General features: G+C 39.4%; 1 long non-coding RNA gene and 1 other non-coding gene across 2 annotated transcripts; both read left to right on the plus strand.

The window, feature by feature from the left end:
* Positions 1 to 31026: 31026 nt before the first annotated feature.
* trnae-uuc (transfer RNA glutamic acid (anticodon UUC)) lies at positions 31027 to 31098 on the plus strand. The gene has a single exon. It is a non-coding gene; the product is annotated as a tRNA-Glu (tRNA).
* Positions 31099 to 58706: 27608 nt separating this feature from the next.
* On the plus strand, positions 58707 to 60253 carry LOC145656526 (uncharacterized). Its single transcript, XR_014122173.1, has 3 exons — positions 58707 to 58870; positions 59602 to 59685; positions 60065 to 60253. It is a non-coding gene; the product is annotated as an uncharacterized LOC145656526 (long non-coding RNA).
* Positions 60254 to 72089: the final 11836 nt, after the last annotated feature.

The raw sequence follows: 72089 nt of genomic DNA on the forward strand, positions 1-72089 counted from the left end.
CCCAGTAAATCACGGTACTTAAGTTGATGAATAACAGGAATAATCACAAACTTCTAATGAAGCAAAGTAATATATAATTACAATTATAAAGGACTAATTTGGTTTGTCTCCCCCAAAGCCATTAGAATGTTCTTTATATAACAGGTGAAAATGACCTACACCAATGTGATATACAAACCAATCCTGCTTTTATTACACAGAAGAGCTGAGCAATTATGGGGAGGCACCCTAAAAAGTTGAGGGTGGAATTACCTGTCAATAAACAAAGTACAGAATAGATAAGCAAAACTATTCTGTTGCATCATCTTTGAAATGACTCTGCAAGGAAAATGTTGATATGAATAAATGCTTGTATTCCTTTCTGATACAAGTCAAAAAATATCTTTAAAGTGGGTCAAACATGAGAACTATGTGCATTCCTTCACAAACATATACAAATCAATGAAAAAATCTCCCCTAATATGTTTATATACACAAGTGTCTGTGGGAGCCCCAAAGCTATATTATGCATTCAAATAACAAAATATATATCACAGTCCCTACAAAAAATGAAAGTAAAAAAGCAAACAAACAACAAAAAGGGGAAAATCATAAATAAAAATATCCCAAAAATAATATACTAATGTCATGTTTGTAAGCAGCCCTGCTTTCCTGCTTCCTAAAATGATGACATATTTTAGGTACTCAGGCCACTGGAAACAAAAATATACACAACAGTTCTTCCACACATTTAGAGGAACCTGATTTTTTTGTTAGATAAATATGTGTCGGTTATGACCGTTAAAAAGACCTGAACAAAAAAAATGTTTGGATTTTTATTTCCTGTCACCTTTCATCACGGGCAACATAAAAATTCACACTACTGCAATATCGCTAACATGTTACTGGCATGCGAATAAGACACCTGAGCACAGAGAGAAACCCAGTGTTATGAGTACAGTTTACATTGGAACTAGCTAGATAGCTCATATTAAGACACTTCTTTGGAGAACACGTGCTAAAGTGTTTTCCCCACAATCTATATGCATAATTTATTTGCCAACTGTGACCAGAGAGAGAACATACCTTACTCACAGCCTAGGACATGCATGGATTTTGATGAGGACTGCATATGCCTGGGATCAATTCAAACACGTCATGACGATGATATAAAACCTGATGAAACAAGCTTGACAAGCAGCAGTTCCGTATTTCCGTGAAAGTATCAAGCACAGATGAAGACGTTTCTATGGTTATCTCGGTTTTATAAATATTAGCCTATAGAGTTGGGCTTAGTACGTGAATAAAAGATGGAATTAAACATGCATAAATTACGGTGTCCTGGAAAACCCATCGTGCTGCAAATACACAAAGCATATTCATCAAAGTGGTAACACACTTTAGAAATGCGGTGCAAATTTAGAAAACGCATACAACTTCAGGAACAAATCCTGTCACAACACAACGGAAGTGCAGTTTCCGGAGGACACGGAAAGGGGTGGACTTCTATGAGATTAGCGTGAAGTCTATTGGAAGTAGTGACAACTGAGTAAAAAGGGTTGTTTTTTTTCCAGTTACCACGGTGTTATCAAGGGTAGGTATGTGATACAGAATGGAAGACTGACCTATTCATGCTCTGCATTCTTGCATATTTATTTATACATAAGGCAGCCTTAAAAAACATGGGATGGAAATCCCATTTAACAAAATATGCACTGTTTTACAGTCAGAGTGAAATAAGTAACATTCTCCTTTTAATATATATATTTTAAATGTTAAAATTCTTAACTATGTCAGTTAAGCTGCCAAAAATGCCCCTTTTGAAATTTGTATTTCTAATGTCACAAGAACACTTTATTGACCTATCTCTGCCTATTCAGCCTATAGAGGTTTAGCACACCCACTTAAATTGCCTTTCTCAGGCATTTCAGCTCTGAGTACCTTTTGAATGAAGCACAATACAGGGCAGCCAATCATAAAGGAGCTCATTTATCTTACATCCGTCTCAAAGGTGCAGTAGCAACAGGTGCCTGTTGAATTCCAAGCGATATCTATAGAGGTTGGAAATTGGTTGTGTAAAAAAAAAAAAAAACAGGCTGAAAACGAGTCGTTTCCGCTCTGTGAATTGGGAGAAAGGGACAGTGTGTGGAAGCCCAACCCCAGTCATATAGGTTTGCTTCTAACAGTACCATTACCATCACCCACTCTGGTGCACTAGTTTGAGTGTATTAGAACTAGTAGCAATGCTGAAGCATTACATGTATCTATAACACATATTCTGACCATGATGAAGTGATAGGTTTGTTAAGGCAAACTGTGTATGCAATACATGTTGCTTAGGTCACTTGCTCCAATTGTACACAACTCTAAAGCTACACAACTGTACATTAGTTAAAGTCTACACAGTGTCAGTCATGTGAAGTACAACTGAAAGTTCCCCTGTTGTATTCTTCCAACAATCAAGTTCTGCGTAAGTGGGGGCAAAATAATATGACCTTCACATCAAAGAACATTTTAAACAAATGGACTGTATGTACATCTTTTTTCTAATGTTACAAATGGAGTCTAAAGTTATATCTCTTGCTCTATAGCACTTGGTCAAACCTTTCCTTTAGATTCCTTTTGTACACACTACAGACTGTGACCTCGAGATGCTTGAATGAATGTTGAACATTCACACTTGTGTATGAGTGCCGATTGTTAGCTAATGCATCATGATGAGCCTATCCTTTTTGAGTTACTTACTGAGATCATTCTCATAGCAAGTTCATTACACCTTGTGTACTCGATGTAGTGCGGTGAGCAGTTTCAATCTTAGTTACAATCTTAGTTATCAAAGACTCACTCCACCGACCAAAGCCTCTTCTCTTAGACAACATGACAAAACCATCGCAGCTTGAGAGCAAAAATCGAGCCTCGTAAGAGGTGTTATGTTCCATAGGCAGATTGACATCTTAATGCGATACACATGAATTTTCTTTGCATACATGTACATTGCACTTGTAATGTTTCTGATATTGCTTCTCTCCTGAATAGCTCAGTCAGTAGAGCATCAGACTTTTAATCTGTGGTCCCTGTTCAAGTGAAAATATTGTTCTTTGCCACTAAAGTGCGCTTGATAAGTTTCTTGAAATACCTCTAGATCAACCTAAGTCAAGGGACAGGACCCTGTTGCCTTGAGCCTTGCCGATTAAACTGACATTTCACATCCGTTTCCCCCAGCTGTGATGCTGTGCATTGGCTGTCATCCCAGGTTAGGCTAGCTAGTTCTGCTGGCAAGCTTGAAATATCAAAATCCTTCCTACTTAAAAAAAAAAAAATCACTTCTGAGCCTATCCTTTTTGAGTTAATTACTGAGATCATTCTCACAGCAAGTTCATTAGACCTTGTTCACTCATTGTAGTTCGGTGAGCAATTTCTATATTGGATGAGAGAAGGAGCAGACTTGTTCAAGTCACAGAATCCATTCAAACTTAAACAACAGGAGCTTGTCAGTGGAGGGTATACTTGCTCACACCTTTCTTTTCAATTCCTGTTGCATAAGGGAATAAGGGACAAGGGAAGTCATTTTGGAACAAACCTGTGAGGCAACTGTCTTTGAGGCAAAGTGTCTGTATCCAGGGAAGAACATGTGCATGTTCAAGTGCTTGCCCTGTACTTCATTCTCTGAAGTTTACTGAGAAAGACCTGACAGCAGTTGAACACCTTTGGTTGTTGTCTCCTACCTTGTCTCTGTCTCTCTGTGTTCACATGATAGGCACCACTGCATGCCATGCACCAGGCCTCCTTTCTTGTGAGGCTGTCCCTCATGACATCTATGGAGTGCATAATTGAAGACTAAGTAAAAGGATTCCCTTAAGATCTGAATACCTTTGGTTGTTGTCGTACATCGTCTCTGGCTCTCTCTCTATGTGTTAAATGCAGACTGCTCAGGTCATGGTGTTGACAGCTTCTAGTATTTTCACTAGATTCAAAGCAGTGTCAAACCATGTTTTTACATTTAAATGTTTTCACTTGGTTTTACATTTTAATGTTAACAAAATAAGAAACAATACACATTATAAATGTTAGATAGCTACATATTTGTACTTCTTGTACAAACTAAGAAAATAATAGAACACTAATTTAGTTATGTGACATATTGACACCTGAGCAAGACATGGGTGAGGGATAAAAAGGCAGGATATTAGTCACTGCCAAAAAGTTTTAAAAACACAGATGTGGAGAAGCTCATGAAGACAGGCTCAGCTTTAGTCCACAGTATGCTAAATGGGAAACACTGGAGGATGGTACGTGAGGGGTTTAAATAGGGAGAGACTTAATTAGTAGCAGGTGATCGTGATGGTCGATAAGTGTGTGATTGTGAACCGAGCAGTGGTCGTGGTAGGTGATTTGTGCGGATATGTGTGTACGTGTCTGTGTGTGCGTTCCTGGTTGGGTGCGGACCAGAACCTGACAACTTGTTTCCACTTGATATCAGAATTAGTTGAAGAGAATAGCTGGTCCTGTCCTTTATTGCAACTTAAATATAAACATGCTTTTGAGGGACCCTCTGGAGAATGTCTGAGGGGTACACAAGAGTTTAATTCTTATAAACTTTTTCAAGGGCAATTATGTAAACAACCCTCCTTTTTTTCCATATTGTTCTTTGAAGTTTCCACCATTATGCTCAAATTACACATGACATTATAAAAGCTAGTCACCTATGAACCTGCGGGCTTATATAGAAGGGAAAATAAACTATGGACTATTTGTGCTCTGCATTCTTGCGTATTTATTTATGCTAGGCTGTACATAATGCAACCTTAAAAACATGGGATAAAAATCCCCATTTAACACAATTCAGGTTCTGTTTAAATGCATGGCTAGCTAGCTAGTTATTTTATAATCCCATTTAGAACATATATCGTCGTGAATGTCCTGAACAAAATGCGCTGTACCTAATCCCCAAAAATTACATATCTGTCACTGAATAAAAACTTGTATGCTTCAACAGTATACAGTGGTAGAAATGGCGATCACCTTTAAAAGGATTTCTTACTGTAGGCCTATTATAAACAACATGGAGGAAATTAAAATAAAAATACTTGAGTCAGGTGTCTGTTGAATTCCGAACGATATATATAGAGGTTGGAAATTGATTGTGTAAAAATGAATTGTGATTGTTAAGCCACATAGAGGTAAGTGGACATCAAGGAAAAAAATAGTGTGGGTGCCAAGTATGGTGATTGTATCTTTAAAGCTGTAGGAAATGTTACATTCAGAATGTTTGTGAGACAAAAAAATAAGATATAATTACTATCCATGGTTTAATTGACTGTGTTGCAGACAACATAGGCAGGGATTAGACTGAAAAATGTCAGAGTATTTTTAATGCTGTTTATTGCTGTTGTCAGAGGTTATGCAGCCATATTCTCCCTAGCAAGTATGGCGTCGAATCCTAACAGTTTGGCCGCCTGCAGACACAAATACCGTGTTGAGCAATATTTAATTACATCTACTTGAAATGCATATTTAATTGCATTGTTAGTATTTATGGAAAACAAGTGTTAGGATTGCTCTGCTGCATTGCAGACTTTCTCACTCTAGCAACTGTGGATTCCATCTCCTCAATCAGTTGGCCCATATTATGTTCACAGGTATCATACTGCATCTTTATGAAAGAATTCAGTTTCGCCTCCAACTATGAAGAGAAACAGTGTTAAGCAATATTTAATTACATCTACTTGAAATGCATAGTTCATAGCATTGTGAGAATTTATGGAAAACAAGCGTTAGGATTGCTCTGCTCCACTGCAGACTTTCTCACTTTAGCAAACATGGCTTCCAGGTCCTCAATACATTTATCCCTCTCATTGAAATTCATATCTTTAGGTTCCACCTGTAGATATGAGTAGAAATATTGTTGAACAGTATTTAAATACATTTAATTGAAATATGACTTTAATTACATTTTGATACATTTGTAATTTATAATTTGAATTGGACTGGAAAGGAAACAAATACAATTTTTATCGCATAACCGTTATCACATAGCCTGCAAGCCTAATGATGTAAAAATGTGCCCCCAAGCATCAAATGTTCTACAGAAATAACAGGACCTGACACACTAAGGTACCGTAGACCCATTCAAATTGTGCTATTGGAATAATAAATTCCAATGCATTCAGTTATTTTAGCTAGTGTTGATTTTGATTCTCGCCACAATTATACTAATAATCAGTGTTACAACTCAGCATGCAAAGTCACCGAACAGTCGACTGTTAATTCTATAGTAAGGAGAATGTAAAACAAACAAACAAAAAACCCACCAACAGTATTTTTTTTCCTGTAACTGACAAAGATTGCATATGCTAAATGTATGTGTCGTAAATATATTCTAAATACATTTACATTAGTGTTTTTAATTAATTTCTCGAACATTTGTTGAAATGCATTTGTAATTTATATTCAGAGACATTCAGTGTACTTAAGTACAAGCATTCAATTAGCATCACTGTTCACCATAGCTGTTTTTCCATTTTTTGTGGCTTTTGTCCCCTGCCTCAGTTTGGCTTTAAATCATTTGTCTTGGTTCTACTTTACTTACTATGGCTGATTCAGTTCCCTCAGTAGTCAAGTAATTCTTCATTAAATACTTTGTTCTAGTATCTGTTTAAAAAGTAACAGAAAATGTCTTATTAGCGTTGTATAGATACTTAGAACACTTCTACGTAGATCTCTCTCTCTCAGACACACACACACACACACACACACACACACACACACACACACAGACAGTTCATCCAAGTGGTGGCTGTGGTCAGAACTTACCCTTAAAGAAGTCATCCTCTGAGGTCGTGTTCCTTCTCTTAACACCCTTCCGACAGCAGCAAGTGAACAATAGCACAAGCTGCGTGAATATTCTTGCAGGGATCTGGGCTCGTCTTTTCGTTTTTCTTTTTCCCATATTTACCAAATGTGCTTTTCCTTTTGGTCCAATCTTCATAGGATATTTTCTCTCAAATTACATGGAGGGACTGACATGTTCTAAACTGCCTGTTATACCTTTACCCAGGGATGTTCTATAGGATTAAGATCTGGGGAATGTGAAGGCCAGGGAAACATTGAAAATTTGCTGTCTTGATACTGGAACAAATCCGTGATTATACAACCCTTGCGGCAGGGTTTCTTGTCTTGTTTAGTGTCCTTCTGCCATAGTTTAAGCAGCTGCATGAAGGGATGCACTTGGTCACAATACATAGGTAAGCCCTTCTGTTCAAACATCTACTGATTTCAGAGGACCCATGGTGTGCCTTCAGACATGTTAGTTGGAGCAACAGCATTGTATCTGGCTGCAATTTGCTTGACCGTGCGCCACTTGATCATCAGAATGATTCTTGATGTCATCCTCTTCTGATCCCTTTCAAAATATTGGTCCTGGCTAGTCTGTTCCATGCCTCGTTCGCAGTTCGCTTTGCTCAGACCGCTTGACTTTCCCATTCTAATGTTTACATGGCGTTTTTTGCAATTAGTCAAAACTGACCTTTCATGACCTTCATTATAAACTTTTCTAAGCAGTCATGACCTCACCCTGTCATAATATTTACTATCAGATCTTCCCTGTGTCCAAAGTGATCTCATGGCAGGAATTTTCCAGCCAACCATTTCCAAGTCAAGCCAATTCAAGCAGAAATGCCAATGAGAGCATTTCTGATTAACTCCTGTCATTGTACTAAGTTGGTAAGAAAGGGTTAGCTACATAAAAATAAAAGTGAATGACTTAAAAGTTTGATCATTTTAACTGAATCTATATTTTATGGAATTGTGTAATTAACCTTCATTATAAACTTTCCTAAGCCGTCATGGCCTGTCCCTGCCAGAATATTTACTATCAGATCTTCCCTGTGTCCAAAGTGGTATCATGGCAGGAATTTTGCCAAGTGTTTACATTAAAGGAATCTGACTATACTGATTACTCTTCGCCAGCTAACAGCAAATAAAAGATGCTAGATTTTGGATTATGTGAGTATATAACACGTGACTGTGTTTGTGTCAGAGAAGGGAGAGGAGAGGCTTTGTCTCCGGCCTCCCGCTGCTTGCTGCTGTTCAGCTTCTCACTGCTGAGATCCTTCTCGTTCTCCTTCTCACCATTGCGTCCCACTCCGCCAATGCTGCTGCAACTTCAACCGCTGACAAAGTGCACCAGCTCAAAGCGTGGTCTAGAGCCAAATTTGAACACGGGCATCTTCCTCATTGGCTCATCTCCTCAGAGGGGCAACACATGCAGTTTCAGCTCCTATCGATACCCACGTAGAACCTTATAAAATCAGACTGACAATGACAAGGAAACCATATTTTCAACACCTCCAGCACAACAAGTAGTAGTTTTTAGCAATGCACTACTTTTAATGGTTGTTGAGCATCTGGAAAGAATGCAAGTCACCAGGGTAACATCATCAAGAAGCCCTTTTAGACTTACTTCCATCAGATGAATTCGGCCTCTTTTTTGCTTCAGTATTTGGGACTAATTCGTAGGAGGGCATTTTGCCAACATGAATCCCCTCTGCCATGTCATGCACTCTCTGCATCAGTTGTGGGCCATATCTGCTAGACCAAACATTTACATTCTGAATACTTTGGCTGAAGTTGTTAAAATGTTAGTATAAAAATCAACACTTTTATCTGTATCTTAATTTCAGGCTGATTTAACAAGTAGATAAGATAACGTAGTGTGCGGTTGTCTTGGCTTGTCCTAATGGCAGTCAGGGGCCAAAACACTTACTGTAACACTTTATACTTATAACACATTTTCCTTAACTATTACAGATGCCGTTTAACAATGTTCTATTTTTAAAATATGGAAACAGCAACTCAGCACAGAAGGCGTTAGACCCTACCTGCATCCTAAGAACACATGGGTCACCCACACCATCGATAGAGACAACAGCTGATCTAAGTCTCTTGTTTCGTAATTTTCAACGTGCTTGTTTATGAATAACTTTCGAGCTAACCACTGCTTATCACTTTCAAAGTGTTGTCAGAATTTATTGATATGAAAGACTCTCGTCATGCTGATAATTGTCTGGTAGGACCAACTGACGTTATTGCCCGGACATACGCTCGGTGAGAAAAGCATTGTGGGAATTTCAAATATGGCCTGTGCAATGCTCGGTTTGCCTGCTAGTGTCGGCTTTCCTTGGACATTTACATTTACTGCATTTAGCAGACACTCTTATCCAGAGCGACTTACAAAAGTGCTTTGTTATTTATTCATAGAATACATCCTAGCCAGTCCAATAGGTTAGAGTCCAATATAGCAATGATCTAGAATACTGTAGAAATACAGGGATTACTGCTGATGCCTAGAAGTGTTAGATACTGGAGCCTTTCTCTATTCAGGCACCCAACGCAAGGTCTCTGCCTATCAGCCATGACATGGCGGCTTGACCACAAGCTGGTCGCCCGAGGTCATCCGCTCCCTCTTCTTGTCTCCTTTACCCCTCCCTTTCTCTCTCTCCGTCTCTCTTTAAGCACAGGAGTGGCTAATGGCGGGCAAGGGAACAGCTCGTGGCTCGTTCATGCAGAGAACATCTAATCTTTAATAACCTTGTCCCTTTCCTTTCTACGTAGACCCTTAGAACATGCCTCACTTTTCCCCATCATCCTGTAGATTTAGATAGTAGATATAGGACACATATATACTCTGTGCTTTCCTCAATAAAGTTGAACTCTCTTGATTCACTACCTTGGTGTCAGTATCTCTTGACTTCCCCGGATCCGGCTACAGAGGACGGAGGGCAGAGGGTAACTCGGAGGAGATTGAACCTGAAGGACTTGTCACTTTGAACCAGTTCCTAACAAGAAGTACAAAATACATAAGGTCTACCTTAAACATTGATAAGTGCAATAAACAATAAGTACTAGAGTACTACTAGACCAGCAAGTAGTAAGTTGCAGTAGTTTAGCTTTGAGATCACAAGAGACCGCACAAACACCTGGGTAGCTTCCTGCGAAAGAAAGGGCCAAATCCTTCGTATGTTACAAAGGGGAAATCTGAAACATGAGTTGAGAATGACAACTGGTTGTCCAAAGTTATGATCGTGATACCAGGGAGTTCTCAAAGGGAACTGTGGGGTCCTGATAAGGGCTGGGAGTACCCGGGATGTACAGAAGGTTGCATGTTAGCTAGGACAGCTAGCTGGCTCATTCGCTTTCTAGCCATCTTAAAACTGCCAAAGTCTCGAAGTAAACATAACTAGTGAGTTATTCTACACATCTGGCATTAGCAGAGTGTTACAATAATAACAGTTCACCGCAGCAGTAAAGCAATAAACACTTGTCTTATGTAGCCGACAAGCTCGCAAAATACACCAAGCCCGTTGTCATAGCAACCAGCACTTAGCTTGCTCGGACTAGCCTAGCTAAGATAGCCTTAATGGGCTAACAAAGACTCATTTCTACGCCAGGCGCACATACTACAAATGCATATTAGCTACATAACTGTTCCAATAAATGCGTGTATTACCATGCTATTCATTAATTTTCCTGTATGTGCACAACTGTAGACCGGGGGTTCTTTAACGTAATCCTCTTCGCCATTAGCTTAGCTAGCTAATAAAGCTAAGCTAGTTAGCCAGCCCAGCTAACTAACTGATATGTTTCAATGTGGAGACGCAGTAAGAGTGTCTCTAATAATTTGAGTTTGTTTACGTACACTCAAACGGTGTCATACAGTTATTGAATAAATCAGCAGAAGCTGTTATTAAAATAATTTTCTGCGTCCTTTCGAGGTCTTACCTTGACATTGGTGAAGCTTAGCAGTGGTAACCTACATACGATTCGCATTAAATAAATTAAATACAAAAAAACATGTCCATGTCTTTGTGAAATGTATTCTATGAGAATAATTTAATATTACTTGCTTTGGAAAAAGCAAACACTTCATGCCAAACTTAAAGTGTGCAGGGCACAGTAATTGCTGTAGAAGACACATACATGTATTTTCACAATACACAGGCTGTTCATGTCTGTTCAGTACATATGGTTATATTACACCTTGGTTATGTGTAATATGGATATAAATGTTAAAATGTTCTATTACAGAACACGACACCTGTTGCGTTTTATATTGGTAAATCTCTGATATGACCACTGTAACATGAAGTTGCGGTTATAAATACGTGAAACATTTTGATCGACTGAAATGTAGCTGTATGTACATGCAATATATTTGTGATTATGTAAATTAAACAGCTATTCTTATTCTTATGGCTAGCTAAATAAATTGCAATTTCGTCGTCTTCAAGGCATGGCATGGTGTTTATTCATTCTTCGGCATACAAAATGACGCCTTTTCACGTTGTGGAACTACAAATATGGCGGCCTTTTTTCTTTAGCGTTTTAATGACGTAAAAGCAGAGTCTCACCGTAAAGTCGGGCAGGAGGATCTGGACTCATTTATTTCTTCGTATCTTCCGCCATCTAGCGGTCAATAACGGGTAGTCTTGAATTGATTTCTATCGCGTAATACTTTGGATATAAATGTTTAAATTTCCTGTTGCAGGACAGACAAAGTATAGTCAACCAGTTCTAACCTTTTGACAAAAACTTGAACTTCAAAGTAGGTGAATCTATTTCCTTAAACCAATCAGATCACAGTTCATTTACACAACATCAATGCTTTGAGTGCTTTAGATATGAGAACATCACAGTGATCTTTCTGCTCACACATCAGTCAGTCTATAATTCTGTATTATGTGTTTTTATAGCTTCCAACTTTCATGAGTTCCTTGAATCTGTGGAGAAAAGTGCAGACCAATGTAGTTTCTTATTTGTGAACATTTATACATTCATTGTAATTTATTTATCATTTAAATGTTTTATTACTTTTAATTTATAGACATAAGGACACAGAAAACAGTTCATATACTGAATGAATTGTTACAAGGTAATATTTTCTAGACTGTGTTTACCATATGTTTTTATTTCTAAACGTTAATGCAGTGTGTTAATCTGTCACACCGAGGCAGAAGGGGTGAATCTGATATACCCCTCTTCCATTGTCAACTATTCAGAGTCCTCCAGTGGAGCTCATACAACTAAAGAAACACATACAGAGGTCACTGGAGGTTCTAAGTTACATCTAAAGTGGTCTAGTTGTGACGTTGCGAGGATAAGCAGGATGCGGGGACGAGGCACGATGAAACGCACTTTTATTTTTGCAAACATGCAAAACATACAACAAAGCTCAAACACTATGCACATCTCAAACACCAACACACGTACTATGACACACGAGACATATATACACCCAAGCCGATTACACATAACAGAGAACAGGTGAACGGCACGAGAGGGTGTGGCAACACAGACGAACACACACACACCAAGATGTTTGAGGAGGGGGCGGGGCCACAACATGACACTAAGCCTGTACACACTGTTCCAACACTACCCTGTAGGGCACCATCTCCATGGAAGTATATTTTTAAAAGCATGTTTGATAACCATATTTATACTGGAACAATTTAATCAAATGAGTTGTGTTTTTTGTTCCTCTCTAAGACGGTTCGGATGCCGATATTGAGATTTGAGTCTGAGCAAGTTGAGAAACCCACTGTGAGGGTTTCTGGGTGCTCTGGAGGAGCACCCAGAAGTCGTACACCTGCACCATGCCTGAGACCCCTCTGCCCCTGACACAATTGCCCAGGAATGTGGGCATGTACCTAGACTATGAGGATGGACAGCTGTCTTTCTATTACATACTAACATATCTACATATTTATCGGAAACCTCTGGGAGAAGAAGCTGTATCCCCTCTTTGCGCTGCTGGACAGACACACTTATGACACTGTACTCATCAAAAGCAGCACCAGAGATGCACTGAGTCATATCCCGCTACATACCTCTCAGACCAGCTTGTTTGCACATTTTGTCATAAAACTTAAGATGTCATTTGTTGCTGTTATATATAAAATTACCAAATTAAAAAATAAATAAATCAAAAAGTACTTGTGGCTAGAGAAGCACAGCCAATCACATAAACAAGATATAATGTCAGTAATGTTTGCGGCAGGTGTTTCAAATGTGCCCAGACTCATATTCAAAAATATCCATGTTTCAACAGTTTGAAGGTGGCCATGACACTAACAGTTTGGTGGAAATTCCACAAGATATCAAACTCCACACTCACACGAACTATTCATTCTCCCATTTGGAACAATCCAGGCTTTACCATGAACAAAAATATTAAACTTTACATCTTGGATAGAAAAAGGCATTACAAACCTTAAACATATTTATCCTAAGACTTGTTTCATGTCACGCCCACAACTAGCCCCAAAATATGCTATAGAAAGCCCCCAGTTCCTACAATACCATCAGCTAAGATCACCTATGTGTTCAAAAATCAATTCCGATACCTACATCCATATCAGAATTTATAAACAAGCATTCTTAATACAAAAAACCTATTATCTAAGATATACAAAATAATAGTGAAATCAAATCTCACAGTTACTCTCCCATCGAGACAATAGGAGGAACATTTATTACTATGCCCCCGACGCTGCAGTTTGGATTAAAATGTGTAATAATAATTACCACATGACAGCAACACTAACCTACAATGCATTCAGTACAAAATAATACAGAGTACATTATACTACACATTGGATGTTTAAAATTGGTTTCACAAGCTCAGCAATCTGTACATACTTTACTCAAATCACAGTTGACGATTACATTCACGCCACGTGGCAGAGCACACCTATCAAGCAATTTTGGCAAGTCGTCATCAAGTTCGAGTTCAAGTTCAAGTGGTTTTATTGTCATTTCAGGTATATATACACAAGTACACAACAAAAACGAGACAACGTTCCTCCAGGGCCATGGTGCAACATAAAAACAACAGTGCAACAGACAACATGCTACACAAGTGCAAACAGTCCAATATAGTGCATCACCAACATATCCCATGCTTTAAATAACCATATCCATCCAACACCATCTTTATGTCTCCTAGGAGACATATCATCAACCAATATGACAGGATACTATGTATAACATTATTATATTGATATAATAAAAATATTCTTGCAAAAAAACAACAAACAAAAAAACATATTCATGAACTGGAAAACAAAAAATAATATTAGTGTCACCCAATAGAAAAATCTATTGATAGAGTATATATATCAATCGAATAATTCTCAGAATTAATCAATAACAGAACCAATAATCCAGACTGGACACCTTTGATAAAATCCATACAGAGCCAATCCATAAACGCTAAATATCACACTCTAATACGTGTACATATACAATCCAACATACATGTACTCACACATAACCATATACATAGATACATACATACATACATACACACACACACACACACACACACACACACACACACACACACACACACACACACACATCATTCCTGTAATGGTGCAGATGGCGAATACTTAAAAATATTATATATACATTTTGCGTTTGTCTGTTCATCTGTCTGTCTTATTTTTAATAATAAAGCTCTAAAGGTCCACTGATGGGGGGTAATAAATTCATATATTTATTTCTTCAGATTTCTAACTCTGAGAGAAAAAAAACGTCCTTTTACAAATTGCACCTCGTTGTGGACCTCGGCTAGGTTTACATTCCAGGTGATTATTTTTAAGTTATAAATAAAAATAAAGTGTAACAGTTCCTGATGAGGCGGTGTGGTGGTAGCAGGCCAAAAAATCAAAATCTTCAAAATGTCGCATGTAATTTACTCTAAATAAAAATATTTAGATATGATTTACATACGAGTTCTATTTTTTGGCCTACTAAATGTATACTTTAAATACATTCATTAATTAGCACAGATAATATATCTGCTCTTTATACTTGGATTTCTAACCTACATATTTAAACATTTAACTGATGTATTTATTTCTGCAGATTTCTAACTCTGAGAGAAAAAGACGTCATTTTACAAATTGCACCTCGTTGTGAAACTCTACTAGGTTTAATTCCAGGCGAGTGTTTTTAAGAGGCTAGATTTGTACTCACAAGCTGCGATGGTGGTTTTTGCATAGCTTCTAAAAGAACAGGCTGTGGTCAGGGTGGAGTGAATCTTTGATAACCAAGATTGTTGTTGTTTTGGCCTTCGAATAGACAATGGCATTACCCAGTGTCAGGTCTTTCTCAGTAAACTGCAGAGAATGATATAGAGGGCAAGAAATGGTCAAGCACAGTTTAATTGGGTGTGTGTCTGTGAAAAACACTACAGCTCTCTGATACATTTTTGGTTCAAGATTTAATCATCATGCAAATGATTGTGATTAATGTTTTGTCTGTTTAATTCAAATATTATACTATAAACCTAATATTTTAATAGGGTTGGCAACTTTCTAGATCCGATTACTACATGTGTGTGAAGTACAGGTGCTGTAGCTATACGGTATACAATTGTCCACAGTAGCCTAATTATAATATATACAACCAAAAATCCATCTAAAATAAACACCAGAAACCTGGACTAAGGGTAATGTACATAAGTACATTAAATCTAGGTAGGACTGCTCAATAGGTAGGATAACAGCAGAACAATTGTCCCACCATATAAGCAAAATGAGAGCCTGCTAAGGCCGCCAAGAGGGTGCCAAAGACCATGTATTTATTTCTATTTGTTTTTTACCAATGTTATGTCAGTGGCAGCTCAGATTTCTGCATAGGGGCCCACACAGGCTTGGGCCAGCCCTGGTATCACGGTGTCGTGCACTGGAAAACCATCAAGCCTGTTGACTATGCTACCAATGTTGTTCATGTAACTGTGCAAATAAACTGCAAACACAATTACTTTTAGAAGTATCATCCAGTTTGTTTTCACAATTGCCAAAATGTAATGAATCACAGCCAGTGTTCTAAAACAGAGCTGGAATGTATTCCTGGCTGATGTGCCCTGTTTCTGGTTACAAAAAAATAAATAATAAAAAAAAAAATTGGTGGATGAATTTTCAATGAAAGTTCTTCACTCAGCAGCCATTAATGATTCTTATATCCAGTATGAATAAATTGAAATTCCTATCCTTGTATCAGGTGCAGCAATTATGTGTAACAATTGTGAAGCAAAAAAGCAAAAGCAAAATTTTAATATAACAATATAGGTAATATAGAAATTGATCTAATGATATTAATTAGCCTATGCAAATAAAACAACTACTTCGGTAGCACATCATTCATGCCTGTTGAATAGGCAGTTTTCTGCTTTGCAGATACTTGAAATCTTTTACTAATCTTTCCCCAAATCCAGTAGGAGCTGCCTTTTACATTAACATGCCAGGATACACACTCACTGGATGTTTAATCTTTCTAATGGTTAAGCTATATTCTTAAAGTCAAGAAAGATATATTTTAATTATTAATCAGTTAAAAGGATTTCTTACTGTAGGCCTATTGTAAACAACATGGAGGAAATAAAAATAAAAATACTTGAGTTAGACAGTGGACACAGGTTGCTAATAAATCAAGTAAATGAAACTGGATGGACTGCTTAATTATGTAACAACACAACATTTATGGCGACGAAGATGTTTCACACATATACATTCTTACGTGATGCTGACCTCAATATTCATATTTCACATTGATACTGTAACACTATAGATGAACCTAAACCTCACATTCTCGTCACGTTGATAAGCTTTTTGAAAGTTTAATCATGATCAAAGATCATAATCTTTGTTTTCTAAGTGTGTTTCCAAATTGCCTTTGACTGCTGTATGCCTAATTGTGGCATTTAGCACCTCATTTCGTCTCTAATTTTTGACATGTACTCTTGACATAAGTCAAGAAGTCAAGAAGTAATAAATGCATGGACTACCTTTTCTGCATTATGCGTGGAGAGCATGTTCCTAATCTTTGAAATGTTTCTAAGGTGGAGAAAGGGGGTCCTAGAAACATTATTTATTTACGTGAGCTTCGAACGAGAGACTGGGATCCATAACTCCAAGATCTTTAACTGTTAGAGAAGATGTGATTGGGAGACCATTGAGGTTCATTGAGTAATTAGAGAGTGGAGACCTAGCTGACTCTGGGCTTAATAGAAACACCTCTGAATGTCTCTGAATGTTAGAAATTAATTAAAAATACTAATGTCAATGTATTTACAACGCATGTATTTAGGACGTAATTTTTTCAATCACAACAAAATATGTTGTTGTATTTTTTGCATTATGCTTACTACAGAATTAACAGTCAACTGTTCAGTGACTGCATGTAGAGTTGTAACACTGCTTATTACTAGAACTGTGGCTAGAATCAAAATCAACGCTAGTGTCGTTCCTAAATCCCCAATCAGCTAGTCGTAAAGTTAACATTCAAATAGAAAATAAAGATGCAGACTTCAGAATTAGTTAAAGAGAATAGCTGAGAGAATAGAATAAATTATCCATTACTACCCCTGTCTTTTATCATCCCTCCATCCCTCCATCCCATGCCATCTTCCTCTATTATTTGCTTTTCTATTTTGTTCTGGTATCTCCTTATCTCTTTTTAAAAAAAACATTGGCCAAAAGACTAACGAAAACACTGACATACTTAAGACCTTTAATATTTTTTTAAAATATAACATTAAAAGGAGAATGTTACTTATTTCACCCTGACTGTCCACTTATATATCTGTTTTGAGTATGATTTTCCTTGTTCAAGTGAAAACAGTAACAAATGTAGTATGTCACAAATATATACATGACTATGTATGAAAAATGAAAGACATCAGCATGAAACATTGGAGCTGATTTCAGTTAAGCACCTAGTTATGGAAACTATAAAGACTAACTTTGTCATAAAAATGTTGTGAATGTTAATGCTTAGAAGATTACAAGTGGCTAAGACATACCTTGTTATAGGCTGTGCTTACTGATGTACACCAGGTGGACATAGTGTCAAAGCAGAGGGTCTGATGGAGCAGGTGGAACATCAACATTTAAAACAAAAATGAACTGCTTGTATTTAGTGAACTAAATAAAGCATAAGCGTCCTATGCATGGCATACAGATCCATATAAGATTTGATAAAATCCATCCTCATATAAAAGATGTATTGTCCCAATCATAGTAAGTGAAAACTATGACATAAAAAACTTTGCTTACCTAATATAAGCAGTCAATTATCTTTTAATTTGACCTACCCCAGTAAATCACAGTACCTAACTTGATGAATAACAGGAATAATCACAAACTTCTAATGAAGCAAAGTAATATATAATTACAATTATAAAGGACTAATTTGGTTCGTCTCCCCCAAAGCCATTAGAATGTTCTTTATATAACAGGTGAAAACGACCTACACCAATGTGATATACAAACCAATCCTGCTTTTATTACACAGAAGAGCTGAGCAATTATGGGGAGGCACCCTAAAAAGTTGAGGGTGGAATTACCTGTCAATAAACAAAGTACAGAATAGATAAGCAAAACTATTCTGTTGCATCATCTTTGAAATGACTCGGTAAGGAAAATATCTTTAAAGTGTCTCAAACATGAGAACTATGTGCATTACTTCACAAACATATACAAATCAATGAAAAAATCTCCCCTAATATGTTTATATATACAAGTGTCTATGGGAGCCCCAAAGCTATATTATGCATTCAAATAACAAAATATATATCACAGTCCCTACAAAAAATGAAAGTAAAAAAGCAAACAAACAACAAAAAGGGGAAAATCATAAATGAAAATATCCCAAAAAATAATTTACTAATGCCATGTTTGTAAGCAGCCCTGCTTTCCTGCTTCCTAAAATGGTGACATATTTTAGGTACTCAGGCCACTGGAAACAAAAATATACACAGCAGTTCTTCCACACATTTAGAGGAACCTGATTTTTTTGTTAGATAAATATGTGTCGGTTATGACCGTTAAAAAGACCTGAACAAAAAAAATGTTTGGATTTTTATTTCCTGTCACCTTTCATCACGGGCAACATAAAAATTCACACTACTGCAATATCGCTAACATGTTACTGGCATGCGAATAAGACACCTGAGCACAGAGAGAAACCCAGTGTTATGACTACAGTTGACATTGGAACTAGCTAGATAGCTCATATTAAGACACTTCTTTGGAGAACACGTGCTAAAGTGTTTTCCCCACAATCTATATGCATAATTTATTTGCCAACTGTGACCAGAGAGAGAACATACCTTACTCACAGCCTAGGACATGCATGGATTTTGATGAGGACTGCATATGCCTGGGATCAATTCAAACACGTCATGACGATGATATAAAACCTGATGAAACAAGCTTGACAAGCAGCAGTTCCGTTTTTCCGTGAAACTATCAAGCACAGATGAAGACGTTTCTATGGTTATCTCGGTTTTATAAATATTAGCCTATAGAGTTGGGCTTAGTACGTGAATAAAAGATGGAATTAAACATGCATAAATTACGTTGTCCTGGAAAACCCATCGTGCTGCAAATACACAAAGCATATTCATCAAAGTGGTAACACACTTTAGAAATGCGGTGCAAATTTAGAAAACGCATACAACTCCAGGAACAAATCCTGTCACAACACAACGGAAGTGCAGTTTCCGGAGGACACGGAAAGGGGTGGACTTCTATGAGATTAGCGTGAAGTCTATTGGAAGTGGTGACAACTGAGTAAAAAGGGTTGTTTTTTTTCCAGTTACCACGGTGTTATCAAGGGTAGGTATGTGATACAGAATGGAAGACTGACCTATTCATGCTCTGCATTCTTGCATATTTATTTATACATAAGGCAGCCTTAAAAAACATGGGATGGAAATCCCATTTAACAAAATATGCACTGTTTTACAGTCAGAGTGAAATAAGTAACATTCTCCTTTTAATATATATATTTTAAATGTTAAAATTCTTAACTATGTCAGTTAAGCTGCCAAAAATGCCCCTTTTGAAATTTGTATTTCTAATGTCACAAGAACACTTTATTGACCTATCTCTGCCTATTCAGCCTATAGAGGTTTAGCACACCCACTTAAATTGCCTTTCTCAGGCATTTCAGCTCTGAGTACCTTTTGAATGAAGCACAATACAGGGCAGCCAATCATAAAGGAGCTCATTTATCTTACATCCGTCTCAAAGGTGCAGTAGCAACAGGTGCCTGTTGAATTCCAAGCGATATCTATAGAGGTTGGAAATTGGTTGTGTAAAAAAAAAAAAAAAACAGGCTGAAAACGAGTCGTTTCCGCTCTGTGAATTGGGAGAAAGGGACAGTGTGTGGAAGCCCAACCCCAGTCATATAGGTTTGCTTCTAACAGTACCATTACCATCACCCACTCTGGTGCACTAGTTTGAGTGTATTAGAACTAGTAGCAATGCTGAAGCATTACATGTATCTATAACACATATTCTGACCATGATGAAGTGATAGGTTTGTTAAGGCAAACTGTGTATGCAATACATGTTGCTTAGGTCACTTGCTCCAATTGTACACAACTCTAAAGCTACACAACTGTACATTAGTTAAAGTCTACACAGTGTCAGTCATGTGAAGTACAACTGAAAGTTCCCCTGTTGTATTCTTCCAACAATCAAGTTCTGCGTAAGTGGGGGCAAAATAATATGACCTTCACATCAAAGAACATTTTAAACAAATGGACTGTATGTACATCTTTTTTCTAATGTTACAATTGGAGTCTAAAGTTATATCTCTTATCAGTGGAGGATGCACTTGCTCAAACCTTTTCTTTAGATTCCTTTTGTACACACTACAGACTGTGACCTCGAGATGCTTGAATGAATGTTGAACATTCACACTTGTGTATGAGTGCCGATTGTTAGCTAATGCATCATGATGAGCCTATCCTTTTTGAGTTACTTACTGAGATCATTCTCATAACAAGTTCATTACACCTTGTGTACTCGATGTAGTGCGGTGAGCAGTTTCAATCTTAGTTACAATCTTAGTTATCAAAGACTCACTCCACCGACCAAAGCCTCTTCTCTTAGACAACATGACAAAACCATCGCAGCTTGAGAGCAAAAATCGAGCCTCGTAAGAGGTGTTATGTTCCATAGGCAGATTGACATCTTAATGCGATACACATGAACTCAATTTTCTTTGCATACATGTACATTGCACTTGTAATGTTTCTGATATTGCTTCTCTCCTGAATAGCTCAGTCAGTAGAGCATCAGACTTTTAATCCGTGGTCCCTGTTCAAGTGAAAATATTGTTCTTTGCCACTAAAGTGCGCTTGAGAAGTTTCTTGAAATACCTCTAGATCAACCTAAGTCAAGGGACAGGACCCTGTTGCCTTGAGCCTTGGCGATTAAACTGACATTTCACATCCGTTTCCCCCAGCTGTGATGCTGTGCATTGGCTGTCATCCCAGGTTAGGCTAGCTAGTTCTGCTGGCAAGCTTGAAATATCAAAATCCTCCTACTTAAAAAAAAAAAAATCACTTCTGAGCCTATCCTTTTTGAGTTAATTACTGAGATCATTCTCACAGCAAGTTCATTAGACCTTGTTCACTCATTGTAGTTCGGTGAGCAATTTCTATATTGGATGAGAGAAGGAGCAGACTTGTTCAAGTCACAGAATCCATTCACACTTAAACAACAGGAGCTTGTCAGTGGAGGGTATACTTGCTCACACCTTTCTTTTCAATTCCTGTTGCATAAGGGAATAAGGGACAAGGGAAGTCATTTTGGAACAAACCTGTGAGGCAACTGTCTTTGAGGCAAAGTGTCTGTATCCAGGGAACAACATGTGCATGTTCAAGTGCTTGCCCTGTACTTCATTCTCTGAAGTTTACTGAGAAAGACCTGACAGCAGTTGAACACGTTTGGTTGTTGTCTGCTACCTTGTCTCTGTCTCTCTCTGTGTTCGCATGATAGGCACCACTGCATGCCATGCACCAGGCCTCCTTTCTTGTGAGGCTGTCCCTCATGACATCTATGGAGTGCATAATTGAAGACTAAGTGAAAGGATTCCCTTAAGATCTGAATACCTTTGGTTGTTGTCGTACATCGTCTCTGTCTCTCTCTCTATGTGTTAAATGCAGACTGCTCAGGTCATGGTGTTGACAGCTTCTAGTATTTTCACTAGATCCAAAGCAGTGTCAAACCTGTTTTTACATTTAAATGTTTTCACTTGGTTTTACATTTTAATGTTAACAAAATAAGAAACAATACACATTATAAATGTTAGATAGCTACATATTTGTACTTCTTGTACAAACTAAGAAAATAATAGAACACTAATTTAGTTATGTGACATATTGACACCTGAGCAAGACATGGGTGAGGGATAAAAAGGCAGGATATTAGTCACACAAAGCATTGCCAAAAAGTTTTAAAAACACAGATGTGGGGAAGCTCATGAAGACAGGCTCAGCTTTAGTCCACAGTATGCTAAATGGGAAACACTGGAGGATGGTACATGAGGGGTTTAAATAGGGAGAGAGTTAATTAGAAGCAGGTGATCGTGATGGTTGATAAGTGTGTGATTGTGAACCGAGCAGTGGTCGTGGTAGGTGATTTGTGCGGATATGTGTGTACGTGTCTGTGTCTGCGTTCCTGGTTGGGTGCGGACCAGAACCTGACAACTTGTTTCCACTTGATATCAGAATTAGTTGAAGAGAATAGCTGGTCCTGTCCTTTATTGCAACTTAAATATAAACATGCTTTTGAGGGACCCTCTGGAGAATGTCTGAGGGGTACACAAGAGTTTAATTCTTATAAACTTTTTCAAGGGCAATTATGTAAACAACCCTCCTTTTTTTCCATATTGTTCTTTGAAGTTTCCACCATTATGCTCAAATTACACATGACATTATAAAAGCTAGTCACCTATGAACCTGCGGGCTTATATAGAAGGGAAAATAAACTATGGACTATTTGTGCTCTGCATTCTTGCGTATTTATTTATGCTAGGCTGTACATAATGCAGCCTTAAAAACATAGGATAAAAATCCCCATGTAACACAATTCAGGTTCTGTCTAAATACATGGCTAGCTAGCTAGTTATTTTACAATCCCATTTAGAACATATATCGTCGTGAATGTCCTGAACAAAACACGCTGTACCTAATCCCCATAAATGACATATCTCTCACTGAATAAAAACTTGTATGCTTCAACAGTATACAGTGGTAGAAATGGTGATCACCTTTAAAAGGATTTCTTACTGTAGGCCTATTATAAACAACATGGAGGAAATTAAAATAAAAATACTTGAGTCAGGTGTCTGTTGAATTCCGAGCGATATATATATAGAGGTTGGAAATTGGTTGTCTAAAAATGAATTGTGATTGTTAAGTCACATAGATGTAAGTGGACATGAAGGGAAAAAATAGTGTGGGTGCCAAGTATGGTGATTGTATTTTTAAAGCTGTAGGAAATGTTACATTCAGAATGTTTGTGAGACAAAAAAAAAAAAAAAAGATATAATTACTATCCATGGTATAATTGACTGTGTTGCAGACAACATAGGCAGGGATTAGACTGAAAAATGTCAGAGTATTTTTAATGCTCTTTATTGCTGTCATCAGAGGTTATGCAGCCATATCCTCCCGAGCAAGTACGGCTTCTAATCCTAACAGTTTGGCCGCCTGCAGACACAAATAAAGTGTTGAGCAATATTTAATTACATCTACTTGAAATGCATATTTAATTGCATTGTTAGTATTTATGGAAAACAAGTGTTAGGATTGCTCTGCTCCATTGCAGACTTTCTCACTCTAGCAACTGTGGATTCCATCTCCTCAATCAGTTGGCCCATATCATATTCACAGGAACCATATTCCATCTTTATAAAAGAATTCAGTTTCACCTCCAACTATGAAGAGAAACAGTGTTAAGCAATATTTAATTACATCTACTTGAAATGCATAGTTCATAGCATTGTGAGAATTTATGGAAAACAAGCGTTAGGATTGCTCTGCTCCACTGCAGACTTTCTCACTTTAGCAAACACGGCTTCCAGGTCCTCAATACACTTATCCCTCTCATTGATATTCAAATCTTTAGGTTCCACCTGTAGATATGAGTAGAAATATTGTTGAACAGTATTTAAATACATTTAATTGAAATATGACTTTAATTACATTTTGATACATTTGTAATTTATAATTTGTATTGGACTGGAAAGGAAACAAATACAATTTTTATCGCATAGCCATAATCACATAGCCTGCAGGCCTAATGATGTAAAAATGTGCCCCCAAACATCAAATGTTCAGCAGAAATAACAGGACCTGACACACTAAGGTACCGTAGACCCATTCAAATTGTGCTATTGGAATAATAAATTCCAATGCATTCAGTCATTTTAGCTAGTGTTGATTTTGATTCTCGCCACAATTATACTAATAATCAGTGTTACAACTCAGCATGCAAAGTCACCGAACAGTCGACTGTTAATTCTATAGTAAGGAGAATGTAAAACAAACAAACAAAAAACCCACCAACAGTATTTTTTTTTTCCTGTAACTGACAAAGATTGCATATGCTAAATGTATGTGTCCTAAATATATTCTAAATACATTTACATTAGTGTTTTTAATTAATTTCTCGAACATTTGTTGAAATGCATTTGTAATTTATATTCAGAGACATTCAGTGTACTTAAGTACAAGCATTCAATTAGCATCACTGTTCACCATAGCTGTTTTTCCATTTTTTGTGGCTTTTGTCCATTGCCACAGTATGGCTTTAAATCATTTGTCTTGGTTCTACTTTACTTACTATGGCTGATTGAGTTCTCTGAGTAGTGAAGTCCTTCTTCATTAAACGCTTTGGTCTAGTATCTGTTTAAAAAGTAACAGAAAATGTCTTATTAGCGTTGTATAGATACTTAGAACACTGCTACGTAGATCTCTCTCTCTCAGACAGACACACACACACACACAGTTCATCCAAGAAGTCATCCTCTATTCTGGAAGGGTTCTGGGCTCGTGTTTTTTCGTTTTTCTTTTTCCCATATTTACCAAATATCCCGTGCTTTTCCTTTTCATATTTCTCAGAAGGAACATGTTCCTTGCGTCTTGGATTGCAATTGTAACTACCGCACTGACCCATAATAAATTTAGTGTACCCGTTATCTGTGATCTGTAGTCTAAAAATGGGTCACAGAAATTGTTCATTTGAAAAATCTGTTCTTTGACTACATCATATTCGCTTAATTGATGCGGCTGCATTATGACATCACACGCCACCCACTGAAATAAAAGCTGAGGATGTCATTGCAGAGGTAGGAGGAGCCAGAGTAGAATATTACAGAATATTACATTGCTTGAATAGTGGCTCTGTCTGCCCTGGGGGTATTATGGAACCCAAAGGCTGAAAGGATGGGGAGAGAGAGAGAGAGAGAGCGAGCGAGCGAGCATGTGTGAACATATTCTTGTCACGGTACGCCCCCCCCCCCCCCAAACGTCTCCCCGTGTGTGTTTGCTTGTGTGTGTGTGTGTGTGTTCATCCGTGTGGCCATGCTCCCTTGTGTTTCACGGCTGCCCTTCATTGTGTTGTTATTGTTTGCGTATATAAGTCCTTTGTGTAAACGTTAACGTTGTCAGTGTTTGATCCCACGATAGCCTTAGTGCTACGTTGTCTTCCATGTCTCTAAATAAACATCGTTATATGCATCATTGCTCCTCTTTTGTATCCTGCCAAGCCTCCCTGTGTTACAATTATGATAAAATTGGATAAAATACTAGATCATAGATTGCAGTCTGAAGTACTTTTGACCTGCTGAGAGTTAGCCTGATTTGACTTAGCCTGTTCCTAACCTTTGTTTAGTATGTTGCATAAAAGCTCATGGAAATATTTCAGATGTAATATACATGTAACTGACCTAGTAGAGCAAAATTACAGAATTGTAAGGAGGAAGTGACGTTCTTGGGGCATATCATTAAAGGGGGAAATACACACAAGCTGTCTCAAAACCGACCACAAGCCATAATTTCGCTACCTAAACCATAGTGGCATACTCCCCTCTTACTGTTTTAGTCCCACACGCATTACATCGAATACTGCAGGACCAAAGAGTGTCACACTTATCAGCCCAGTGGTAGCTGAGATACCACACCACCCTCTTAGATATGCCTAATATAACTGTCAAAAGGTGTATAACACTGAACCCAGCTACACTCCTTCCTAGGGAGGAGGATGGAGATCCACAAGACTGCACAGCAGTCTTAGCTGAAGTATATATACCGCGGGTTGATCTCTTTGAAGAAGCCATAAGTAACCCAGACCTATGCCTCTATGTGGATGGGTCAGCATGCAGGGACGACACAGGGGTCAATAGGGAAGCATACGCGGTAATAACAGATCATGAAATACTTAAAACAGAAGTATTACCATCCTCCTATTCAGCGCAGGCTGCTGAACTAGTAGCACTGACGGAAGCATGCAAACTAGCTGCAGACAAAACTGTTAATGATTTTGGAGCCATATGGAAACATAGGCAATTCCTGACAAGCTCGGGTAAATATATTAGACATCACCATCTTGCTAGAAGCCATTTCGCTGCCAAAGACAATTGCAGTTGTTAAGTGTGCAGCTCACAGGACTACAGAAGACCAAATCAGCAAGGGGAATACTTTTGCAGATAGAGTAGCAAAGGCAGCTGCAACTAAAACCGCTGTGCAAGCAATACAGGAAACCGCTGCTACCCCGCAGGCCACATTATGGGAAATTCAGTCAGGGGCTACCGCCACTGAAGGCACCAGGTGGAGACAACTAGAACCTCCTGTTAACAACCCACGCTGCTGTCAAAATAGAAGGACGAGGAACCTGGGTACATCACACACACCGTAAGAAGGCTCCGACACCAGCCCCAACTCCAAGCAGCAGAACCCAAACAGACTAGGTCAGAACTGTGTTGAGTAGGGTGTTAAAGGCAAGGCCTACCCTTTCGACACTCGGAACCGTCAAGAGACGGTAGAGAAAATCAGACACAGCTAACACAGTCAGAACATAGACTGAATATTAATATGGATGAAGAATCCCATGACTTATGAGAAGACTTGTTACCATTTCAGGGTCCCAACGCCACTGAAGCAGAATGATTAGCAGCTAAATGCCAACAAAATACAGCGTGTATGTCAGCCATTGTGCATGCCCAACATATCGAGCAAGAGTACCTGGTGTGCCAGCACACCAGTGTTCCAAGGACTGTAATCCCTCTGAAAAACGCAGACGTAGGAGAAGTGAATATGACAATCTCTATGTGCCAGGTTATTAACCAGACCTCAAACTGTCCCAGTCCCACTAACCCCGCACCACCGAAAATGATGCTGCATGTGGCAGCTAGTAAGGGTGAGATATTTGTATAGCAGATGAAGCAGCAGGTGCCGGAAGTCTGGTCCAGATGCATCGATTATGTGCAGGTGCACAGCAATGGCACTTGCAGTGACTCCAATAGCAGTTCCCTGTGGAATTGCTCCATGACAACCCTGCAGGGGTATTGGAATGTAATGTGGGTCGGTGGTTCGGTGGCCTATGGTGAATTGCCACAGAACTGGACTGGTTGTTGTTATCCAGCTGTAGTGCGCCCAAGGACGCAGGTGTATACACTTCCCCATGCCAAGCAGCACAGGGTGAGGAGAGACATAACCAGCACAGACTATTGTGGTAGAATTCTGAGGGACCCATGGACCACTCCGGGTGAAACCATTGGTTGGTCCCTTTTCCTGGGCGGTGGCACAGTAGCAGCCCTGCAAAAGATCAATGGTTTAGCTTATCAGTTACTGCAAGTAGTTAATGACACCTTAGCAGCAATAGGTGCCTTAAAGATAGAACAACAAGTGATAAGGGCAGCAGTGCTTCAACATAGAATGGTATTAAATCTCCTAACCATGAAGGAAGGAGGAGTGTGCAAAATGATTAACACTTCCTGCTGTTTTTACATTCCAGATCTCAGCGCTAATATCACTGATTATATGAATCATATGTGATCTGCCTTCACTCCGCAGCCTACAGTTCCAGTAGCGGCTGTAGCGTTGCCCATTCTGCTACTCATTCTTCTTCTTTTTCTTCTTCTTCTGTGTTTACCTCCTTTTTTGTCATTGCGTGTCAGACGTCTTTCTAGTGTGTTCACCATGCCAGCGCTCAGCGGCCATGCCAATGACCAACCCCAGCTCAGTGAAGACATTCTGCTCCCCAAGATGGGCGGTGCTGGTGATCCACATGAAGACATCGTAGTGCTATTTGCTGAATAAATGTGTGATAATGTGTGATATAGAATAAAGGGGGGAAATGTTGTGGGAATTTACCTTACTTCATTTTGTGGAAATTTACTTTGCTTTATTTTACTTTGCTTTATGTTTCTATAGTCACAGCATAACAGTCTGCAGATAAGCATGTGAGTCAGGTACACCAGCTGCTCACATACCGTTCTAACCATAGACATAGAAGAAGCCTTCAGCGCTCAGGCTAACCAAAACATGAATTAGCCGATACTCTGTAGGAGTTGTTTTTCTTTTTTTTCTCTTTCTTCTGTTCTCTGTATAAGGGGAGGGGGACCGTACTGCGCGTCAGTCCTTTTACTCTGTTATACAGGGGACAGAACTCAATAAAATTTTACTCTTTACTACACAATGCATAAAGCTGTCTGTGTTTGATGTGCTCTCATTTTCCCACCACATCCATTTAGCAGTACTTCTGAATAACCGAAATGGCTTAAAACAGCTGAGGGGATATTTGAAACTGAGTGATAAGATGTTCAGCAATTTATATATCATAATACAAGGCAGGAAATTAAATTTGGCTGAACTGCACAACAGTAGCTGGCATGAAAAGTATGTCGTAGAGAGAGTAACAAAAAACTCAACCTCTCACCTCGCGCTCTGAAATGTCTCCGTCACTGTCTGTAGTGTCCTCTAGGATACTGCTGCCCTCACTAAAGTGTGTCACCCTGAGCGGGTCAAACATCTCTTGAACATAATGGAAAATCAGCTTCAAGTGCTGCACTGAGCAAGAGTGCACTGTAAATGGCCAGATATAAATGGCAATGTCAGTAGTAAATTTATATATGCAGTCATGGAACAGGTCCTATCTGTAGAGCACAGCTTTAAGGTGCATATTATGATGTGCTCTTACCAATCATCCTCCTGGCTGTGTCTTGCTCTTTTGGCCAAATGTTTCTCTTCCAAAGCAGACAGACCAGACTTGCTGCATATTACTCCGTGCACTATAAACAAACCACATGTATAATGCCTTGTAAACAATGGAACAAGGGAAATTTGAATTGTGACTACTCTGTTAAAGGGGCGGATAAGGCAACCCACCCAAACCCCCCCGAAAGCTGTTCTGTTATCTCTAATTGCTATGCAATAGTCCTGTGATTAACTCAAAGGCTGGAGAAGTTTCACCTTTCTCTACTTGAATCCTGAAGGCTGTTCGGTTCTGTCGCCCACAATCCATCCTGTGTAATTAAACATTCACATCATAACTCGACCCCGTGCAATAGGGCAAACTCACTCGGATGGGGGAAAGGATTACAGACTACCTGTACTGCTGACGCAACTCTGCGGCCATTCCAACAACATCCACATACATTCCAGCAACATCCTATTATAGGACAAAGTGGGCTTAAGTACACCCATTTAATAGCATCTTGGACCTTCTTTGGCCTCCAGAACTGCAGCAATTCTTTCTGGCATAGTTTCCACTATGTGCTGAAAATACTCTGCAGGAATTTTGGTCCAATCTTCATAGGATATTTTCTCTCAAATTACATGGAGGGACTGACATGTTCTAAACTGCCTGTTATACTCTTACAGCCGCTTTGAAATACAAAAAAAAACATATTTATCTTCCACTCCACTCAAGGATGGCCACACTTGGAATTTCCCTTGGCACATTTAAAACATTGTGTGAGCCAGATAGCTTCTGTTTTCAACCTTCCAATGCTCTGAGTATTAGTGTTCCATGCATATGAGATGCTTCAACACGTCCATGCGTGTTGTAAAGAAACACAGTGTAAGCAGTATTAATGAAAGTGCATCTCTACCTCAAACTCACCAGTGTAACAATTACAGTTTGTGAAATCTAATTTTAAATGGCGATCAGCCTTCTTAACAAATCTCCAATAACAAATAAGCAGAACTCACCTTGTTAAGTGTTTGTGTGTGTGTGTGTGTGTGTGTGTGTGTGTGTGTGTGTAGTTTTAAGCATAGCAAGGCCCTTCAGGGTTGCCAGGTGGAGCCTTCCTGAAGACCCTGATACTGAAACAGCATTAAAAGCTGCAATGGCACTGTAGTTGTATTTATCTGCACTAATACAGCTTTGAACTATTGCACTCTTACATACAGTAAGTTTCTGTGTACCGGTGTACATTTCTGTGTACCTTTAGTAAATAAAGGGATTCTATTCTAATATTACAAGTGTTAGAAGTGCTGAAACTCCAAACAGTGAAGAAACCAGTGGAGCTTAATGACTGGTCAGATGAAGAGAGTGAAGTGAGGAGTTTCCTTCAGTGTCTGCCATGCCCCAGCTGAGCTGAGTGTGAAGCTTTTATTAGTACTATAGGAGTTGTGTTTAACTTTGAAACTGATGGTGTCACAGCCATTTGTGGCCGAGAGTCTAGAAGAGCATAATTGGCTGTACTCTTAGGGAGAGAGGGAGTGGCATACGCTCTCTCCCCTGTCAATTACAGAGACACCGTGCAATCAAGGGCGTCTATAAGTTCACGCGTCAGAAGGGGGAGGAAAAGACTATTTTCTGAGTACTTAGAATAACATTCCGTATTTTTTGGAGAAAGTTTTCTAGAGTGTTTTCATGTAGAGAGAGAAATGAGTGGCTAAAATGTCAGAAACATTAAGGAGACAAATGGGGAATACTATAACAGCTCTTTCCATGTGTTAGTGACACCAGCGTTCCCTCTTTTCCCAGATGGTAAAAAAGAGCCCTGACTCTTGCAAACTTCATTTTTTTGTAGAACAAAGAGAAAGATAAATAACTCGCTTTATGGCCTTTTTCCACTCATGCATACCAAGTCCAGTATGCAGCCAAACATTGTCAGAATAGTAGGAGTGCAGACTTTGAAAAATGGTCTTGTCATGTAAACTCAGCAGCTTTGTCCCTGGTTGTCTAGTGGTTAGGATTCGGCGCTTTCACCGCCGCGGCCCGGGTTCGATTCCCGATCAGGGAAAAACCTCTTTTTATGCTCATATAAAACGACAGATTCTGCATTAAAACATAAAGTTTGTGTGAGTTGGAGTTGAGCCGACAGCCTAAGGATGACAGTTTTAACTTCTACTCTACCAACTGAGTTATTGAAAGCGACATGCAAGTAATCCCACATGTCCAAACACCAGTATGTTGGCAAGAAACACAGCCAGTTTTGGATGTTTCAATTGTTAAGTTCATTTGACACAAAGAAGAAAGATCGCATTGTATAAGTTGTTCAGCTACAAACAGATATATCTTTTGATGACATTTGGAATCATACTGGACTTTGTGTACATGAATGGAGAAAGGCCATAAATGGTTAGAATAACATTCAGTGCTTTTGGAGAAAAGTTTCGAGAGTTTTGTCATGTAGTGAGAGAAATGAGTGGCTGAAATATCAGGCATTAAAAGTGCAATTTGCACTCATGGAAAGAAAATTGCTTTCATGTGGACCGCATTGAGATATCGATCTGCCTGTGGAACATAACACCTCTTAAGAGGCTAGATTTGTGCTCTCAAGCTGCGATGGTGGTTTTCTCATGGCTTCTAAAAGAAGAGGCTGTGGTCAGGGTGGAGTGAGTCTTTGATAACCAAGATTGTTGTTGTTTTGGCCTTCGAATAGACAATGGCATTACCCAGTGTCAGGTCTTTCTCAGTAAACTGCAGAGAATGATATAGAGGGCAAGAAATGGTCAAGCAAAGTTTTATTGGGTGTGTGTCTGTAAAAAACACTACAGCTCTCTGATACATTTTTGGTTCAAGATTTAATCATCATGCAAATGATTGTGATTAATGCTTTGTCTGTTTAATTCAAATATTATACTATAAACCTAATATTTTAATAGGGTTGGCAACTTTCTAGATCCGATTACTACATGTGTGTGAAGTACAGGTGCTGTAGCTATACGGTATACAATTGTCCACAGTAGCCTAATTATAATATATACAACAAAAAATGCATCTAAAATAAACACCAGAAACCTGGACTAAGGGTGATGTACATAAGTGCATTAAATCTAGGTAGGACTGCTCAATAGGTAGGATAACAGCAGAACAATTGTCCCACCATATAAGCAAAATGAGAGCCTGCTAAGGCCGCCAAGAGGGTGCCAAAGACCATGTATTTATTTCTATTTGTTTTTTACCGATGTTATGTCAGTGGCAGCTCAGATTTCTGCATAGGGCCCCACACAGGCTTGGGCCAGCCCTGGTATCACGGTGTCGTGCACTGGAAAACCATCAAGCCTGTTGACTATGCTACCAGTGTTGTTGATGTAACTGTGCAAATAAACTGCAAACACAATTACTTTTAGAAGTATCATCCAGTTTGTTTTCACAATTGCCAAAATGTAATGAATCACAGCCAGTGTTCTAAAACAGAGCTGGAATGTACTCCTGGTTGATGCGCCCTGTTTCTGGTTCCAAAAAAAAAAAAAAAAAATTGGTGGATGAATTTTCAATGAAAGTGCTTCACTCAGCAGCCATTAATGATTCTTATATCCAGTATGAATAAATTTAAATTCCTATCCTTGTATCAGGTGCAGCAATTATGTGTAACAATTGTGAAGCAAAAAAGCAAAAGCAAAATTGTAATATAACAATATAGGTAATATAGAACTTGATCTAATGATATTAATTAGGCTATGCAAATAGCACAACTACTTCGGTAGCACATAATTTCTGCCTGTTGAATAGGCAGTTTTCTGCTTTGCAGATACTTGAAATCTTTTACTAATCTTTCCCCAAATCCAGTAGGAGCTGCCTTTTACATTAACATGCCAGGATACACACTCACTGGATGTTTAATCTTTCTAATGGTTAAGCTATATTCTTATAGTCAAGAAAGATATTTTTTAATTATTAATCAGTTAAAAGGATTTCTTACTGTAGGCCTATTATAAACAACATGGAGGAAATTAAAATAAAAATACTTGAGTTAGACAGTGGACACAGGTTGCTCATAAATCAAGTAACTGAAACTGGATGGACTGCTTAATTATGTAACAACACAACATTTATGGCGACGAAGATGTTTCACACATATACATTCTTACGTGCTGCTGACCTCGATATCCATATTTCACATTGATACTGTAACACTATAGATGAACCTAAACTTCACATTCTCGTCACGTTGATAAGCTTTTTGAAAGTTTGATCATGATCAAAGATCATGATCTTTGTTTTCTAAGTGTGTTTCCAAATTGCCTTTGACTGCTGTATGCCTAATTGCGGCATTTAGCACCTCATTTCGTCTCTAATTTTTGACATGTACTCTTGACATAAGTCTTGCATAAGTGGAAAGTCGATCAGCCCCCGTTTAAAAATGATAAGCTTTTACTGTCATGTTAATAACATCACACACGCGCACGCATAATGCTTCGACTGTCCTACACTTTAAATATCTTTTGCACATTATGGAGGGTGAGCATAGTTACCAGTTCCCTTCATGCAAAAGGGTTGTCTTAGGTTACTGTAAAGTCTAATGCACATTTGGAATTATTAAAAGTAGTTTATAATCAATACGAAATTTTACTGGGAGCCAAAGTAAAGTAGCTAAGATATGATTGATGTGATCAAATTTTCTAGCTCTATTAAAAACTATGGCTGCTGCATTTTGAACTCGCTAGGCACTTTAGGCACTTAATAGCACAGCTAGATAGTAAGGGATTACAGTAGTCCAATATTGAAGCAATAAATGCATGGACTACCTTTTCTGTATTATGTGTGGAGAGCATGCTCCTAATCTTTGAAATGTTTCTAAGGTGGAGAAAGGGGGTCCTAGAAACATTATTTATTTACGTGAGCTTCGAACGAGAGACTGGGATCCATAACTCCAAGATCTTTAACTGTTAGAGAAGATGTGATTGGGAAACCATTGAGGTTCATTGAGTAATTAGAGAGTGGAGACCTAGCTGACTCTGGGCTTAATAGAAACACCTCTGAATGTCTCTGAATGTTAGAAATTAATTAAAAATACTAATGTCAATGTATTTACAACGCATGTATTTAGGACGTAATTTTTTCAATCACAACAAAATATGTTGTTGTATTTTTTGCATTATGCTTACTACAGAATTAACAGTCAACTGTTCAGTGACTTTGCATGCAGAGTTGTAACACTGCTTATTACTAGAACTGTGGCTAGAATCAAAATCAACGCTAGTGTCGTTCCTAAATCCCCAATCAGCTAGTCGTAAAGTTAACATTCAAATAGAAAATAAAGATGCAGACTTCAGAATTAGTTAAAGAGAATAGCTGAGAGAATAGAATAAATTATCCGTTACTACCCCTGTCTTTTATCATCCCTCCATCCCTCCATCCCATGCCATCTTCCTCTATTATTTGCTTTTCTATTTTGTTCTGGTATCTCCTTATCTCTTTTTAAAAAAAACATTGGCCAAAAGACTAACGAAAACACTGACATACTTAAGACCTTTAATATTTTTTTAAAATATAACATTAAAAGGAGAATGTTACTTATTTCACCCTGACTGTCCACTTATATATCTGTTTTGAGTATGATTTTCCTTGTTCAAGTGAAAACAGTAACAAATGTAGCATGTCACAAATATATACATGACTATGTATGAAAAATGAAAGACATCAACATGAAACACTGGAGCTGATTTCAGTTAAGCACCTAATTATGGAAACTATAAAGACTAACATTGTCATAAAAATGTTGTGAAAGTTAATGCTTAGAAGATTACAAGTGGCTAAGACATACCTTGTTATAGGCTGTGCTTACTGATGTACACCAGGTGGACATAGTGTCAAAGCAGAGGGTCTGATGGAGCAGGTGGAACATCAACATTTAAAACAAAAATGAACTGCTTGTATTTAGTGAACTAAATAAAGCATAAGCGTCCTATGCATGGCATACAGATCCCTATAAGCTTTGATAAAATCCATCCTCATGTAAAAGATGTATTGTCCCAATCATAGTAAGTGAAAACTATGACATAAAAAACTTTCTTTACCTAATATAAGCAGGCAATTATCTTTTAATTTGACCTACCCCAGTAAATCACGGTACCTAAGTTGATGAATAACAGGAATAATCACAAACTTCTAATGAAGCAAAGTAATATATAATTACAATTATAAAGGACTAATTTGGTTTGTCTCCCCCAAAGCCATTAGAATGTTCTTTATATAACAGGTGAAAATGACCTACACCAATGTGATATACAAACCAATCCTGCTTTTATTACACAGAAGAGCTGAGCAATTATGGGGAGGCACCCTAAAAAGTTGAGGGTGGAATTACCTGTCAATAAACAAAGTACAGAATAGATAAGCAAAACTATTCTGTTGCATCATCTTTGAAATGACTCTGCAAGGAAAATGTTGATATGAATAAATGCTTGTATTCCTTTCTGATACAAGTCAAAAAATATCTTTAAAGTGGGTCAAACATGAGAACTATGTGCATTCCTTCACAAACATATACAAATCAATGAAAAAATCTCCCCTAATATGTTTATATACACAAGTGTCTGTGGGAGCCCCAAAGCTATATTATGCATTCAAATAACAAAATATATATCACAGTCCCTACAAAAAATGAAAGTAAAAAAGCAAACAAACAACAAAAAGGGGAAAATCATAAATGAAAATATCCCAAAAATAATATACTAATGTCATGTTTGTAAGCAGCCCTGCTTTCCTGCTTCCTAAAATGATGACATATTTTAGGTACTCAGGCCACTGGAAACAAAAATATACACAACAGTTCTTCCACACATTTAGAGGAACCTGATTTTTTTGTTAGATAAATATGTGTCAGTTATGACCGTTAAAAAGACCTGAACAAAAAAAATGTTTGGATTTTTATTTCCTGTCACCTTTCATCACGGGCAACATAAAAATTCACACTACTGCAATATCGCTAACATGTTACTGGCATGCGAATAAGACACCTGAGCACAGAGAGAAACCCAGTGTTATGAGTACAGTTGACATTGGAACTAGCTAGATAGCTCATATTAAGACACTTCTTTGGAGAACACGTGCTAAAGTGTTTTCCCCACAATCTATATGCATAATTTATTTGCCAACTGTGACCAGAGAGAGAACATACCTTACTCACAGCCTAGGACATGCATGGATTTTGATGAGGACTGCATATGCCTGGGATCAATTCAAACACGTCATGACGATGATATAAAACCTGATGAAACAAGCTTGACAAGCAGCAGTTCCGTATTTCCGTGAAAGTATCAAGCACAGATGAAGACGTTTCTATGGTTATCTCGGTTTTATAAATATTAGCCTATAGAGTTGGGCTTAGTACGTGAATAAAAGATGGAATTAAACATGCATAAATTACGGTGTCCTGGAAAACCCATCGTGCTGCAAATACACAAAGCATATTCATCAAAGTGGTAACACACTTTAGAAATGCGGTGCAAATTTAGAAAACGCATACAACTTCAGGAACAAATCCTGTCACAACACAACGGAAGTGCAGTTTCCGGAGGACACGGAAAGGGGTGGACTTCTATGAGATTAGCGTGAAGTCTATTGGAAGTAGTGACAACTGAGTAAAAAGGGTTGTTTTTTTTCCAGTTACCACGGTGTTATCAAGGGTAGGTATGTGATACAGAATGGAAGACTGACCTATTCATGCTCTGCATTCTTGCATATTTATTTATACATAAGGCAGCCTTAAAAAACATGGTATGGAAATCCCATTTAACAAAATATGCACTGTTTTACAGTCAGAGTGAAATAAGTAACATTCTCCTTTTAATATATATATATTTTAAATGTTAAAATACTTAACTATGTCAGTTAAGCTGCCAAAAATGCCCCTTTTGAAATTTGTATTTCTAATGTCACAAGAACACTTTATTGACCTATCTCTGCCTATTCAGCCTATAGAGGTTTAGCACACCCACTTAAATTGCCTTTCTCAGGCATTTCAGCTCTGAGTACCTTTTGAATGAAGCACAATACAGGGCAGCCAATCATAAAGGAGCTCATTTATCTTACATCCGTCTTAAAGGTGCAGTAGCAACAGGTGCCTGTTGAATTCCAAGCGATATCTATAGAGGTTGGAAATTGGTTGTGTAAAAAAAAAAAAAAAACAGGCTGAAAACGAGTCGTTTCCGCTCTGTGAATTGGGAGAAAGGGACAGTGTGTGGAAGCCCAACCCCAGTCATATAGGTTTGCTTCTAACAGTACCATTACCATCACCCACTCTGGTGCACTAGTTTGAGTGTATTAGAACTAGTAGCAATGCTGAAGCATTACATGTATCTATAACACATATTCTGACCATGATGAAGTGATAGGTTTGTTAAGGCAAACTGTGTATGCAATACATGTTGCTTAGGTCAATTGCTCCAATTGTACACAACTCTAAAGCTACACAACTGGACATTAGTTAAAGTCTACACAGTGTCAGTCATGTGAAGTACAACTGAAAGTTCCCCTGTTGTATTCTTCCAACAATCAAGTTCTGCGTAAGTGGGGGCAAAATAATATGAGCTTCACATCAAAGAACATTTTAAACAAATGGACTGTATGTACATCTTTTTTCTAATGTTACAATTGGAGTCTAAAGTTATATCTCTTATCAGTGGAGGATGCACTTGCTCAAACCTTTTCTTTAGATTCCTTTTGTACACACTACAGACTGTGACCTCGAGATGCTTGAATGAATGTTGAACATTCACACTTGTGTATGAGTGCCGATTGTTAGCTAATGCATCATGATGAGCCTATCCTTTTTGAGTTACTTACTGAGATCATTCTCATAACAAGTTCATTACACCTTGTGTACTCGATGTAGTGCGGTGAGCAGTTTCAATCTTAGTTACAATCTTAGTTATCAAAGACTCACTCCACCGACCAAAGCCTCTTCTCTTAGACAACATGACAAAACCATCGCAGCTTGAGAGCAAAAATCGAGCCTCGTAAGAGGTGTTATGTTCCATAGGCAGATTGACATCTTAATGCGATACACATGAATTTTCTTTGCATACATGTACATTGCACTTGTAATGTTTCTGATATTGCTTCTCTCCTGAATAGCTCAGTCAGTAGAGCATCAGACTTTTAATCTGTGGTCCCTGTTCAAGTGAAAATATTGTTCTTTGCCACTAAAGTGCGCTTGATAAGTTTCTTGAAATACCTCTAGATCAACCTAAGTCAAGGGACAGGACCCTGTTGCCTTGAGCCTTGCCGATTAAACTGACATTTCACATCCGTTTCCCCCAGCTGTGATGCTGTGCATTGGCTGTCATCCCAGGTTAGGCTAGCTAGTTCTGCTGGCAAGCTTGAAATATCAAAATCCTTCCTACTTAAAAAAAAAAAAATCACTTCTGAGCCTATCCTTTTTGAGTTAATTACTGAGATCATTCTCACAGCAAGTTCATTAGACCTTGTTCACTCATTGTAGTTCGGTGAGCAATTTCTATATTGGATGAGAGAAGGAGCAGACTTGTTCAAGTCACAGAATCCATTCAAACTTAAACAACAGGAGCTTGTCAGTGGAGGGTATACTTGCTCACACCTTTCTTTTCAATTCCTGTTGCATAAGGGAATAAGGGACAAGGGAAGTGTGAAGGAAATATTGTTGTGTTTCTTTCTCTATCATTGTAAAGCGTGAGAAAGCTTAGCATAAGATTAGAAGAACAGGACGTTCCCTAGAGAACGTCCTTGAAGAAATACACTCCTTCCAAGGAGTTATCTGGTCTCAGCAGAAGCAAACCCTCCCTCGTTCTCTCGAACGCTACAGCTAGTATATAAGGGGAGGGAAATCACCCAAAGGGGAGCGAAGCAAATAGGCACGCTCATTTTTTGAAACTAATAACTCAATAAAATCTTCTTATCCACATCTGACTCCTTGTTTGCTGAATTTCCACCACAGAATTTGGCGTAGTCGGCAGGATCAGCGAGAGGCACCATGCGGCGCGGCGGTGACTAAACTTCGAGGACGCTCCTCAGAGAGAAAACTGAGCTGGAGGAAGAGGGAAACCCACAAGAATACGGGAAAGTACCTAACCAGGGAGTGATGTCCCGCTTGACTCCGGTGGTGTGCTCCGCCTGATCTAACGAACAGAAAGTAAGTGGTGAAGTTCAGTAATTTAATCCTAGAAGAAAGTGACATAGTGATCTGCCTGAGTCTACCCTGGGGTGGGTCTGTAAAGTAGCATAGTATATGAGATACTAGGGCTTAAAAATAGGGTCTAGAGGACTCCGGAGTCTGGGACTCCGCCAGCCTAAGAGAATAGGCACACTGAGTAGACGTACTAGTGTAAGAAATAGGCCCGGGCCGACAGAACACCCCGCAGGGAAAGGAGTGGACTCAGTATACTAGCACGATTTGCTGGAGCGGAACTAATCCATATCGGGGGTAGATGGTGTGGATAATAAGATAAAAAATAGGAAAATTGTAGAGAGTAGGTAAGTTTCCTTTGTTCGTTTGTTGCCTGAATCCAAAAGTAAAAAAAAAAAAAAAAAAATGGGTGCGGGCAATAGTAAGGAGTATGAGTTCGGTAAGGACAAGCTCTCCAGTAGCCTATTCTTTCAAATGAGTAAAGATTATGGGGAACATGTAAACAAACATGTCCCGTTTTGGATTAAACATTATGGGTTTAATACCTCAGGGACGCTGAGTGTTGCATACCTGTTAAAATTAATTAAGAGAGTCGAGGTCAAACCTAGAGAAGCTGATAAGAAAGCACGGAAATATTTGACAAAAACAGTGAGGATATGCTAGAAAAGGCAAAAATGTGGTTAGAAGAAGCTGAGAAAAGGCAGAAGAAACAGGAAGGGCAAAAGAAATGTAATAATGAAGTGTCTCAGTGTGTTTCCTTAGCTGATCCTGACCTCGATGCCGCCCCGCCGAGAGCCCCCAGCTGATTCAACAACCACAAGCATCAGGAAACCCACCTCCTTATCCCGAACCAGGGACTTCATCGCTAACATCAAAGCCGTCTCCATATGACGAACCAAGACGGCAACTGGAGACAATAACCTCACCAGTGGCTCATCACACTCGAAGTCACGCCACTATAAAGCCATCCGCAGGGCCTGACAGAGGCTATGCCCCACAGTTCCCGATGGTGGAAGTGTCAGGACCTGAGGGAGTGATTATGGTCCACCGTCACTGGACTACAGACGACATCATGAAAGCGGCCGACGGCCTGAGCAAGCCAGGTGACATCGGCGGACGACGCTTCGGACAAGAACTGATGGCATTCGTGCAGTCCTGCAGACCAACACAGGCTGAACTGAGACGGTTGTTGATGATGCGGAAGAAGCAGAGGAAGAGGAAAAGGAGGGAAAAACGAGTGGATGAAAGAGCAGGAATGCTACAACTGTGGAAAGCTTGGACATTTTGCCAGAAACTGTCCGGAGGAGGATAACTCATATGACGGGGGCACAGACCTGGATCCCACTATCCACGAATGACGGGCGGTGGAGAGGCAGGACAGCAGCGGACCACTGAGTGAAGATGGCAAAAGGGAAGTAACAAATTTAAATTACCAACTATTACAGCAGATTAGTAAAGGGCCAAGAGGCCTCCCCGAGGTAACTGTGAAAGTAGAGGGAAAAAATGTTAGGTTTTTGGTTGACAGTGGTGCCACCCACTCAGTGTTAAAAGAAGGTTTAATAGAATGTAAAATGAGAACAGGATATGGGATAACAGTAATTGGAGTAGGGGGTCATCCCATTGATGAAAGGATGTCCGAGCCTCTCCAATGTAGTTTAGGAAGCAGCCAATTCAAACACAGCTTTTTGGTGTCAGAAACCTGTCCAATTAATTTGTTAGCTAGAGATTTAATGTGTAAACTCGGGTGCACAATTAGCAGCAACCCAGAGGGGTTATTTGTTATGTGGGAAACACCTACACAGGGAGTCCAGCTAGAGGCAGGAGTCCCTTTGTACGTGTATGAATTGCAGTGCACTGCTGGGGAAGTACTAACACATTTTATGACTGAAGTTACTAACACGCTACCTGGTGAGCTGACAGTTAAACAAAGTGATTCTATTCACTGTACAATGAAGGTCCATGAGGGATCTGATGTTGATTTTGAACAAAAATTTGACTTAGGGGGCAGTGACAGTCTGATTATCACAGCTATAGCGTGGGACTGCGAGTGGGCTGCGGGAGTGGTGCAGCTCTCAGCTAAACAGAAATCTTTATATTCAATCTCACATGCAGCACCTCATGTGTCGCTGGCTAGCGCACATGTTGACCCAGACTGGCAGAGAGTAGGGTTGTGGACAAAACGCATGTTGAGCACAACTGATTGGATAAAAGGACCCCAGTGTAAAGTCATGTACAGCCCAAGCATAGATGTGTGGAAAATGCCAACCCCGTATAGGCTAAATTGTAAAAGGGGGGTTGAGCTTGTAAGTCCTAATATAGTAATTATGGCAGCCTCTGTTACCCTCTCAGAGGAAGAGGAGGATGAATTGAAAACAGTTCCTGCAGGATTATGGGCACAGGGAAAAAATGATGTGGGCTTAATAAAAGGATGTGAGCCTGTCCACATCACCCCAAAATCTGATTACAGACCACACCAGCACCAATACCCTCTAAAACCAGAGGCAGTGGAGGGTATCAGGCCTGTGTTCCAATCATTAAAACAAGCAGGAGTTATCGTACCATGCCCAGACTCACCAGTACGTACTCCAATTTTCCCAGTTAAAAAGCCAGGGAGAGATGAATGGAGATTTGTGCAGGATTTGCAGGCTGTCAACACGGCAGTACACCCTAGAGCCCCAGAAGTTCCAAACCCGCACACCATTCTCTCTCAGATCCCACCAGACAGTAAGTGGTTCAGTGTAGTTGATTTGGCCAACGCTTTCTTTAGCGTACCTGTGCACAAGGATAGCCAATTTTGGTTTGCTTTCACTTTTGAAGGAAAGCCATACACATTCACGAGATTGTGTCAAGGGTATTGTGAATCACCAACCATTTACAATGCCGCCTTACACCGAAGCCTAGAGGCTTTAGAACTCCCTAAGGGAATAGCCTTGCTGCAATATGTTGATGATCTTTTGATTTGTGGGAGAACACGAGAAGCGTGTAAACAAGCCACGGTGGCACTGCTACATCATTTAGCAGGGGAAGGCCACAAGGCATCCAAATCCAAATTACAGTTTTGTAAGCAGCAAGTGCATTTTTTAGGACATGACATCACTGAACAAACGCGCATGCTGACTAAAGACCGAGTGAATGCCATTTTGACTATACCAAAGCCCATGACGAAAAAACAACTGTTGTCCTTTTTAGGAATGTGTTCCTATTGTAGGACATTCATACCATCCTATGCAGAACATGAGGGACCACTCAGAGATATAATACCGACCAAAGGGTCAAATTCCTCACAGCCGGAATGGACACCGGAAGCTGAGGCGGCCTTCACAACACTGAAACAGCTGTTACAAGTCATGCCAGCGTTAGGCATTCCCGACCCAAACAAACCATTTGAACAGACAGTGGATGTTAAAGGGCAATATATGACAAGTGTATTGACACAAAAACATGGGGACAAACAAAGGCCGGTGGCCTACTTCTCAGGAAAATTAGATACAGTCGCAGCAGGCCTACCTTTATGTGTAAGAGCTGTGGCAGCCGCCGAGAAGGCACTAGTGGCTTCCAGAGACATAGTAGGCTACGCCAAGCTTACCCTACATGTGCCTCATGCAGTGTCAAGAATACTGCAAGATCAAAAAGTGGCACATTTGTCCACTCAGCGATGGCTTAGGTACCACACTGCCTTATTAGACATGCCAAATGTTACTGTGAAACGATGCACAACTCTAAACCCCTCCACTCTATTGCCTACAGAGGAGGAAGGAGAGCCCCATGACTGCCAACAGGTGTTAGAAATTGCAACATCTCCCAGAATAGATTTAAAGGAGGAACCAATACTTAATGCGGACCTGGAATTGTTTGTGGACGGTTCAGCTAAACGTGACTCTCAAGGCACTAATCGAGCAGCATATGCTGTTGTGTCACACACAGAAGTGGTGAAAGCAGAACCACTCCCATCTAATTACTCAGCGCAGGCAGCTGAACTTGCTGCACTCATACAGGCGTGTAAACTAGCACAAGATAAGACCGTGAACGTCTGGACCGATTCCCGGTACGCGTGGGGAGTGGCACATGACTTTGGGGCTATTTGGAGACATCGTAACTTCCTTACGAGCTCAGGAGCAAAGATAAAGAACCATTGCCTAGTAGCAGAACTGTTGGAAGCAATCCAACTACCAAAGAAAGTGGCCATCATAAAATGTGCAGCACACACAAAAGCAGGGGACCCTGTGTCGAGAGGAAACGCTTATGCAGACAAAGTAGCTCAACTCACAGCCACACAACCAGTCCATACACAAATGGCACAAATAGATAATGGAACCAGGATAACAACCAAAGATATCCAAAAACAAGCTACTCCACAAGATTATGTGAAATGGAAAAAAGGGGGGTGCAAACAAATAGGCGGGATATGGGTACACCCAGAGATAAACAAACCCTGTCTCCCCACGGCTTACATGAAAGGACTAATTGAGATTGCTCATGGGAGGAGTCACATGAGCAAAGGGGGGATAGTGGAAAGTATAACAAAATATTGGTATGCACCAGGAATAAACACACACACCAGTAAATTTTGTTCCCGATGCTTGGTATGTGCACAAAACACACCACACGGGGACAATCATACCAAACACGCACCCGCCGGACACCCGCCGCCTAGTGAGCCATTTCAACATTGGCAAATAGATTTTGTAGAACTAACACCAGCTGAAGGAAAGAGGTACATGCTTGTGTGTGTGTGCATGTTTAGTAAGTGGGTGGAGGCCTTCCCAATGGGAAAACAAGATACTGATGCAGTAGCAAAAGCGCTACTGAGAGAAATTATTCCCCGGTGGGGGTTACCACAACGAGTGTCCAGTGACAATGGGACACCCTTCGTACACGAAGGACTAAAAGCTCTGACTAAATACCTAGGGGTAGATATGAGAAAACACTGCAGCTATCACCCTGCTAGTGCAGGGGCAGTAGAACGGACAAACGGCACCATTAAAGGAGGTCTAGCTAAATTAACGCAGGAAACAGGCATGAATTGGGTAAAATGCCTTCCCCTCGTCCTGTGGCAATGCCGAACCAGACCGCAGGCACGAACAGGCTTATCAACTTTTGAGAGTGTTTGGACGGCCTCCCAACACGGGGCTAGGACCGCCCGACTGGGATACTAACCTGATCAATGAATCACTTTTGCAGTATTGTGTGTCTCTGCACAAATCTCTCTCCCATGTGTCTAAGCAGGTGAAGGCAGTTCTTCCCGAGGTGACGGATACTCCACTCCACACCCACCAACCAGGTGATTGGGTGCTGATAAAGGACTTCAGAAGGAAGCGGTGGAACCAGCCCAGGTGGAGAGGACCATTCCAAGTGCTGCTGACGACTAACACCGCCGTCAAAACCGACGGACGAGCAACGTGGATACACCACACTCATTGCAAGAAGGCGCCAGAACGACCTGAGGACTCATGATGAATTCTCTGTTTGTCACTATCCTACTCACTACTCTCGCCCCGATCGCGGGACGACAACTCCTGCCAGAGGACAGATGCAAAGGCAATATCGCTTGTGCAATGGCATTGGTGACGGCAACCACTGCAGCCTTGAATAAGATTAATGGTTTAGCGTGGCAAGTCCTAACTCTGGCCAATAGGACTGAGACGATTTTTACACTCCTAAACCAAGAATTGCACCAGATTCGCCAAGTAGTCCTGCAGAATAGAATGGCCTTAGATTTGCTCCTAGCCGAGGAAGGTGGGGTGTGTAAGAAGATAAATGTATCATGTTGTTTTCACATCCCAGATTATTATGATAATATAACAGACCTGATTACACATATGAAACAGGACATCCAGGAGCCGTCCCCAGCAGACAATTCATGGTTCTCATGGTTCACCTCGGCCCTGGGCCCGTGGGGACACTGGGCAATGACGGTGCTTTTTCCTGTGCTCATTGTCGTATTGATGGTTATGTGTTTCCTGCCATGTATTATGAATTGTTGTGTCACCTGGGTGACTAATCTTACTCGTGTACAGTATCAACTGTTGCAAGAACTGCCAGAGGGGGTGGATGAGGATTCTGAGGAATTTAATGACCTCCAGGCACTATTCATTGAAAATTAAAGTCTAGATGATGTTGATGATTGACAAAGAATCAAAGGGGGGAAGTGTGAAGGAAATATTGTTGTGTTTCTTTCTCTATCATTGTAAAGCGTGAGAAAGCTTAGCATAAGATTAGAAGAACAGGACGTTCCCTAGAGAACGTCCTTGAAGAAATACACTCCTTCCAAGGAGTTATCTGGTCTCAGCAGAAGCAAACCCTCCCTCGTTCTCTCGAACGCTACGGCTAGTATATAAGGGGAGGGAAATCACCCAAAGGGGAGCGAAGCAAATAGGCACGCTCATTTTTTGAAACTAATAACTCAATAAAATCTTCTTATCCACATCTGACTCCTTGTTTGCTGAATTTCCACCACAGAAGTCATTTTGGAACAAACCTGTGAGGCAACTGTCTTTGAGGCAAAGTGTCTGTATCCAGGGAAGAACATGTGCATGTTCAAGTGCTTGCCCTGTACTTCATTCTCTGAAGTTTACTGAGAAAGACCTGACAGCAGTTGAACACGTTTGGTTGTTGTCTGCTACCTTGTCTCTATCTCTCTCTGTGTTCGCATGATAGGCACCACTGCATGCCATGCACCAGGCCTCCTTTCTTGTGAGGCTGTCCCTCATGACATCTATGGAGTGCATAATTGAAGACTAAGTGAAAGGATTCCCTTAAGATCTGAATACCTTTGGTTGTTGTCGTACATCGTCTCTGTCTCTCTCTCTATGTGTTAAATGCAGACTGCTCAGGTCATGGTGTTGACAGCTTCTAGTATTTTCACTAGATCCAAAGCAGTGTCAAACCTGTTTTTACATTTAAATGTTTTCACTTGGTTTTACATTTTAATGTTAACAAAATAAGAAACAATACACATTATAAATGTTAGATAGCTACATATTTGTACTTCTTGTACAAACTAAGAAAATAATAGAACACTAATTTAGTTATGTGACATATTGACACCTGAGCAAGACATGGGTGAGGGATAAAAAGGCAGGATATTAGTCACTGCCAAAAAGTTTTAAAAACACAGATGTGGGGAAGCTCATGAAGACAGGCTCAGCTTTAGTCCACAGTATGCTAAATGGGAAACACTGGAGGATGGTACATGAGGGGTTTAAATAGGGAGAGAGTTAATTAGAAGCAGGTGATCGTGATGGTTGATAAGTGTGTGATTGTGAACCGAGCAGTGGTTGTGGTAGGTGATTTGTGCGGATATGTGTGTACGTGTCTGTGTCTGCGTTCCTGGTTCGGTGCGGACCAGAACCTGACAACTTGTTTCCACTTGATATCAGAATTAGTTGAAGAGAATAGCTGGTCCTGTCCTTTATTGCAACTTAAATATAAACATGCTTTTGAGGGACCCTCTGGAGAATGTCTGAGGGGTACACAAGAGTTTAATTCTTATAAACTTTTTCAAGGGCAATTATGTAAACAACCCTCCTTTTTTTCCATATTGTTCTTTGAAGTTTCCACCATTATGCTCAAATTACACATGACATTATAAAAGCTAGTCACCTATGAACCTGCGGGCTTATATAGAAGGGAAAATAAACTATGGACTATTTGTGCTCTGCATTCTTGCGTATTTATTTATGCTAGGCTGTACATAATGCAGCCTTAAAAACATAGGATAAAAATCCCCATGTAACACAATTCAGGTTCTGTCTAAATACATGGCTAGCTAGCTAGTTATTTAACAATCCCATTTAGAACATATATCGTCGTGAATGTCCTGAACAAAACACGCTGTACCTAATCCCCATAAATGACATATCTCTCACTGAATAAAAACTTGTATGCTTCAACAGTATACAGTGGTAGAAATGGTGATCACCTTTAAAAGGATTTCTTACTGTAGGCCTATTATAAACAACATGGAGGAAATTAAAATAAAAATACTTGAGTCAGGTGTCTGTTGAATTCCGAGCGATATATATATAGAGGTTGGAAATTGGTTGTCTAAAAATGAATTGTGATTGTTAAGTCACATAGATGTAAGTGGACATGAAGGGAAAAAATAGTGTGGGTGCCAAGTATGGTGATTGTATTTTTAAAGCTGTAGGAAATGTTACATTCAGAATGTTTGTGAGACAAAAAAAAAAAAAAAGATATAATTACTATCCATGGTATAATTGACTGTGTTGCAGACAACATAGGCAGGGATTAGACTGAAAAATGTCAGAGTATTTTTAATGTTCTTTATTGCTGTCATCAGAGGTTATGCAGCCATATCCTCCCGAGCAAGTACGGCTTCTAATCCTAACAGTTTGGCCGCCTGCAGACACAAATAAAGTGTTGAGCAATATTTAATTACATCTACTTGAAATGCATATTTAATTGCATTGTTAGTATTTATGGAAAACAAGTGTTAGGATTGCTCTGCTCCATTGCAGACTTTCTCACTCTAGCAACTGTGGATTCCATCTCCTCAATCAGTTGGCCCATATCATATTCACAGGAACCATATTCCATCTTTATAAAAGAATTCAGTTTCACCTCCAACTATGAAGAGAAACAGTGTTAAGCAATATTTAATTACATCTACTTGAAATGCATAGTTCATAGCATTGTGAGAATTTATGGAAAACAAGCGTTAGGATTGCTCTGCTCCACTGCAGACTTTCTCACTTTAGCAAACACGGCTTCCAGGTCCTCAATACACTTATCCCTCTCGTTGACATTCATATCTTTAGGTTCCACCTGTAGATATGAGTAGAAATATTGTTGAACAGTATTTAAATACATTTAATTGAAATATGACTTTAATTACATTTTGATACATTTGTAATTTATAATTTGAATTGGACTGGAAAGGAAACAAATACAATTTTTATCGCATAGCCGTAATCACATAGCCTGCAGGCCTAATGATGTAAAAATGTGCCCTCAAACATCAAATGTTCAACAGAAATAACAGGACCTGACACACTAAGGTACCGTAGACCCATTCAAATTGTGCTATTGGAATAATAAATTCCAATGCATTCAGTCATTTTAGCTAGTGTTGATTTTGATTCTCGCCACAATTATACTAATAATCAGTGTTACAACTCAGCATGCAAAGTCACCGAACAGTCGACTGTTAATTCTATAGTAAGGAGAATGTAAAACAAACAAACAAAAAACCCACCAACAGTATTTTTTTTTCCTGTAACTGACAAAGATTGCATATGCTAAATGTATGTGTCCTAAATATATTCTAAATAATTTACATTAGTGTTTTTAATTAATTTCTCGAACATTTGTTGAAATGCATTTGTAATTTATATTCAGAGACATTTCAGTGTACTTAAGTACAAGCATTCAATTAGCATCACTGTTCACCATAGCTGTTTTTCCATTTTTTGTGGCTTTTGTCCATTGCCACAGTATGGCTTTAAATCATTTGTCTTGGTTCTACTTTACTTACTATGGCTGATTGAGTTCTCTGAGTAGTGAAGTCCTTCTTCATTAAACGCTTTGGTCTAGTATCTGTTTAAAAAGTAACAGAAAATGTCTTATTAGCGTTGTATAGATACTTAGAACACTGCTACGTAGATCTCTCTCTCTCAGACAGACACACACACACACACAGTTCATCCAAGAAGTCATCCTCTATTCTGGAAGGGTTCTGGGCTCGTGTTTTTTCGTTTTTCTTTTTCCCATATTTACCAAATATCCCGTGCTTCTCAGAAGGAACATGTTCCTTGCGTCTTGGATTGCAATTGTAACTACCGCACTGACCCATAATAAATTTAGTGTACCCGTTATCTGTGATCTGTAGTCTAAAAATGGGTCACAGAAATTGTTCATTTGAAAAATCTGTTCTTTGACTACATCATAATCGCTTAATTGATGCGGCTGCATTATGACATCACACGCCACCCACTGAAATAAAAGCTGAGGATGTCATTGCAGAGGTAGGAGGAGCCAGAGTAGAATATTAAAGAATATTACATTGCTTGAATAGTGGCTCTGTCTGCCCTGGGGGTATTATTGAAACCCAAAGGCTGAAAGGATGGGGAGAGATAGAGTGAGAGAGAGAGAGAGCGAGCGAGCGAGCATGTGTGAACATATTCTTGTCACGGTACGCCCCCCCCCCCCAAACGTCTCCCCGTGTGTGTTTGCTTGTGTGTGTGTGTGTGTGTTCATCCGTGTGGCCATGCTCCCTTGTGTTTCATGGCTGCCCTTCATTGTGTTGTTATTGTTTGCGTATATAAGTCCTTTGTGTCAACGTTAACGTTGTCAGTGTTTGATCCCACGATAGCCTTAGTGCTACGTTGTCTTCCATGTCTCTAAATAAACATCGTTGTATGCATCATTGCTCCTCTTTTGTATCCTGCCAAGCCTCCCTGTGTTACAATTATGATAAAATTTGATAAAATACTAGATCATAGTTTGCAGTCTGAAGTACTTTTGACCTGCTGAGAGTTAGCCTGATTTGACTTAGCCTGTTCCTAACCTTTGTTTAGTATGTTGCATAAAAGCTCATGGAAATATTTCAGATGTAACATACATGTAACTGACCTAGTAGAGCAAAATTACAGAATTGTAAGGAGGAAGTGACGTTCTTGGGGCATATCATTAAAGGGGGAAATACACACAAGCTGTCTCAAAACCGACCACAAGCCATAATTTCGCTACCTAAACCATAGTGGCATACTCCCCTCTTACTGTTTTAGTCCCACACGCATTACACCGAATACTGCAGGACCAAAGAGTGTCACACTTATCAGCCCAGTGGTAGCTGAGATACCACACCACCCTCTTAGATATGCCTAATATAACTGTCAAAAGGTGTATAACACTGAACCCAGCTACACTCCTTCCTACGGAGGAGGATGGAGATCCACAAGACTGCACAGCAGTCTTAGCTGAAGTATATATACCGCGGGTTGATCTCTTTGAAGAAGCCATAAGTAACCCAGACCTATGCCTCTATGTGGATGGGTCAGCATGCAGGGACGACACAGGGGTCAATAGGGAAGCATACGTGGTAGTAACAGATCATGAAATACTTAAAACAGAAGTATTACCATCCTCCTATTCAGCGCAGGCTGCTGAACTAGTAGCACTGACGGAAGCATGCAAACTAGCTGCAGACAAAACTGTTAATGATTTTGGAGCCATATGGAAACATAGGCAATTCCTGACAAGCTCGGGTAAATATATTAGACATCACCATCTTGCTAGAAGCCATTTCGCTGCCAAAGACAATTGCAGTTGTTAAGTGTGCAGCTCACAGGACTACAGAAGACCAAATCAGCAAGGGGAATACTTTTGCAGATAGAGTAGCAAAGGCAGCTGCAACTAAAACCGCTGTGCAAGAAATACAGGAAACCGCTGCTACCCCGCAGGCCACATTACGGGAAATTCAGTCAGGGGCTACCGCCACTGAAGGCACCAGGTGGAGACAACTAGAACCTCCTGTTAACAACCCACACTGCTGTCAAAATAGAAGGACGAGGAACCTGGGTACATCACACACACTGTAAGAAGGCTCCGACGCCAGCCCCAACTCCAAGCAGCAGCACCCAAACAGACTAGGTCGGAACTGTGTTGAGTAGGGTGTTAAAGGCAAGGCCTACCCTTTCGACACTCGGAACCGTCAAGAGACGGTAGAGAAAATCAGGCACAGCTAACACAGTCAGAACATAGACTGAATATTAATATGGATGAAGAATCCCATGACTTATGAGAAGACTTGTTACCATTTCAGGGTCCCAACGCGACTGAAGCAGAATGATTAGCAGCTAAATGCCAACAAAATACAGCGTGTATGTCAGCCATTGTGCATGCCCAACATATCGAGCAAGAGTATCTGGTGTGCCAGCACACCAGTGTTCCAAGGACTGTAATCCCTCTGAAAAACGCAGACGTAGGAGAAGTGAATATGACAATCTCTATGTGCCAGGTTATTAACCAGACCTCAAACTGTCCCAGTCCCACTAACCCCGCACCACCGAAAATGATGCTGCATGTGGCAGCTAGTAAGGGTGAGATATTTGTATAGCAGATGAAGCAGCAGGTGCCGGAAGTCTGGTCCAGATGCATCGATTATGTGCAGGTGCACAGCAATGGCACTTGCAGTGACTCCAATAGCAGTTCCCTGTGGAATTGCTCCATGACAACCCTGCAGGGGTATTGGAATGTAATGTGGGTCGGTGGTTCGGTGGCCTATGGTGAATTGCCACAGAACTGGACTGGTTGTTGTTATCCAGCTGTAGTGCGCCCAAGGACGCAGGTGTATACACTTCCCCATGCCAAGCAGCACAGGGTGAGGAGAGACATAACCAGCACAGACTATTGTGGTAGAATTCTGAGGGACCCATGGACCACTCCGGGTGAAACCATTGGTTGGTCCCTTTTCCTGGGCGGTGGCACAGTAGCAGCCCTGCAAAAGATCAATGGCTTAGCTTATCAGTTACTGCAAGTAGTTAATGACACCTTAGCAGCAATAGGTGCCTTAAAGATAGAACAACAAGTGATAAGGGCAGCAGTGCTTCAACATAGAATGGTATTAAATCTCCTAACCATGAAGGAAGGAGGAGTGTGCAAAATGATTAACACTTCCTGCTGTTTTTACATTCCAGATCTCAGCGCTAATATTACTGATTATATGAATCATTTGTGATCTGCCTTCACTCCGCAGCCTACAGTTCCAGTAGCGGCTGTAGCGTTGCCCATTCTGCTACTCATTCTTCTTCTTTTTCTTCTTCTTCTGTGTTTACCTCCTTTTTTGTCATTGCGTGTCAGACGTCTTTCTAGTGTGTTCACCATGCCAGCGCTCAGCGGCCATGCCAATGACCAACCGCAGCTCAGTGAAGACATTCTGCTCCCCAAGATGGGCGGTGCTGGTGATCCACATGAAGACATCGTAGTGCTATTTGCTGAATAAATGTGTGATAATGTGTGATATAGGGGGGAAATGTTGTGGAAATTTGCCTTACTTCATTTTGTGGAAATTTACTTTGCTTTATTTTACTTTGCTTTATGTTTCTATAGTCACAGCATAACAGTCTGCAGATAAGCATGTGAGTCAGGTACACCAGCTGCTCACATACCATTCTAACCATAGAGATAGAAGAAGCCTTCAGCGCTCAGGCTAACCAAAACATGAATTAGCAGATACTCTGTAGGAGTCGTTTTTCTTTTTTTTCTCTTTCTTCTGTTCTCTGTATAAGGGGAGGGGGACCGTACTGCGCGTCAGTCCTTTTACTCTGTTATACAGGGGACAGAACTCAATAAACTTTTACTCTTTACTACTCAATGCATAAAGCTGTCTGTGTTTGATGTGCTCTCATTTTCCCACCACATCCATTTAGCAGTACTTCTGAATAACCTGAAATGGCTTAATACAGCTGAGGGGTTGTTTGAAACTGAGTGAAAAGATGTTCAGCAATTTATATATGATAATACAAGGCAGTAAATTAAATTTGGCTGAACTGGACAATAGTACCTGGCATGAAAAGTATGTCGTAGAGAGAGTAACAAAAAACTCAAACTCTCACCTCGCGCTCTGAGATGTCTCCGTCACTGTCTGTAGTGTCCTCTAGGATACTGCTGCCCTCACTAAAGTGTGTCACCCTGACCGGGTCAAACATCTCTTGAACATAATAACTACACAATGGAAAATCAGCTTCAAGTGCTGCACTGAGCAAGAGTGCACTGTAAATGGCCAGATATAAATAGCAATGTCAATAGTTAATTTATATATGCAGTCATGGAACAGGACCTAGCTGTAGAGCACAGCTTTAAGGTGCATATTATGATGTGCTCTTACCAATCATCCTCCTGGCTGTGTCTTGCTCTTTTGGCCAAATGTTTCTCTTCCAAAGCAGACAGACCAGACTTGCTGCATATTACTCCGTGCACTATAAATAAACCACATGTATAATGCCTTGTAAACAATGGAACAAGGGAAATTTGAATTGTGACTACTCTGTTAAAGGAGCGGATAAGGCAACCCACCCAAACCCCCCCGAAAGCTGTTCTGTTATCCCTAATTGCTATGCAATAGTCCTGTGATTAACTCAAAGGCTGGAGAAGTTTCCCCTTTCTCTACTTGAATCCTGAAGGCTGTTCGGTTCTGTCGCCCACAATCCATCCTGTGTAATTAAACATTCACATCATAACTCGACCCCGTGCAATAGGGCAAACTCACTCAGATGGGGGAAAGGATTACAGACTACCTGTACTGCTGCCGCAACTCTGCGGCCATTCCAACAACATCCACATACATTCCAGCAATATCCTATAATAGGACACAGTGGGCTTAAGTACACCCATTTAATAGCATGTTGGACCTTCTTTGGCCTCCAGAACTGCAGCAATTCTTTCTGGCATAGTTTCCACTATGTGCTGAAAATACTCTGCAGGAATCTTGGTCCAATCTTCATAGGATATTTTCTCTGAAATTACATGGAGGGACTGACATGTTCTAAACTGCCTGTTATACTCTTACAGCCGCTTTGAAATACAAAAAAAACATATTTATCTTCCACTCCACTCAAGGATGGCCACACTTGGAATTTCCCTTGGCACATTTAAAACATTGTGTGAGCCAGATAGCTTCTGTTTTCAACCTTCCAATGCTCTGAGTATTAGTGTTCCATGCATATGAGATGCTTTAACACGTCCATGCATGTTGTAAAGAAACACAGTGCAAGCAGTATTAATGAAAGTGCATCTCTACCTCAAACTCACCAGTGTAACAATTACAGTTTGTGAAATCTAATTTTAAATGGCGATCAGCCTTCTTAACAAATCTCCAATAACAAATAAGCAGAACTCACCTTGTTAAGTGTTTGTGTTTGTGTGTGTGTGTGTGTGTGTGTGTGTGTGTGTAGTTTTAAGCATAGCAAGGCACTTCAGGGTTGCCAGGTGGAGCCTTCCTGAAGACCCTGATACTGAAACAGCATTAAAAGCTGCAATGGCACTGTAGTTGTATTTATCTGCACTAATACAGCTTTGAACTATTGCACTCTTACATACAGTAAGTTTCTGTGTACCGGTGTACATTTCTGTGTACCTTTAGTAAATAAAGGGATTCTATTCTAATATTACAAGTGCTAGAAGTGCTGAAACTCCAAACAGTGAAGAAACCAGTGGAGCTTAATGACTGGTCAGATGAAGAGAGTGAAGTGAGGAGTTTCCTTCAGTGTCTGCCATGCCCCAGCTGAGCTGAGTGTGAAGCTTTTATTAGTACTATAGGAGTTGTGTTTAACTTTGAAACTGATGGTGTCACAGCCATTTGTGGCCAAGAGTCTAGAAGAGCATAATTGGCTGTACTCTTAGGGAGAGAGGGAGTGGCATACGCTCTCTCCCCTGTCAATTACAGAGACACCGTGCAATCAAGGGCGTCTATAAGTTCACGCGTCAGAAGGGGGAGGAAAATACTATTTTCTGAGTAGTTAGAATAACATTCCGTATTTTTTGGAGAAAGTTTTCTAGAGTGTTTTCATGTAGAGAGAGAAATGAGTGGCTAAAATGTCAGAAACATTAAGGAGACAAATGGGGAATACTATAACAGCTCTTTCCATGTGTTAGTGATACCAGCGTTCCCTCTTTTCCCAGATGGTAAAAAAGAGCCCTGACTCTTGCAAACTTCATTTTTTTGTAGAACAAAGAGAAAGATAAATAACTCGCTTTATGGCCTTTTTCCACTCATGCATACCAAGTCCAGTATGCATCCAAACATTGTCAGAATAGTAGGAGTGCAGACTTTGAAAAATGGTCTTGTCATATAAACTCAGTAGCTTTGTCCCTGGTTGTCTGGTTAGGATTCGGAGCTTTCACCGCTGCAGCCCGGGTTCGATTCCCGGTCAGGAAAAAGCCTTTTCTTATGCTCATATAAAATGACAGATTCTGCATTAAAACATAAAGTTTGTGTGAGTTGGAGTTGAGCCGACAGCCTAAGGATGACAGTTTTAACTTCTACTCTACCAACTGAGTTATTGAAAGCGACATGCAAGTAATCCCACATGTCCAAACACCAGTATGTTGGCAAGAAACACAGCCAGTTTTGGATCTTTCAATTGTTAATTTCATTTGACACAAAGAAGAAAGATCGTATTGTATAAGTTGTTCAGCTACAAACAGATATATCTTTTGATGACATTTGGAATCATACTGGACTTTGTGTACATGATTGGAGAAAGGCCATAAATGGTTAGAATAACATTCAGTGCTTTTGGAGAAAAGTTTCGAGAGTTTTGTCATGTAGTGAGAGAAATGAGTGGCTGAAATATCAGGCATTAAAAGTGCAATTTGCACTCATGGAAAGAAAATTGCTTTCATGTGGACCGCATTGAGATATCGATCTGCCTGTGGAACATAACACCTCTTAAGAGGCTAGATTTGTGCTCTCAAGCTGCGATGGTGGTCTTCTCATGGCTTCTAAAAGAAGAGGCTGTGGTCAGGGTGGAGTGAGTCTTTGATAACCAAGATTGTTGTTGTTTTGGCCTTCGAATAGACAATGGCATTACCCAGTGTCAGGTCTTTCTCAGTAAACTGCAGAGAATGATATAGAGGGCAAGAAATGGTCAAGCACAGTTTTATTGGGTGTGTGACTGTAAAAAACACTACAGCTCTCTGATACATTTTTGGTTCAAGATTTAATCATCATGCAAATGATTGTGATTAATGCTTTGTCTGTTTAATTCAAATATTATACTATAAACCTAATATTTTAATAGGGTTGGCAACTTTCTAGTTCCGATTACTACATGTGTGTGAAGTACAGGTGCTGTAGCTATACGATATACAATTGTCCACAGTAGCCTAATTATAATATATACAACCAAAAATCCATCTAAAATAAACACCAGAAACCTGGACTAAGGGTAATGTACATAAGTACATTAAATCTAGGTAGGACTGCTCAATAGCTAGGATAACAGCAGAACAATTGTCCCGCCGTATAAGCAAAATGAGAGCCTGCTAAGGCCGCCAAGAGGGTGCCAAAGACCATGTATTTATTTCTATTTGTTTTTTACCTATGTTATGTCAGTGGCAGCTCAGATTTCTGCATAGGGCCCCAAACAGGCTTGGGCCAGCCCTGGTATCACAGTGTCGTGCACTGGAAAACCATCAAACCTGTTGACTATGCTACCAGTGTTGTTCATGTAACTGTGCAAATAAACTGCAAACACAATTACTTTTAGAAGTATCATCCAGTTTCTTTTCACAATTGCCAAAATGTAATGAATCACAGCCAGTGTTCTAAAACAGACCTGGAATGTATTCCTGGTTGATGTGCCCTGTTTCTAGTTCCAAAAAAAAAAAAAAAAAAAAAATTGGTGGATGAATTTTCAATGAAAGTGCTTCACTCAGCAGCCATTAATGATTCTTATATCCAGTATGAATAAATTGAAATTCCTATCCTTGTATCAGGTGCAGCAATTATGTGTAACAATTGTGAAGCAAAAAAGCAATAGCAAAATTTTAATATAACTATATAGGTAATATAGAACATGATCTAATGATATTAATTAGGCTATGCAAATAACACAACTACTTCGGTAGCAGATCATTCATGCCTGTTGAATAGGCAGTTTTCTGCTTTGCAGATACTTGAAATCTTTTACTAATCTTTCCCCAAATCCAGTAGGAGCTGCCTTTTACATTAACATGCCAGGATACAAACTGACTGGATGTTTAATCTTTCTAATGGGTAAGCTATATTCTTATAGTCAAGAAAGATATTTTTAAATTATTAATCAGTTAAGGAAGTCAAGCTATTCCATTTTGCTGAGATGAAGGAATATTGCATAACCCTGTACTGGCCAAATAATTAGATTTGATGTTCTATTTTGTGGATTAATCCCATAACTGAATTATTCACATGGTTTTATAGCCATGGTTAATACTTGCTGTCAAAATGCTGAGGTTCATAAGAACCTCTTTCCTTCATAAGGAAGCTTCCTGTTTTTGAAACAGGTAGTTTCAGCATACTAGCTTTTACTGCTCTCTATCTGTTTAACAAATGTTTTGTTGGATTTAACTACTTTCTACCTGGAAACTGGCAACTTCCATGGAAAACTATTTTATCATCACAAACTATATCTAAGGAACTACCACAAACATAAGTAATGTTAACATTTTGCTTTTTCATCATGACTTATGTTCTGCTTCAGAGCACTGAATGCAGCATGTTTATTCTTCGTCATTAGTGGCAGTTTTATCTGTGAGAAGTGTAGATGAATTGCTAGTCTGACAGACAGTACGCATCCAGACAGCAAGGCGAAAGGGTGACGTTACGGCAAAGTAGACGAGCTTCCACCAGCTCATGGGACCACTACACATCCCCAACATTAAGTAACAAAATCCCAGAGACCTTCTGCCTGTACTGGCCAGACTTCAGATCAGAAGGTGAGAGAATACAGTCATGTGTTGTGTGGCTCAGATTGTTCACACAGTTAGTAACAGTCCAAACACTTTAATTATACTGTACAGCATGAGACCTGGAAATGTGTGTATGTGTGTGTGTGTGTGTCTTCTCCCCAGGCTGAGCTCCAGCTTTGTACTGTCCATCATCAGAGAGATCTATCAGACTGGCTCTGCTCACTGTGTGTCCAGCTTGTTGAGTTCAGCAGAGAACTGCATCAACCTGAACAGCAGAGAGCTGGACTCTGTCCACTGTGCTGCCCTGCGCTTCACCCTCCAGCACTGCACAGCAGTCTCTCTCAGCCTGCTTTTCACCTCCATACCAAAGGCGGAGTTGGAGAGCATTGAGCCACTGCTCTAACACGTCTCCCATCTCAGGCTTGAACTTTTCTCACAATCAGAATTTTAACACAGAACTGGTCTGTTTAGGGAGTGTTATATAAATGTTTATGTACGTTTATGTGTTTTTCACGAGTTTCCTCAAAAGTCATTTTGTGCCAGCATCATTTAGGTTTTATTGAGACTCCTGTCAAGTAATCAGCAATATCCATGGATATTTACCTAGAATAAAATGACTTTCTGGAGGAAATTGGTAAATTTAAGTGAAATATTTATATTAATCCGAAATTAACTGCCCAGCCACTGTCTGTGTGTGTTTTATTTTCTCCGTGTTGACAGGAGACACACAGACACACACACACACTGACTCTGAGCACTGAGGACTGCAAAGTTGTCTCCATGGTCATCCAGAGAGTGAGCTCTCTCACACACACACACACACAGCTCACTCTACACGGCTGTGAGGGCAACTCTTCCCCATTTTACACACAGTCACCCTTCAGTAAGCCAATGACTCAACACCACACAAACTAGGGAAACATTCTGGAAAAGGGAAAAGAATTTTATCATTTGAAACAAAATGTGTGTAAATAGCATTAATGTTAGTAGTTATGTGAGTGTGTTAGTGTTTTGTGACTCTACATGTTGGTGAATGTTGAGTGTGTTCAGCTGCAATAAAGCCAGGCTGCTCCAGTTCCTGTCTCTTCTCTGTGTGGGGACTGATATGGCCTGTAGGTCACTGGCGCTGTTTCTGGAACATTCTGAAGGGCTGTCAGAACTGGACCTTAGCCACTGTCAGCTCACTGACCACTGCCTGCAGCTGCTGTTCCCACACCAGCACAAAGCCCACATCCTGGAGTGAGTGGACAAGCGGGAGGAGGAATGTGTAGTGAGTCTTGATTGTTGAGTGCACAGTGAACACTAACATAGATATAACACATTTTACTCTTTTTCTCACAATTTAACACAAAATCCGGCATGTGACTGAATATAGAAGCTGTGTGTGTTCATTGTAAAGCATTGTATGTTCCTTGAAAGGCTCTATATAAATGTAACTTTGCTCATTCAGTCATATCCTTTGTTCCTTCAAGGACTTATTTTTTTCAAAAGCAAACAACAAAAAGCTTGATTTTCTTGGTGATTTTATTTGGAAATGACGACCTCTCTCACTGGCTGACTGGTTCACTGATCACTGCCTGTACTTGGCAAGATGGACCTCTGTGGTCTACAAAATATCCAGACTGCTTGTAGAAACACATGTTCTCATTAAAAAGAGAAATAAGGCATAACAGACTCTTTATGATTTACAGTTTCATGCCTGATAGATAACAAGTCATGTGTACAAGAACTGAAATAAATGATATTTTGTTTAAAATGTCAGAATGCATAATTATCTGGCCATTAATGACTCAGGTCCACTGACACAAATATACTATTTATTTCTTTGCTTATTCATTCATTTGCTAATTCAGTCATTCGTTTATTCATTCATTCGTTCATTAATTTAATTCATTGATATATAAATCTACAGGTGTTTGTACTACTATGCGGTGATTTAGTAGAGGGAGGTGTGTTTGGGAATCCTGAACAATGTGGTAATTATAATCCATCTTATTTCAGCCTCAGTCACAATGACATCACTGATGTGTCAGCAAAGAGGATCTATGATACTTTCTCCACCAACAACAATATTCACACTGTGAGGTAACTGTGTGTGTGTGTTAAGGCATGTAAAATAAGGCTGTATTTATTTGAGTTTAAAATTTCAAATTTAAAAGCCTATTTTGATTTTATAGGCTCTTCAACAACAGAATTACAGGCATACAAATCTTCCTCTCAGACAAGTGCTTTGAAGTCTGGTGATGCTGATGTGTTGTTGGCACTGTAATGATGAGATTTGATTTTTCTAGATTATTGGGACTATCCAAATTATATTTTTGTTTTAAGTGAAAAAATGTAATGATTAAAAAACAAATTTTAGTTATCTTATACATTTTAAGATTACATATAAAAATCAAATACTCAAAATTTATTTATAAAGTACTTTTTAAAATTGTATTTTATTTTATTTTATTTACAACAGGTGCTATTACAAAGCAGCTTTTCAAATGTCCAAGTCCAAGCCCCCAGTAAGCAAGCCAAGGGTGACAGTGGCAAGGAAAAGCTCCCTAGAGCATGAGGAAGAAACGTCGAGAGGAACCAAGACTCAAAGGGGGTCCCATCCTCCTCTGGCTGTTTAAAGAGAGACATAAATAAAAAAATGAAATAAGCATTTAATGTTTAGTCCAACTTTCTGGAGCTTCTAGACTTGTGTGCATGTGTCCGAGACCCAAGTCGCAAGAGAACGTCCATTAAGGGCAAAAGAGAGTAGCTGGTTGGGGTGGAGGTGGTGTGGGCTACAACAGGGGACATCAGGGGATGATGGGAGTAGTCAAGGCATCTGAGACAGGATGAGGCTCAGTAACATCACGACATCAGGGGTAGGTGTACCTCGGCAGAGTCCACTATCAGTCCAGTGTATTAGAGCAATGATGTTTGATTCCTACTCAAAGAACATGTGATATTTCCAACATTCACTTTAGGTATCAATGAAGTTGTGACATCAAGCAAAGGAGGACAGTGAGACATGAGTAGACAAGCACAAGTTGGACTTATTAGGGACAATGAAACAAAACCTGAAGACAAGAAAACAGAAATGAAAGCCTGAGTGAGCTGAACTGAACTGAGTCAAACTCCTACCGCTATATGGACCTAGCTCTGTAATATAGTTGAAACTGTAAGTTGCTATAGATAAGCGTGTCTGCCAGATGTAAACAGGAGATCACATTAAGCAGTGAAGTTGTGCAGTGTGAACATGACATCTGTCTTTTACAGCAAAATCAGATTATTTTATTATGCTTTAAATGTCTTCATGGTCTAGCAACTCATAATGGCATTAGCACTTGAAAGCAAAAAAACAGAAAAAAAAAACAAACCAACAGCAAAACAAAAACATCTCAAAACACACTTATTGCATTGAGTTCTGTTTAGATGACTTTTGATTTTATATTAACACATCTACTGTTATCTATTTACCTTTTCCTTTTATCATTATATATGTCATTTTATTTTTTATCCTTTGGGCAATTAGTCTCTTCTCAATGCATTTTATTTTTTGTGTGCAGAGAGAAGGGGTAAGAAGATGCATATACAGAGGTCTGGACTAGCCGTGCTGTCAAAGGTTAGGGGAAATGAAATAAATAAATGTTCCAAAATGTTTTTTAAATAGTTTAGTATCCAACATTTTAAATTCTAACATTTATGGTTACCCCCAGCAGTGATCAGTGGTAGCTCAGTGGTTAATATACTTGACATGTAGTCAGAAGCTTACCGGTTCCAGCCCTACTGCTGCCAAGTTGCCACTGTTGGTTTGCGGAGCAAGGCCCTTAACCCTCAATTGCTCAAGATATACTCACTCGTAAGTCACTTTGGATATAAGTATCAGGTAAATGTATGATTGTGTTTTTTATAATCTTGTACACATAAATGTCATATTCAACCAGAATATGTAAAACACACTGTCAAATCGTGTTTATAAAAATACGTTTTAGTTTTAATTAATTTCTGTAACTTCATGTCACTTATGTTGATATGGTTGTTGGCTCAGACAACAATGGCCACAAGAGGGAGACAAAGAGCTTCCCTAGTAATCAATGAAAACAGGAATACCCTGTAACTGTATGCTATACTATTCTTTTATTTTATATTTTTCCTTGATGTCCACTTACAATGTTTGCATGGCTTTATGTTCCAAAAATAATCATAATCTATTTTACACAAATATTTTCCAACCTGTTTATCTTGTAGAATTAAATAGGACATGTATTACATTACGAAGAAAGAATTCTGCGCTGCATACACTTAGACATCGGTAATATAACTTGCAGTTATATAACTTCTAGTGAAAATCCTTGAAGCAGTCAACACCATCATCTGAGTGAGCTCCATTTAACCCTCTGAAGTTAAACAAAGAATTGCAGCTAAATGTGTGAACATTATCACATGTGTCAGTTCATAACAAGTTAAGCTTCATAATAAGTCACGAAGTCAAGAAAATTCATACCTAAGCATTACCTTGTTTGATGTGTTTATTGATGTATTTGGGTATAACCAGGTCATTTGCCTGTTTTTATGTATTGATCTTTATTGCTCCAAAAAACTACTCACGTCTTCCAATGTTCTTGATCCCCACTTCTAAGAAATAGTAAATGGACTAATCCTAGTTGTGGATAAGTATAAGACTAAACAGCTGTGAACTAATTCCACACGAGGGGAGTCATCACTGGAAAGGTGTCCTGGTGCGAGGTGTGCAGTGGTCCCTGTCCTGCGAACACAGAGAGACACAGAGGTGAGATACCAGTTAAAAAGGTTTGAGAAAGTACATCCTCCACTGACCAGATTCTGTTGTTTAAATGTAAATGGTTCTGTGACTTGAACAGGTCTGCTCCTTCTCTCAGCCAATATAGAAACAGCTAACTGCACTACAACAAGTACACAAGGTGTAATGAACTTGCTATGAGAATGAACTCAGTAAGTAACTCAAAAAGGATAGGAGCTTCTCCTTCCTGTTTTCTTTGTTCTCTTCTTGTTAGTGTTTGTATTTGCTCTTTCAAAACACTCCTGCACTCATTCCTCACACTAAAACATGAACCTGGTGTTGTTTACACAGTGACTTGGTGTGAGGCATCTGATCCATGATTTCCCCCTGGGGTCACAGGTCTCGTTTGACGCCTTTTTTTTCTCCTTAAGACAAAAACAAATTCAAATAAGAGCAGAAAAACTGAGCAGAAATAAACAACTATTAAAATTCTAGATGCACTGTGGAATGTTCAGAGAAAAACAAGACACTCCAGTCTCTATTGTATTTAATATGTGGTATTTAACTGTCAATATGGGGACATTACGACAAGGGAGTGGGCTCAGCTGACCTGTCTATGATTTTATTTTATTTTATTTTTTTAATCCTAGTCTTTGATTAAGTTAAGGAATTTTTCTTTCAAAGAAAAGAAAAGGGATGGAACATGTGAAACACAAACAGAAAAATAGGTATGCATTTATCTAATAAACTGATGACTACGATTAGGTGAGACAAGTTTTAGGATATAATAATAAGTGTATAATTTCCATCACACTTTTCACCTGAGTCTCCTGTGTTTCTGAATAAAAGAAAGTAATATCACACAAGCAGTTATACAATTTCCGAAAGGCATATTATTTAGAAATAAAGAAGAACTTGGTTATTATTTGGTTATTAGGACACATGAGGAAAGCATTTTAGTTGCATTCATTTTGCCAAAGACATCCATGACTGAAACAAGCTTCCTGTCACCACTGACCACCCTCCTAGCGTTCATGACTCCACGGTTTCCCTGTCTAGTGTCTTTATTTTGATTTACTCCCTTGTTGTGGTTCCATTCCTTCGTTTCGTTTTCAAATTTGCATTTGTGTCTGGTTTAATGCTCATGTGACCATGTTTTTAAGCCCTGTTTTAGTTTAGTCTTGTTGCTATTTATTGTAAGTCCAGCTGCTGTTTGTTAATCGAGGCTTCCGTGCATGTGAATATAAGCCTGAATGTTTATCCTCGCCCCAATGTTATAGCCTGCATCCCTGGTTTGTCTTCGTGCACTTTTCTTTACTTTAGTTTATCGTGAATTCTCGGACTCTCCATGTTAATAATTTGACCCTGGACTTTGGATTTGCCCCTAATAAATCTCACTCTTTTCCACACAATGCGTCCGCCTCCTTACCGCTCATCGTTACACTTCCCCAACCTGCTATATTTACATTAAAACTCCGTCAACAGCAGTCTTTAGCGTTGAGGGTTTTTTTAATCTGCGTAAAATTACATAATTTCTGCTGTTTCAGAAGTGAAGGATTTGCGTGCTCTAAATTTTCATCATGCCAATGCACAGAGGTTTTGGTATGGAGATTTTATCCCGATCTATAGGAGCAGGTGTGATGGACTATAAAGTTGACGAGAAAGAAACCATCCGTTTCGCCGCCGTTTATGTCCATAGATGCTGCTATTACCAAAACTAGTACTGCGCTGATTCTTAGAGGACGGTTGATTTGACCGGATGCCGCAGCAGTACGGCCGACTACTCCTGATCATAACGTATTCATGACAACTCAGCCCTTTTTACGACTGAGGTGCTCACACGACAACGCGTGATCTTGCACCTTTTATGTGTTTTAAGAAAAACGCTCAGTGTTTTAAAGTGCAGCAGCGAATTTTCCTCTAAGGCGTTACTAAGCTCTGTGAGCACAGTAATTTCTCCCATTGTGTTGAAATGAACAGGTGTCTGTTAAACTCATTCATGAGCGTATTTTAACGCGCGTTCAATATCGTCCGAGCTGTAATCTTTTGAATTCTGTAACCATGCGGCGTCATACGTATAACATTCTAGTCGCGTGGTGTGATAGCAACTGCTAGTCAGAATAAACAAGACAAACAGTAGTAGAAACATTTAAAAAAGATACGATTACAAAAGTGAGATGCATTTTTGGCAGAACAGCGTTCATCCTTTTGAAGTTAGTTGCAGCAATTCTCCCACTTTAGAGCCGACCTACATTGTAAGACATCCTCCTGTTGAGCTGGATATCAGTGTGTTAAGCAGGTTTCTGTTTTGTAGGAGGACGGTAAGCAGCTGGAAGATTCCACCGTGTCAGCGCATCGTAGAGTGAGTTATCAACACAGCTGGCGACTGTTACAACTAACACACCACTTTAAATTTTGATATGAGCCCTTTTTAGATAGAGATTGCCTTTTAGGGATTAGAATGAGGCTCTGCAACATCTCAGATTGAAAAAGAAAGAAAGAACGCAGAGAAGAACAGAATAACTATATATATATATATATAGACTCTTTGTCGGCTGAAGATCTCTAGGGACCGAATACACATTGCTGGGTCATATGTCTCTGTATGTTCCAAATGGGAATCCATAAGGTGGAGGAGGAGTTGAGCAAAGAGACCCTGGGTGAATGTCGGAGAAAGACATGGGAGGACAACCGACGGAAGGCTGCACGTGTGGGGCGGTGTCTTGGAGGTCTAGACCTCGAGCTAGCAGTGCGAGAACTGCAGAGGGAGAATGTGGAGATCAAAGCTGAACTGAGAAGGCTGAGAGCACAGCTTGAGAAAGTAGGAAAAGAGAAACACTTAGTTACACTGCAGTGCACATCCAATGAAGCAATGTTCTGCTATACACAGCAGATGGTTTTAGATTGAAATAAGCAACTATAATTAAAGTCCAGGTAAATAGTGAGCATAAATGTGTTAGGGCATATCAACAAATGGTTTGCCTATGGCACTACAATATCACTTACATTATATTTTTGATAGTATATCAAAGTGTGTGCACATGCATGTATTTAATAGTGATGCTAAATTAAATGCTTTTTCACAGTTGGAAAGCCCAAGGCCCAGTTTCCCCCTGGAGTCTCCCAAACCACGAGACAACAGGTTTCCCTCACTCTCCCTCAGACAGCCTACCAGATTTGCACCTGGTGAGCCCCACTGGTTCCAAGAAGCCCCATCATCCAGACCCTACAGGCCTTGCCGTCCACTACTGCCTCACTCAGATGTGAGGCCAGCACCAAATGCACAGGAGAAACAGTTCAAGGAGAAAAAGACACATGAGAAGAAGAAACTGAAACGTCATCAAAAAGACATAGAGCAGACATCGAAAGAAGCGAATGGAGCCTCGGAAGCAAGAACATGTGAGAAGAAGAGATTTCGAATTAGGATTGTATGGAAAGGATTTAAAGGAATTAAGTCTTTCTTTCAAAAATAGCTGTATGGTATAGAATTTCATGTCCTTTCCATATTAACATAACTTTACTCCTTTACTGCATGCAATAAGCCTGCCAAAATAATTTTCCAGGCATTTTTCATAGATATTTAATTGATTTATAATATGAATGTCTAACTTCTCATTTCAAAATGTGCTTATTAGTTCATGTCTGTTTTATAATGTAAATAAAGATATTTTCTTAAATAGGTGCAAAGTCTGGCATCATCTTAATAGGTACAGTTGCATCATTTAAGTCCATTTAAGTTCCAAGTAAGATCATGTCATGATTTATTGACAAAATATTAAAAATGTAAAGTTTTGAAAGGATTAACAGCTCAACATTTATTCAGTAAGAGGTTCAGGAGTAGAAAAAATGTTAAGAAGCCCCCTAGTCCCCCAGTCCCAGAGTCACATGCGAGGCTTAACCATCAAATATTAAAACCCTGAGAAATGATCAGTCTGAGATCTGAGTGAATAGTTTAAGGAAGAGATTTGTCCAACCGTCCATGTTCTGTCACAAAAATGGGGTTGCGGTCTGGACCTCCTTGACACCAAGAATTGTACAACCGTTTCCCTTTGTAGATGATGAATCTGCCCAACAACATTCCCAGTGATGTGGACGGTTATCTGTTCCCTCCCACTTCCACCTGTAGTCTGCTACATAATCTTACAGGATTTGTCATGGACCAGTGACAAATCCTGTCTCATCTACATTGTAGATATTCTGGGGTTTTGTTGTGAAATCTGTGAGATAAGCATATCAAAGCAGTGGGTGAATATTCCAGTATCAGCTGAGGTCCTCACTGTAGCCACAGGAAACTGTTCTGATTTGTGAATGGTCTGCTCAGGATGATCTCACATAAAACAATAAAATCATTTTCTCCCATTGGGGAAAGGGCTCTCAATTCCACTAGCCAGATTATAATCCAGAACAAGATGTAAAACATCTGTTTCAGTAAAGCTCCAACCCCAGTCACACATGACCTGCCAGGATTGTAAGAACACATGGACACATTAGCCTAAGCCATTTTATGATCACATCGTAACTTCATATTTGTCATTCATTTATTCCATCAAACAGCATTTATTTTGCATGTCATAATTTCTTACTTGCAGCCAGTACAGTGAAAACTGATGCAAGTTTGTACTTGAAGGAACTCCTCATTAAAACACTCTAAGGTCATCTTAAATGGAGTGTAGTGGGCTTAAATGGTTTCAAAGCAACTAATGGTGAAAATAGACAATGTGTTCATTTTTAAATAAAAGATATATTTACATGCATGGAGCCTAAATATTACGTGGACTAAGAATCATATTATTATTTTGCCCACATACAGAAATATTAATTTATTCTAATTCAAGGATTGCTTGTTGCCTATGGTTGGCGTGCTTTTTGTAGTGCTGTATCATTTAAACCCACCTTTTAAAGAATCAAATTTTTGAAAATATTCAGATGTCCAGAAACTAGATGTCTGCTTATTTGTTAATATGTTAATGTAATTAGAAAACTGTGTACATACGTGGTAATGTTTAAATATAGGTGTATCTGCCAGTGAAGTTTATGCTTTGACCTTTAGATTAGCTGTAATGCTGAGACAGGCAGGGCAAGACACAAGCGTGTTGTCGAACTTTGTTTATTAGGAGGAGCAGAAACATTATCCAAGAGCAGGTTACCAGAATACATGATAAACAAAAAACAAAGTGAGGCTAACCAGGAAGAAGAAAACATAGAGGTAAAAGTAAGATAACACAGATATTAAGAACACGGGAACGGAGAACAATATGGAAAACGAACAGGCAGAGAAAGAATACATATGGTAGAACTCCAGTGTAGTGATGGGATGTTAGATACTGAGGCATCAAAGCTCACTATTGCAAAGCACATTGATTCAACACTGTATTGAAGATTGTATCAAAGTTACTATTAGCATATGACTAATGAGGTCTAAGCATCAAACGTCATCTAAACACTGGATGAAGTGGCACTGTTTCACAGGTCTGGCACTGTCCTATAACTTGCAGGCTATAAGAGACTGTAAAATCTCCAGACATCTTTTTCCCACAAAATTTGAAATATGGAAAATATGGAAGCAAATCTTTCCATATGAGGATAAATAACATAAATTGATCAAGTACCATTTCTTAATACACAAAAATTAAAGCATTAAAATCTCATTTGACATAATATAAATGCAGTTACCAAAAAGTGGCTGAAAATAAGCAGGAAACTGGGCGTGTTATAAAAACTTATATACATTTACATACACTTATATATTCATTTATGTGTGTTTTGGAAAGTTTCCAAGATGTCATTTTGTGCCAGCATTGTTTAGGTTTTATTGAGACTCCTGTGTCAGGTAATCAACATATTACAGTCCATGGTAATTGGTAAATTCGGGTGAAATATTTATATTAATCTGAAATTAACTGCCCTGCCACTGTGTGTGTGTTTGTGTGTGTGTGTGTGTGTGTGTGTGTGTGTGTTTTGTTTTCTCAGTGTTGACAGGCTGCTGCTGAGGCTGCTCCACTGCTACAGTGTCTCTGACCTCCAGCAGGGGGCAGCAGCAGCAGATCTGCTCTCTGCTCTGCAGCACACTGGACTTCTCCTGCAGCTCTGCTCTGGACCTGACAGCAAACACACAGACACACACTCTGACTCTGAGCACCGAGGACTGCACAGTCGTCTCCATGGTCATCCAGAGAGCTCACACATACATACCTACATACACACACACACACACACACACACACACACACACACACACAGCTCACTCTGCATGACTGTGAGATAGAGGAGGCTGGAGTGGAGTTACTCTTCCCCATTTTACACACAGTCACCCTGCAGTAAGCCACTGACTAACAATTTAACACAATATCCAGCATGTGACTGAATGTAGAAGCTGTGTGTGTTCATTGGAAAGCATTGCATGTTCTTTGAAAGGCTCTATATAAATGTAACTTTGCTCATTCAGTCACATCTTGTGTTCTGTCAAGGACATTTTTTTGAAAACAAACAGCAAAAAGCCTGACTTTCTTGGTGATTTTATTTCTCTTACTGGCTGCCTGGTTCACTGATCACTGCCTGTCCTTGGCAGGATGGATATTGTGTGTCTCTGAAAATGTATTAATATTATTAGTATGTGCCTAACGCTCCTCTCTATTCCAAAGCTGACCCGATTTCCATAATTCTCGTATTGCATAAGACATTTATTTCCATTATATGTTTTAGCAATCAGGAGGTCATTTTTCTTTTCAACAGTTATTGGCGGGATCCAATAGATCCAAAGTCAAACGAGCACGCACATCATGTGTTGAACCCATCCATAGTATTTTTCTGCTTATCTAATATGCCAATATTTTCTCGTAACCATCCCACCAAGTCCTAAAAACACCCAAACCTAAATGCTTAGTAACTACAGTAAAGCTTGTGTCACTGTCTTAATTTATATTCTGCATTAGTTCATCAAATGGTTGTTTATTGAGAGTGAGTCTGTATTTTGTATTTGAAAAAAAAATAAAAATTTGTCAGCATTAAGCAGGTTTGTTGTCTGGTTTGAAGGCTGTGGTTGTGCTATTTTTCTGGCCTTTCTGGTCAACTAGTTTCTGTACCCAGTCATTCCATCAAGGGAGGTGTGTTGCTATTGAAATGTCTAATTTCCTTCATCTAGGGAATTCATGACATACATTAGAATTACATTTATTATAGCTGCAGTTGGCAATTAAGGGGTCCAATCATTTTATCACATCTGCACAACTTGGTTGCTGATGACATCCCATATTAAGTTCACCAGCCTTTGTGGTTGGTTTTGACGTTTTGTTTCCGGGAATGTTGTATTTTGAAACCAATCTCTCAATTTTCTCTGCTGAATTGCTTTATATAAATATTATTTTTTCTGATTCGACATGACTAAGAAATATAGTTCCCCCAGAAGGTCAGTTCACCCCAAATGTACTTGCATTCACAGTATGTTCATATACACCATTGAAGTTTGGTGATAATCTAACACTCTATGGCTAAGTTTTAGCCTATTAATAAAAATCCTGCTCTTGGGGATTGATAGTTAAATACACATATTTTTGATAATTATTTACAAGAAGATCTGCATTTTTTACATTGAAAGGGTATCTCTAGATCAAAAGGTCACTGATTTGTTTGAAAGGTGCATTTGCCCAACTAATTTAGGTATCAAAAATCAGGCTAAAAAAAGGTTTACGAAACGTATTGAACTTTTTTATGGAATAGTCACAAAGTATTGCACTGTATAAACTGCATTTCTCATGCACAATTGGTACACAATGGGATTGACTCTTTTTTTTTTTTTTTATACCTTTTCATATGTCAGAGGGGCTCTCTTGGCAAAAATGTCCTATAATTGCCATGCTAGCTTAAAGTCCATAAATCAATACTCATGTCAAGTTTCATAAGAATTACTCAAATAAGTCTTAATTTTTTTTTCAGCTGTTTTGAATGAATCAGTACACCTTGGAAGGATTGATAGGTATGTAGGGGCCATACTCCATACAAATATCAACATGTTTCAGTCTCATCAATATTTTGATACCAAATTTGTGAAGATTGGAGAAAGGTCCTACGACTAGTGTGTTACAGTTCATCAGCAACATAAAAAGCAGTAGGATATTTAAATTCAAAGTAATTTCTACAAGAATCAACGTTGTAGCAGTCTACTGAAGCCATTTCTTACTAAATTACATTACATCCTTTGAAGCCCACTGAAAAATGATTAGCCAATTACCTGAAAAACATTAGTCAATGTTTGACTCAGCCTTAGCAATCCTCCAGCTTGCTTACAGAAGCAGTATGCAAAATTTCATCTTGATCAGAAGATCAGAAGAGCAGTTGTTGAGAAACAGTTATTTGCATATTATTATATGCCCCATATTGACAAAACTGCTACATTTGGTAAGCTACCTCAAAGTCAATACTGGTATAAGTCTTTTAAATTTCATGAAATCTGAACATGTCCTTCAGGAGTGACAGCTAGTTAAAGTTAAAGCCTAACCTTTGTACTACTACTTTGTACTACTAATATTAGACTGCAATAGGACAGCTGTATTTTTATGTCAGGTTTTTGTTTAAATAATTATTGAGATACAGATTCTTGCAAATATTTTGACACCAATTTCACTCAGAATGGTGTGAAAATCCTAGGAAAAACCCAAACAAACAAAAAAAGTAAAATCTAGTGGGCAGAGCCTATCTGAATTCAGAAGAAACCAAGGAAGAATAAAATAAAAATAAATAATATTATTTCTATATTCACCTCTGCCTTTTGTTTTGAACATCTGCAAATGTTAAATATAGTTTTATCTGCAGTTCATAAAGGAAAAAACAAAAATACATTAGAGTCAGAACGTTTGTTTCTTTGTCACACAGTTTTATTATTGTTTTGAATTATTATATTGTGTTTTAGCAATTGTCACTTGTCCTTGGACTTGTCCTCGGCCTCACACAGCCAGGTGAAAAAGGCTATCACAGATTTGAGGGCCACACCTTTGCCTCTTGTTGTGTTTGGACAGCAGCTGCTGGTGCACCTTCCTCTGCTCCTCAAGTTTGGCCTACTGATGGATCTGTTCAATGGTCTTGGGCCCGTGGTCAGCTCGCTGCGACACCCAGTTATGCTAGAAAAGCAAAATCAGCAGATGCATACTTTTGCATCACCATGCGCTGGAATGGCAAACACAAACACACAAACACAGGCAGAGTCTCTAACCAGTCGCAGGTCGATGACGTCCTGGAGCAGGAACCGAATGCGTGAGGAACCCCTCCTCTCCTTCACTGTCTTTTCTATATATTTAAAGTAGTGATCCATTTTTGGCTGAGAGAGAGAGAAAGAGAGAGAGAGTGTAAGAGAAACGTAGAAAAATTTCAGGTATTCTACCCTTTTCGATTCGATCAGGTGTGCTCTCAGCTGAACTCATGTCGCAAGATGTTTATGACTCTTATGTAAACCCTGCTGCCTTGCACGTTGGTCAGTGCTGTAAAGCAGTTCACTGCCACTGTGGGTGTATCTGTGCTGTCATCAGCTGCACTTGGCTTTGGGGAATCCAGGGTGCAGCAGCAGGAGGCGGCAAACGTGGAGGAGGCTGTGAGAGCAAAACCTTCTAACAGCTGACCAGTCCTCAATAAAAGCCTTTCATTTTGTCAGCTGCAGTAGGAGCAGAGCTAACAACCACACTAACAACTTCACTAAACAACATGAACTTGGACACTTTTAAAATCATTGCCAAGGCCTAATAATACACTGATATCAGCGCAG

Source organism: Electrophorus electricus, unplaced genomic scaffold, assembly GCF_041902795.1.
Source record: "Electrophorus electricus isolate QZ-2024a unplaced genomic scaffold, ASM4190279v1 Scaffold74, whole genome shotgun sequence".
Classification (NCBI taxonomy): Eukaryota; Metazoa; Chordata; class Actinopteri; order Gymnotiformes; family Gymnotidae; genus Electrophorus; species Electrophorus electricus.